The sequence below is a fragment of the Saimiri boliviensis genome, chromosome 16 (genome assembly GCF_048565385.1).
Source record: "Saimiri boliviensis isolate mSaiBol1 chromosome 16, mSaiBol1.pri, whole genome shotgun sequence".
NCBI lineage: Eukaryota > Metazoa > Chordata > Mammalia > Primates > Cebidae > Saimiri > Saimiri boliviensis.
In genome coordinates, this window is record NC_133464.1 from 18989058 (window position 1) to 19061146 (window position 72089).

The window sequence follows — 72089 nt, forward strand, 5'->3', positions numbered from 1 at the left end:
TATTTTTTGCAGATAAGTGAGGTTTGACTATGTACATCATACTAAACAATGTAAACTTATAAAAATGTGACTAAAGAGCAGTATATAGGGGCCTTTCATGTGCCCGTTTTTATCTTTGCTAACAATTTAGATGAACAATTTCTTCTATCATTAATGAAGTGAAGAAGAGAGACTAAAACCTGTAGACTCTTGATTCTATAAAGTTAGAAGTGATTAATTAAAACTGAGCTAATGTCTTCTAAGAGTTTAGACAAAACATAGTCAATAGAGCAGAAACGCCAACTATACCTGTTGTTCAAAAGCAGGCTGTTCTTTGACGTGGGTTGATTAATATCTGTCAAGAAGAGATTCTTTCGTAGCCCACATCAAAGGTGCTGCACCTGTTTGCTTGTGGTATGAGACTGAAAGGCCACCAGAATGTCCTCTTAGAATATCGATGTTATTTATGATTAAACGTTTCATTTTGAAATAACTTTAGACTTGTAGAAAAGTTATAAAAAAGTGTAGTGACTTTCTCTTTACTTTTGACTCCCAGGTTCTCCTTGTATCAGTATTTTACATGACAATAGTATAAGTATCAAAGGTAGGAAATTAACATTGATACAATGATGGTTACTCATCCAGAGATCTTATTTGAGTTTTGCCAGTTTTCCCTCTAATGTCCCTTTTCTGACTGAACATGTCATGTTGTTGTGTCTCCATAGTCTCCTTTGTTTTCTGCAGTTCTCTGTCTTTCTTTATCATCTATGACTTGAACACTTTTGAAGAATACTAGCCAGTCCAACACCCTTATTTTCCGGATAAAGAAACCAAGACTCAGAGAGCTCAATAGAGTAAGACAATAGTAACAACTCTCACTGTGCGTCAGTCCGATTTTTAAAATAAATATTAATAGATTGAATCTAAGCAGTTTTGGCAAGACTGCCAAAGTGATGCTATGCCCTTCTTAGTGAATGGTTAACAGGACATACGTGATCTTGATTTGTTACATCTTATCACGGGTGATGCTAAATTTGATCACTAGGTTAAGGTGGTGTCTTACAGATTTCTCCACTTTTTAAAGAATTATTTTTCTCTTTATAAGCAATAAATATAAGAAGATATTTTGAGACTATGTAAAATACTGTCTTTTGTCATACAACAATGTAATCCGTAATGATTACTGTGGAATTTGTCTAATAGTTACTTTCTATTTGCATCATTCTGACCATATTAACTAATTAAATTCTGCTGTCCCTTCTCACACACTTATTTTTTCGTGTGTTTATTTATCTAAGTATGAACTCATAATTATTTATTTTATTCTATGGGTTATAATCTATTACAATCATTATATATTTTCTTGTTCATATTGTTCCAGATTCTACCAGTGGGGGCTCTTCAAGTCGGTTTCTGTACCCTTTTGACTTGCCTCATAATTTTAGGGAGCACTGCTTACTTTCTTGCATCAAAAAATGTTTCAGGCTCTGCTTGTGCTTTTTTCTGCCCCAACCCTGGAATCAACTATTTCCCCAAGAGCCCTCATTGGTTTTAATGGTGGTATTTAGAAACAAAGAGCTAGGTGCTAGGTGACCAGATGGAGTTTTAAGCAATTAAGTAAACACCAGAGGGGAGGAACAAAAGATAGTCACTGGTGTTTAGATATCTGTGGTGGCAGATAACAAATTATATGTGATTTCTCAATATCAAGTATATTAGTTATCTATTGCTATGAAACAAATTACCCCCAAATTTAGCAGCTTAAAACACATGTATTATCTCACAGTTTCCGTGGATCAGGAATCCAGGCAGGGCTTAGCTGGTCCTCTACTACAGCATCTCTAACAAGCTGCAGTCAGGTCATCTGGGCTGTAGTCATCTTAAGGCTCAGCTGGAAAGAATTCACTTCCAAGCTCACACAGATGTTGCCAAGATTTGGTTCCTTGTGGGTTGCTGAACTGACGGCCTTCGTTCCTTGCTGGCTGTTGGTTGAAGACTGCTCTCAGTTTCTTGCCAGATGGGTTTCTTCAACAAGGAAGCCTGCTTCATCAAATTGTTCAAACTGAGAAGACAATAGTGTTGGCTAGCAAGATGGAAACCACAGTTTTTTGTACACACTCACCAAGTGATGTCCCATCACGTTTGCCATTTCTTCTCTCCGCTTTTGTGCTATACTCATTCTCTTTCAACTCGATTATGTAGAACAGCTCGTGGTATCCTCACTGTCTTCCTCCATGGCTGAAAAGGAAAATATGCTCCCATGGAAATCAGGATAACACATGACCACACCGCTTAAAATCTCAAGCTTGTACATTCGCTTTTTCTAAAATGTAGCTTCTACAAATGGATGTTTGGCCGAGTCTAGACTCTGACATTAAATAAGATCATGACTGTTGTTGGATTAGTAGAAAATCTAGAAATAACTTGCACTTGGCAATAGGACTATGATGTCTAATTTTGAGGTAATATTACTTTTATTTGACAAAGAAGTAGAATTTTTGAAGCTGAAAGAGACCTTAGATTAATGCAGACCAAGCCCTAATTCCCCCTATTTTCCAGATAAAAAATCTAAGATCTAGTAAGATAATGATAAAATGCACGTGTCAAGAACCTTAGACCAGGATACCAAATCTGGTGTCCTTTCCCCAAGACCAAACCAGGGCCCCCAACATAACAAAGAGTATTTCTGTGACAAAAGAGACAATTCATTCTTATAAACATTTTCTAAACTTTTTGGTTTACCAAGCTTTTTATTTTCAGTAATCAAGCCTAACTGAGCATCCACGCTGTTGCTAGAATGCTGCTGAGGATACAAAGACAAATGAAGTGCTGTCTCTGTTCTAATGTCACAGGGAGACTAGAGGAAGATGAACATGCGAACACACACAGTCCGATGAGAAAAGGTAGAAGGGAGTTATGCAGAAGGTGCCTTGGATACAAACAGAAAAGGCCAATACAAGTCATTTCTTACTATTTTTCAAACACCTAATAATAAATGGCATCACCTTGGCAAGTCACAAATGTTGTATTGGAAATCCTTAGTGATATTTTTCAGAGGGTTGCTTTATGGGCATTTGGGGTGGGACAGTTCTGCCACCTGCCCTTTGAATGCCAGTTGCAAGTATGCCCCTGGATCAAAAACAAATGCTGGCTGGGTGTAGTGACTCACGCCTGTAATCCCAGCCCTTTGAAAGGCTGAGGCAGATGGATCACCTGAGGTTAGGAGTTTGAGACCAGCCTAGCCAACATGATGAAACCCTGTCTCTACTAAAAATACAAAAAATTAGCTGGGCATGGTAGCGGGTGTCTGTAATCCCAGCTCAGGAGGTTGAGGCAGGAGAATCACTTGAACCTAGGAGGCGGAGGTTGCAGTGAGCTGAGATTGCATCACTGCAATCCAGCCCAGACAACAAGAGCGAAACTCGGTCAAAAACAAACAAACAAACAAACAAACAAACAAAACCCAAACCAAAAAAGCCTACAAATACCCCAGCACCACCAAGGTTGTGTACTGCATCAGCTGAGAGCCTCTACCAAGACTAACAGGCAACAAGAAGCTACTTGCACTACACAGAAGCAGAATGCTGCTTTGCAAACGTATTGAAGCATTGAAAATGAGTGTAAATTTGGAACAGATGATTTTAGCTCAAGATTAATTACATTAGCCAAACACAAGAATCACAGTCTATAAAACTAGCAAGGATTGCACATTTTTTTCGGCAGCATCTTATTAATTCCATGTCTTGCAAATTTGGCTTTGGATTAAGATGGACTAATGTTTATTTTTGCCTTCGCCTTAATAAATGAGTTCACCAAGCAACAGCATAAACAAGAAAGAAAATGTTTCCTTCACTTATGCACAACCAACACCATTAATTTCACAGGTAAAAAGCAAACAGTAGTTCATCAATAACTCTAATAGTTATAAGAGTCAGGGCCCCCATTTGAAAATTGTATGAACAATTTTTTAAAAGAGAATAATGGGTTTGTATCTGTATTAACTTTCCAGGGCTGGTGTCACAAATTACCGCAAACTGGGTGGCTTAAAACAACAGGAATTTATTCTCTCACCACTGTGGAGGCCAGAAGTCTGAAATCAAGGTATATGCAGGGCTGTGCTGACCCCAGAGGTTCTAGGGGAGAATCTGTCCTCTCTTCCAGCTTCTGGAGGTTGCAGTGAGCCAAGATCATGGAACTGTACTCCAGCCCTGGCGACACTGAGACTCCATCTCAAAAAATAAAAATAAAAAACAATGCCAGAATCCATTCCAAAAACAAATATAGACTATAGCTCTTCAGCTCTGAGTTGATTAAGCTGGATCATACATTATAGGCTTCAGAATGAGGTCAGAAGAAAGGGCTGGGTAACATCAGCCTGTTGTTGACAATAAGTGAATACTGATGGCACAATGAATAGGGTAGGGAGAGGCAGAGAAGTGTCAACTGGCAGTGATCAGAGGCATGCAGGCACATTGCTCCTTTCTGGGAAGAGCCTGCTCTGTAGACTTTTGTGCACCAGACTTAACATGCAGCTTCGCTAGCCCTGCAGAGTCATCCCTTCATGAATTCTAAGGGGGTGCCATATCAAATTATTTATAACCAGATTTAAAAGAAAGCTCTCATAGTTGAAACATGAAGTTATTGTGTTCAACTTCTTATTAGTCCAAAAAGCTTATATAGTTAAAGCATGTCTCTCTCTCCCTTTGAGATAGTGCATCCTCCATGATTGTGGAGTGATTAATACAGTTAGAGAGAGGGTAAAAATTAATATTTTAGTGGAAATATTGTAATATTAGTGTCATGACATCTTCCAAAAAGGTATCGTGTTATATTTCTCTTTTCTCTTTGAATTTTTGCATCTTACATTTTCACAAGTGCTACCACACTCACTAAAATTTAAACTTTGATGATACACAGAATATATATTTTGTTTAAAATTTTGGCTTAAAGATGAAATTACGTCTTGGATGCTCTGCTTTTGGGAGGAGAAGTAGTTGCATTGTTCCTGGAAGGCAGTTTGAGAACGTAACAAGAGCATTAAAAATAAGCATGTAAGGTTGGTTGTGGTGGATCACACCTGTAATCTCAGCACTTTGAGAGTCCAAGGTAAGTGGATTGCTTGAGATCAGGAGTTCAAAACCAGCCCAGGCATCATGGTGAAACCCTGTCTTCACAAAAATTACAAAAATTCGCCAGGCATGGTGGCACGTGCCTGTATTTCCAGCTACTCAGGAGGTTTAGGTGTGAGGATGGCTTGAGCTTGGCAGGCAGAGGTTGCAGCAGTGAGCCAAGATTGTACCACTGCACTCAAGCCTGAGTGACAGAGCCAGACCCTATCAAAAAAAACAAAACAAAACAACAACAAAAAGAAATAAGCATGTAGTTAAACAGTTTGCTTCTTGGAATTTAACTCATGGAAAAGATCATAGAGGAGGGCAAAGATTAATTATAAGGATGTGTGTTGCAGAACTATTAATACAAGTGACAAGCTGTAAATAACACTAAATATTTGAAAATGGGGAAATTAAATGAATTATGACATCTTAATTATCTATTATACAATGAGCATTCTATAGCCCTTCAAAATTGTATGAGAAACATTTGTAATTTATTGTTAAATGGAAAAATTATGCAGAATGTAATGTAATCATAATTTTGTTTCAATTATGTATATGCACAGAATAAAGATTGAATGTATAAGCATCAACATGTAAGCTGTGGTTATCTCTGAGTGAAGGAATAATAATTAATTACTTTCTTCTTCCGTTTCTTTAACACTTTAAAAACTTTATAATGCAATGAATCATTCCTTCATTGCATAGAAGTATGCAATGAAGTTTTCAGGGTAATTGATAACTTAGTGCTAGGGAAGACCTGCAGGAAGCTAGACTGTAAAAGATTAAACAAAATTCCACACATTTATTTCCTAATTTTGCTGCTGAAAGGAGAATGGGTATACAGCAGGAATGAGACAAAACAGTGAAAGAAGAGGAGATCAGCAAATAATATCAATGAGGCATTTCCTGCCTGGGAAATCCCTGATGATGATAGAGGAGAAACTAGTCTTAGAGAATCCCTAGTGAAACCAGTGAGGCAGATTACACCTAAAAAAGACTTAAGGAGCCCAAAGAAAATGATTAAAGGATAAAACTTGGGAATAGTGACAAAGGAATGAAAGTACCCCTCTAAGGAAACTGATTTCTGGGCTCTAGCCAGGAGCCAGGATGGGGGAGGCCAAGCGCAGAAGGTGGGTGTTAAAGGCTGTGTGGCCTGCAGGGCCAGGTGGCAGTGTATGGGGACAGGAGCCCTAGCCGTAAGACCCTGGGGAACCACCAGTGGGCTTAACGCAGGGTTTCTGGAGTTTCTGGTCTTTTGGGATGAGCTTGAGATCCAGACTTTTAGGTGAAAGCTCCTAATTTTATAGCTATTGGCATCTCTAAACATTATAAAAAAATTAATAGCCTTTATTCTTTTTTTTTTTTTTGAGACGGAGTTTCACTCTTGTTACCCAGGCTGGAGTGCAATGGTGCGATCTCGGCTCACCGCAACCTCCGCCTCCTGGGTTCAAGCAATTCTCCTGCCTCAGCCTCCTGAGTAGCTGGGATTACAGGCACGTGCCACCATGCCCAGCTAATTTTTTGTATTTTTAGTAGAGACGGGGTTTCACCATGTTGACCAGGATGGTCTTGATCTCTTGACCTCGTGATCCACCTGCCTTGGCCTCCCAAAGTGCTGGGATTACAGGCTTGAGCCACTGCACCTGGCCTAATAGCCTTTATTCTTTAGAGCAGTTTTAGCTTTCCAAAAAGCTGAGCCGAAAGTAGAGAGAGTTTCCAGATAGCCTCTTCCTGCCCCACTGTTTCCACTGTTGTTGCAATTGTTAACTTAGGCCCATAGTTGACATGAGGGTTCCCTCATTCTTTGTATCGTGCATTCTGTGGGATTTGACAGATGTATAATGACATGCATTCACTGTTGCAGTATCACACAGAATAGTTTCACTGCCCTAAAAACCCGCTGCATTCCACTTATTCATCTTTTCCTCCCTCCCTAAGGCCTCTGGCAGCCACTGTTCTTTTTACAGTTTCCATAGCTTTCATGTTCCCAGGATATCGTGTAGTTGAAATCATATCGCATGTAGCCCTTTCAGACTGGCTTCTTTTACTTAGCAATATGCATTTTATTCCTTCCATGTCATTTGGTGTGTGTCACCATAACTTCACTGAGGTACAACTGATGTATAATATATGGCACATATTTTGAGCCTACATTGGATGACTTTTTACCTAGGAATTCACCAGTGAAACCATCACCACACCCAAGGTAATGAATGTTTATCTATCATAGTCCTCGCATCCCTTGGGAATTCCTTTCTCACAGCCCTACTTGCCACTCTGTCCTCTGGCCAACACTCATCTGCTTTCTGTCATGTCAGATTAGCTTGCGTTTTCTAGAAATTTATATAAATGTAATCATATCATATGTACTGTTTGGTCGGGATTTTTTCACTCAGCATAAGTCTTGAGGAGCAGGCATTTCCCTTGGATTCTGTAGAAATCTAAACTTCAAGAAGCTGGCAAATCTCCTCAGGATGGTGCCTAATATGGAGTCAGAGATTTGCCCTAATATCAAAAACTGTCTTATAAAGTATATTAGACCTGAAAATAGCCCACAGTGTTCTTTTCTTTGGGGTCGTCTTGTAAAAGAGTCTCTCTTGTCCTGAGCACAGATGTGAAGCATTTTTCACCATGTGATACAATGGATCTTCCAAGCACAATGGATGGCTTGGGTGCTGCCATTCTCTACGACTGCCATGCTTTGATCGAGCGATGGTGTCAGACTTCCTTCCTCTGTACTTTGACAACTGCAAATCTGGAAAAAGCGCTTTCAATGTATACTTCAACAGGGGGTCGATATAGACTATGGAAACATACATACTATAATTTCAGCGAGGTTTTTATTTATTTATTTATTTATTTTTGAGACAGAGTCTTGCTCCGTCACCCAGGCTGGAGTGCAGTGGTGTGATCTTGGCTCACTGCAACCTCCGCCTTTCAGGTTCAAGCAATTCTCTGCCTCAGCGTCCTGAGTAGCTGGAATTATAGGCACCTGCTGGCTAATTTTTGTATTTTTAGTAGAGACAGGGTTTCACCATCTTGGCCAGGCCGATCTTGAACTTTTGACCTTGTGATCCACCCACCTTGGCCTCTCAAAGTGCTGGGATTACAGGTGTGAGCCACTGCACCAGGCCCAATTAGGTTTTTAAAAAGCTATAGAAGGAATATTTTCATCTGGAATGATGAACACCCCAACATTAATTAGAATAATTTCTTGATGGTGAGATTATGAGAGATTTTCTGTGTCTTAACTGCACATTTGGTTGGCCCGTCTTTATTGTCTTCATAACCCAATTTGTTGATAAAAATGACGGAATGTCAAAGTCCATGGCAGGACTTGAGACATGCCACTCAAACAAAAGGGTCTCACTCCGGCACTCTGGTTGGTGAGGGCACAAGATGAATTGCAGGGGATCTCCGAACATCTTGACATTGTGTGGAAAAATTAGCATGGGTCTTTTTCTGTTAAGAAAATTCATAGGTTTTGTTCCCTTCTCAAATGGATTCACGACCCTGCCTTTGAGACACTCAGCACAGGTAGAACCTTAGAGTGCTCTGTGAGAGAACTTAGAGGCTCTGGGTATCATGTCATGGCCATTAATCACCAGTCTGCTTGTCCACAGTGGAGACACCTGTATAGTTTACTGCCTTTCTCCTAGAATGCCAGAGCTCCTGAGCTTTCCTGAACTCACCTGGGCTTAGAATAAAAGCCTTAAATACTTAAAGTAAAAGGCTTAAACAAAGCTGTAACCCCATCAGCCTTGCACAAATACAGTGTCTGGCGCATAGTAAGCATTTTCAAAATATTTGTTGAGTAAATGAACCTTCATCCATAGTATCCTCCCCAAATTCACAATCATTCCTAAAAAGGCAGGTCAGTCTTTATCTCATGGAAATACGCAGTCTGAGGTCCCGTACCTTGAAGGAGAGCAGAGAAAACAAAATGGCACAGGGAGTAATAACACTAATGATTGATCAGTGAAAAAGGGCTAAAGTATTGATTATTTAGCTGGGAGAATTGCTAGGGAGTGACCGAATGGTTTTCAAAAAGATAAAGAGATTTACTTTGGATTTGGAAGGATAGAGCTGCAGGTGATGTTTATGTTGTGATGTGCTCAATGTCACTGAGTTTGTCGTCTTTTTTAGTTCCTATGTGTTGCTTGATTGCATGATTTTAAAAGTAAGAAAGCAATTAATGTATTAAGTTGCTACTATGCTCCAGGCACTAAGCTGAGGGGTAAGTATATAATGTTTCAAGTTATTTATTCACTGGTTATTATCTTCATTTTACAGAGGAGGAAACAGAGGCTATCAAACTTGGGTAAGAAGCCCAGTGACAGAACTGTTTTCCTGACTCTAAAGCTGTGGTCTTTTCACCACGTTGAGTTGTCAAACTCATCATCTTCTTGGGGGAAGTCAGCACAGTGCCTCATACTGTGAGAAAACAGATTTCTGTTTTCAGTCATCCAGTTTGTAGTCATTTGTTGCAGAAGCTTCAGGAAACGAATACACATAGTATCTTTTAGCGGATGCTCTTGCAATATTTCTTTTGGAGCTCTGCTGTTTTCTGATTCAGTGATTCTCAACACTGGTTGCATATTAGAATTGCCTAGATATTTTCTAAGGAAGGCTGGGTCTGGAACATCTTCAGAGATTCTGATTCAGGAGGGCTGTGGTACAGGCTGGTATTGGTATAGAGCCAGAACTGTCACTTAATTAGTCAAAACAACTTAACATCATGGGGTGGCACAGAGGTATAGGGGGTGGGAATACCTGTATAATTGTTTTGACCTTAGGAATTTGTTTTGAAATATAACGATACGTGTCTTTACATTCAAGTATATTCTTAGAAACTGGCTGAAGCAATATGGCATCCTTGTGGCACTAAGTCCTGCTTCCATCATGAAACAGGTACCAAGACAGTCCTGTTTCCACTGTGAAGGAATAAATGGATGCTCTGACACATGGCCACCATTGCTGACCTGACCACTCCCCAGAAGAACCGAGAGGCATTGCTTGCTAGACTGAAGCTTGATCATGTTTCATTTTAGTCTAATCAAAAGATGTGCTGCAAGCCTTCATTCCAAATGGTCCCAGTGCCCTCCATACAATCAGATATCGACAATTGTGAGTTTCTAGTGGCGTGCTACTTCACATAATTTTAAACAATGCTACATAGAAGCACTGAATAGGGAAAGAGTAAGTTATTTAGAGCGAAGAGGATTCCCAGTTGTGGAACAAAGTAATTCCTTATACCCTGGTTCTAAATAAATGTTTCTTTATTTTTGAAGTTGCGTGACCCCCTGTCGTGTTCTTTTTTGCACACATGTCAGAAAGCAATCATGAGTGCATTTTAGTTAGCAGTGTGAGCTTGTCTGTAAAGTCTTTAACGAAGAGCTCACTGCATCTATTGACTCCCCAGGATGTCTGAAGTCACAAGTTTGGCTGGAGCACATAAGCCCTGATAAAGAAGATGGTTTTGCCCTCCTGAAACAAAGCCAGAAACTTGATCTCCTTTATTGTGCACTTTGGGTCATGTGCTAATGATGAGGGTTTTTCTAATACTAATCCCCCTAATGAAGGCTTCTCCCAGCCCTTACACAAACCCACACGGCCCCGTGGCTTGGCAAGCCAGAGAGAATAAAGGCAGCATGGTGTTTGGCTTTTGAACTGAGTTCAAGGCAATTAAAGTCAAGAGCTAAGGAGGGAAGGAGAGGGTTTAGAAATACCAGCATAATAAGTAGTATGACTGGGTGCTCTGTAAATTAACTCAATTAGACAAAGCCTGATTTAACGGGGGAAGATGGTGAGAAGCGCTACCCTCATTAAATTTGGTTGTTAGAGGCACTTCTAAGGAAATTAAACCTGTTAGTTGTTTGAATCACATAAAGTAGTGTGTGCATGCTCATGTACACATGTGCACACATGTAGCTTCTGTGATTATTGTGGGTTTTTTTTTAAGAGGAGAGAAATAGAATACAAAGAAAAAGAAAACATACTGAACAAAAAGACTGAAAGAGTGGAAGAGAAGGAGAAAAGTGGGATAGAGACAAGGAAAGTAATAGAGAGAGAGAGAGAGAGGGTGCTTTTCCAATTATAAAGCCATGAGCCCTCTTTGGTGGGGGCTTCTGCTCAGTTGCTTGGGCTGCGAAAACCTGCCAGGAGCCTGGGCTCAGTTCCCCCGAGTCTGCATGACAGTGGACAGCCTGGTGAACAAGGAGTGCTGCCCACCCCTGGGTGCAGAGTCGGCCAATGTCTGTGGCTCTCAGCAAGGCCGGGGGCAGTGCACAGAGGTGCGAGCCGACACAAGGCCCTGGAGTGGTCCCTACATCCTACGAAACCGGGATGACCGTGAGCAGTGGCCAAGAAAATTCTTCCACCGGACCTGCAAGTGCACAGGTGAGGCCCATGCTCCAAACGTGGTGGGGAGGGCCCGAGCTGGGAAAAGAGCTTCTTCTAAGAGATGAGACTCTTGGCAGAGACTCTTAGATTAGGCTTTGAAAGACAAACCAGTGATGGTTTTGATGGGAAGCGTATTCAATAAGGCCGATGTGCTGGTTTGTTCTTCACACCCTCTAGCACATCTAGTTATAAAAACTAAACAAATATGACGCGGGCCAAGCCTGATTATATGAACGCATGCCAACATACTATTGGCTTGTTTGTTGGAAGGGGAATTTAAGAGCTTAAATGCGTCAGCTTTGAAACTAGGAGCAAGTCCTTTCAAGAGGGATTCGGTGCCCTCTCCTGAAATGGGTTTGCACTTGTTGAAAAGGGGTAGGTGAGGCTTGGTATTTAGAAGACAGGAGTCCAAGGCAGGTATTCTGGTCTCAGCAGTTCTCATGATTTGAATGGATCTCAAGCAGGGTGCATCTTTCTCGTTAAAGCTTATGACTGGGTTATAACTTTGCCAAAATTGTTGAGACATGGCAAGAAGGAGCTTTCTCAGGGAGCTAGGGCAGGGATGGTTGTTCTCAGGTAATGGTGGCTTTTTGTCACTTCTCTGGACTTGAACTGGACATCACAAAATTTGCTCAGTGTCCTTCTTTTAGGTCCTGGTTTCTCTCGTTACCTGCTGCTTGGACATCTCTGTATGTTTCTCATTCCTCTGGCTCTTCAGGGCTTTTTCAAATCCTCTTCAATCATTTCTGCCTCCAGTTTCCAGCAGCCATGCCCTGCGGGGATAAATGTTCAAAGCCTGGCAAGGCCACTGAAATATAAAAAACACAAGTGGCAACCTCAGCAAAGCCCTCGGACACTGGACACCGTTCTAGGCTGGGTGGCTGCAGAAGATTTTTTCCTTTTAAAAATACTTTTTAACTTCTGTTCTTGCAGTATGCTAGAACATAGGAGAATATAGGTCATTGAGCTTCGTAAGGGGTTGAGAGGTACTACTAAGGGAACATACAAAGGCCTGTGGTGTTGGTGTAGTAATGACATTCAATTTAGTTTTGATTTTAAATTTCAACTTTGTTTTAGGTCAAGGGAGTACATGTGCAGGTTTGTTATATAGGTATGTTGCAGTGTGGGGGTTTGAGGTATGATTGATCCTGTCACCCAGGCCATGTGTGTAGCACCCCGTAGGTAGTTTTTCAACCTTTGCACCCTCCCTCCGTCCCTCTCTCCCCTCTCTAGCAGCCCCTAGTGCCTATGCCTACTGTTGCCAGCTTTATGTCCATGAGTACCCAGACATTAGATTTATTTTTTCACATTAAAAGTTCTGGCTTTGGCCGGACGCGGTGGCTCACGCCTGTAATCCCAGCACTTTGGGAGGCCGAGGCAGGTGGATCACAAGGTCACGAGATCAAGACCATCCTGGTCAACATGGTGAAACCCCGTCTCTACTAAAAATACAAAAAATTAGCTGGGCATGGTGGCGCATGCCTGTAATCCTAGCAACTCAGGAGGCTGAGGCAAGAGAATTGCCTGAACCCAGGAGGCGGAGGTTGTGGTGAGCTGAGATCGCACCATTGAACTCCAGCCTGGGTAACAAGAGCGAAACTCTGCCTCAATTAAAAAAAATAAAATAAAATAAAGTTCTGGCTTTAGGCTGGGCACAGTGGCTCATGCCTGTAATCCCAGCACTTTGGGAGGCAGAAGTGGGTGGATCACCTGAGGTCAGGAGTTTGAGACCAGTCTAGCCAACATGGGAAAACCTCATCTCTACTAAAAATACAAAAATTAGCTGGACTGGTGGTGGGTGCCTGTAATCCCACTACTCTGGAGGCTGAGGCAGGAGAATTTCTTGAACCTAGAAGGCAGAGGTTGCAGTGAGCTGAGATCGCGCCACTGTACTCCAGCCTGGGCAACAAAGTGAGATCCATCTCAAAAAAAAAAAAAAAAAGTTCGGGCTTTATAATCATTTTGTAGTAATATTTTAAATTCTGTCATTTAGAAGACTACCTAGGTCCTAGTTTTGCCCTGGGTATTAATCATGACAAAAATTTCAATAACATGTTGCATATATATTATGCAGTTTTTCTAAGCTATTTAAGCATTTGCTTCCATGTACTTTGTCTCATAATCTATGATGGTTTTTCAGATGAATGAGGAGTAGGTTGTGGTTTTCAATCACACTAACACAGTAATTTCTTTGTTCAAAACCCCAAAATACTTTCAGAACAATTATTTCTATGTCAATCAATGAAAAAGTGCTGGCCCAGCATGGCGGCTCACACCTGTAATCCCAGCACTTTGGGAGGCCAAGATGGGTGAATCACTGAGGAAAGGAGTTTGAAACGAGCCTGGCTAACATGGTGAAACCCCGTCTCTGCTAAAAATACAAAAATTAGCCTGGCATGTTGGTGGGCACTTGTAATCCCAGCTATTGAGGTGGCTAAGGCAGCAGAATCACTCAGACCTAGGAGGCAGAGGTTGCAGTGAGCCAAAATTGTGCCATGCACTCCAGTCTGGGCAACAGAGTGAGACTGTGCCTAAAAAAAAAAAAAAAAAAAAAAAAAAAAAAAGCATGGTGGTAGACACCTGTACTCTCAGCTACTCCAGAGGCTAAGGCAGTAAGGCAGGAGAATCACTTGAACCCGGGAGGCAGAGCTTGCAGTGAGCCAACATCCTGCCACTGCACTCCAGCCTGGGTGATGAAAGTGAAACTTCACCTCAAAAAAGAAAAAAAAAAAAAAAAAAAAGAAAGTGCCAGAAGTTTTAAAAAGCTGGAAATTTGCATTGGATAGAATCTTGAGGCAGAGGACTTTCGGAAGTCAAATATAACTGTTGGCTCTTTTTGTTACCAGCGTCTTTATATTTTTTACCCGACTAGCAAGTTTGTTTCTTTGTTTGTTTGTTTTGGCAGGGATAGAAAGAGTAGAGGATGATAGAATAGAAGGGATCATTGCTATTTACCTTTGCTGAGGAAATGTTTATAAATGTTGCTCTAGAAGTAACAGGAACTTAGGATTATGTAGACCTACTTTCAAAATGGACAAAAAAGGATCCCCTGCTCTAAAAAGGCATTAGGCCAGAAGTAAGGCCTGTTCTTTAAGTCCAGGTAGTAATGAAATCCCATGTCCGTAAGCCAGGTCAAAGAAGCAGGGCTTCTTCCAGGGAGATGGTTTTCCTCTCCAGTCATTGTCAAGGCTGGGCCTGGCCCTGAGACCCCACCTGCAAGTTGTGGCTCACCTTCCCCCATGATCTGCTTAGTCCAGACTCATTAGGAACATAATTCTTTCCACATCTACATTTTTTAAGGGTAACTTAAGATTTACTGTGTCTATAAATTCAATTTACTAGACTTTTAATGTTTTCCAGTTGTATTGAGGCGTAATTGTTACGTAGAGCACTGCACACAATTAATGTGCAGGATTTGGTGTTTGGATATACGCATACAGTTCTGTTACCATCACCACAATCAAGATAATAAACATATCCATCATCTCCAATGGTTCCTCATGGCTCTTGGTTTTTGTTTATTTTTTGTTTTTGTGGTAAGAACAGTTAACATGAGATCTGCCCTCTTAACACGTTTTTAAGTGCTGAATGTTTTATTGTTAACTATAGGTGCTATATAGTACAGCTGATCTCTGAAACTTGCTCATCTTGTATCATTATAACTTTACAATAACTCCCCACAGCCCGTTCCTCATGCCCTGGTGACCACAATTCTGTTGTGTACTTCTATATGTTTGGCTACTTTAGATGTCTCATATAACAAGACTCATGCAGAGTTTGTCCTTCTGAGACTGACTTATTTCACTTAGCACAAATGTCTTCCAGGTCCATCCATGTTGTTGCAAATGGTAGAATTTTTTTTTTCTTTTTAACGGCTGAATAATATTCCATTGTATTATCATACCAACTTTGGATGGCTCTACTTATGTGCTAGATGGTCTTTTTCTTTGAATCTCAGGACATGAGACTAAGTCCTTAGGTGACTGAGCTGGGAAGCTAATTTGTGTACATCATAATTACCATTCTGTGACATGATTAGCTGTGTCGCGTGATTTGTGGGGCAATCTTTGGAATTTAAACCTGATCCTGAGCCTCCAAAAAAACCTCTACAATAGCCTGATGACTCTTTTGCAAGAGTCCCTGGGGCATTCCTGGGGTGATCCAAAATTTCTTAAGGAAGAGATGTAGGTAAGTTTCTTGTAACAGACTATGGATGACCCTGAATGGTGTTAATTCTTTGGAAAATAAACATTTCCTAGTTTCCATAATCATGAAGCTGGCAAAGTCATTTCAGCCTAATAAACAGAAACACATACAAACCCTGGGATTTGTTTTTTGAAACCCTAAATTCTATGGTGAAATTCTCTGTAGAGAGCTTCTCTATAGCCTCTGTAGGGATAAATTGAAACAAAAAAGCTACTGAGCTTAATTGTCAGGAAGAGTTGAATTTCAGGAGACTTTGAATTTGCCCTTTACCTTATAAGACTTACCTGCCAGTTGGTTTTACAAGAATATGCCATTTCCAGCTGTGTCTTTTGGCTTTTGAGAAATGTATGCACCAAATAGTTTTTGAAGAGTTGACAGTGAACTTCTTGTTTGTACAAGTGACTAAGTGCTTCCATTTTCCAATCTCTGAAATGGGGATAATGATGAAACCACTTGTAAAATCCTTTTGAGTACTGTAGATGAAAGGACCTATGTAAGGATAAAGTATTGTTATTAAAATAATAGAATCTCTGATTAAAAGGAATAGGCTATTTAGAGTTCCTTGTAAATTCACTAATCGGTGGTCTTTAAGATTATTTAGTCTAATAGCTTTCTGAGGTTGAGCTAATGCAGTTCATGTAGGAATGTGCGGTGTTTAGATGTTCTCACTCTTTTTCTGTTTTTATCCTAGTCATTTGTCAGCATAAGACTTTGACTCTTTAAATTTAATTTTTACTCAAGGACATACTCTATGTCCTTGATAATAGATTGATATTATCTAGGGATCATTTTTTTCCTCTCTCTCCATTTCCCAGTAAGATAACACTTATGTTCTTTCTAAAATGCTCCTCTTATATTTTTTGCATTGGTAGATTAAGAAGAAAAAACTAACTCATGTTAAATTGAGGTAAGATGCTACTAGGATATCTCAATTAAAGAAATAAACATTTTGTGTACTGGGCTTTCATGTTATACTTTTCAGTAATCTTCAGCATTTCAACAAATTCTTTAGGTCAGGTTTGTAAGCGTGGAAATGAAAGGGACCTAACTTCAGAGCTTTGGAATATTTTCTCTGAAACATGTAGGAAAAGGAATTTTTTGACTGAATAAATTTCTGAGTCATAAATGAGCTCCAAACCAGACACAAGCTTTCTTCCCCGCTGCACCACCCCCCCCCCCCTCCCGCCTCCCATTCTTTTCACAGGTGTTGAAAGCTTTCTTATTAGAATTTATACATTGCCTTTTGGAGGCAACTCTGATTACACGAAAGTTTCTTGTTCACTATAGTTGTGAAGCACCTCTGACTTTCTGAGTCAGGATTAATCATTTTTTCACTTGTCATCCCATGGAGCTTGGTTTATTCCTCTGTTTTCACTTTTCCCACAGTTTGACTTGTGTTGAAATGTCACTCTGTAAGTGTCCTTCATTTCCACTAGACTAAGGTTTATGCCTTATTTATACAGGTGCTCCCTGACTTATGATGGGATTACATCCCAATAACCCATCATAAGTTGAAAATACCATAAGTCAAAAATGCATTTAATACACCTAACCTATGAACATCATAGCATGCATAACCTACCTTAAATGTGCTCAGAACACTAGCATTAGCCTACAGTTGGGAAAAACCATCTCACACATGGCCTATATTATAATAAGGTGTTGAATATCTCATGTAATTTATTAAATACTTTACTGAAGGTAGAAACCAAAATGGTTACATGGGTTTTCAAAGTAGAATTTCTACTGAATGCATATTGATTATGTGCTATCCTAAAGTGGAAAATGTTTAAGTTGAACCATCATAAGTCAGAGGCCATCTGTATTTGTATCCACTAATGTCTTATCCCTTTTATTCAATTATTCATTGATTCTTTTACCACCCACCCACCCAAAATTTATTTAGCACCAATTAGACCCTTCAGATACAAAGAAGGGGGAAAATACTGATGTGATTCTTTTTTTTTTTTTTTTTTAATTGCATTTTAGGTTTGGGGGTACATGTGATGAACATGCAAGATTGTTGCATAGATACACACATAGCAGTGTGGTTTGCTGCCTTCCGTCCCCTCACCTGTATCTGTCATTTCTCCCCATGCTATCTCTTCCCATCTCCCCACCCCCCGCCCCTCCCCCATTTCCCCCCAACGGATCCCAGTGTGTAGTGCTCCCCTCCCTGTGTCCATATGTTCTCATTGTTCAACACCCGCCTATGAGTGAGAATATACAGTGTTTGATTTTCTGCTCTTGTGTCAGTTTGCTGAGAATGATGGTTTCCAGGTTCATCCATGTCCCTACAAAGGACGTGAACTCATCGTTTTTGATGGCTGCGTAATATTCCATGGTGTATATGTACCACATTTTCCCTATCCAGTCTATCATCGTTGGGCATTTGGGTTGGTTCCAGGTCTTTGCTATTGTAAACAGTGCTGCAATGAACATTCGTGTGCACGTGTCCTTGTAGTAGAATGATTTATAATCCTTTGGATATATACCCAGTAATGGGATTGCTGGGTCAAATGGGATTTCTATTTTTAGGTCCTTGAGGAATCGCCACACTGTCTTCCACAATGGTTGAATTAATTTACATTCCCACCAACAGTGTAAAAGTGTTCCTATTTCTCCACATCCTCTCCAGCATCTGTTGTTTCCCGATTTTTTAATGATCGCCATTCTAACTGGTGTGAGATGGTATCTCAATGTGGTTTTGATTTGCATTTCTCTGATGACCAGTGATGATGAGCATTTTTTCATATGTTTGTTGGCCTCCTGTATGTCTTCTTTTGTAAAGTATCTGTTCATATCCTTCGCCCATTTTTGAATGGGCTTGTTTGTTTTTTTCTTGTAGATCTGCTTTAGTTCTTTGTAAATTCTGGATATCAGCCCCTTGTCAGATGGGTAGGCCGCAAAAATTTTTTCCCATTCTGTTGGTTGCCGATTCACTCTACTGACTGTTTCTTTTCCCGTGCAGAAGCTGTGGAGTTTGTTTAGGTCCCATTTGTCTATTTTGGCTTTTGTTGCCATTGCTTTTGGCGTTTTGGTCATGAAGTCCTTGCCTACACCTATGTCCTGAATGGTTTTGCCTAGATTTTCTTCTAAGGTTTTTATGGTATTAGGTCTGATGTTTAAGTCTTTAATCCATCTGGAGTTAATTTTGGTGTAAGGTGTCAGGAAGGGGTCCTGTTTCTGCTTTCTGCACATGGCTAGCCAGTGATTCTTAAGGAATGCACAGTACAGTAATATGTATGACAGATACAAAGACAAGCAATTGCTATACTATTTGATAAGTGGTTTTTAATAATATGGGTAATAATAACACTTAATATAGAACTCACTATCTACCAGATGTGGTTCTAAGTTCTCCACACGAATGTGCTTATTTTTCATAACATAAAAGCCATGGTAGCATAAAGGAAGACATGTTGAATTGTTGTATTTTTATTTATTTATTTATTTTTTGAGACAGAGTCTTGCTCTGTTGCCAGGTGCCAGGCTTGAGTGCAGTGGCGCAATCTCGGCTCACTGCAACCTCTGCTTCCTGTGTTTAAGCAATTCTCCTGCCTCAGCCTCCCGAGTTGCTGGGACTACAGGTGTGCACCACCACACCCAGCTAATTTTTGTATTTTAGTAGAGACAGGGTTTCATCACGTTGGTCAGGATGGTCTCAATCTCTTGACCTTGTGATCCGCCTGCTTCGGCTTCCCAGAGTGCTGGGATTACAGGCGTGAGCCACTGCGCCCATCCGAATTGTTGTATTTTTAAATAGACTTAGTTACTAGAGCAGTTTTAGGGTCACAGCAAAAGTAAGTTAAAAGTACAGAAATTTAACTCTCCCCTGCCCTCACACACTCACACCTCCCTCACTATCAGGGCACTTTTAGTGTTGGCAACCTTTTAGATAGTAGGTATTCAATAAATTATTTGTTAAAGAAATACAGGAGAGACAATTAATTATTTTGTTTCTGCCAACTACAAAGAATCATGGCAAAGAAAATAGAGTAGTCTTCAGATTCATCACACGAGCTATAAATTACGCAATTTCAACAATCAGACCCCCACATTCAAAGACAAGTGTTATGCCTTTAAATGTAGGAATGTATTAAATTTATTATTACAATATTTAGGGGTGTTGTTGATTAATATTTTTAGACATTGAGACTTTGTTATTTCAGATCAGTTTTGGGTTCATATCAAAATTGGGAAGAAAGTACCAAAAATTTCCATCTACCCTCTCCCCGACACTGCAATCTTCCACTAGCAACATCCGAAACCAGGGTTACAATCAATGAACCGATTATTATATTACAATCGCCCACATTTCCCAGCATTTTGAAGCAAGGAATCACTCTTCTACTGTAAGAGGTGACTAGACATTTACCTCCAATCGTCTATCAGTAGCTGGAAATTTAACTGAGTTTTAATCTGGGTTGCTACTCTTCTTGAGACACGGCAGTTTGTTCACTCAGTTCTAAAAAAGATGTTCCATTCCTATAAAAGCTGCCAGAGTAGGTGATACAGGTTTTAATCAAATCTGTTTTTAAAAGTTGCCCCAGGGAAAATAGACTTCAAGGTCCATAAAACTTGAAGCATCTTGCATGGTATCTGATGGGATAGTAGCCTCTTCATAAATACTTGTTAAATAAATAATTTGTATTTAATTATTTATCTCCAGGAATCCAAATATATTTTAATGTTTAACTTAAACTATTCAAAAACATGATTTTCGGTCTTGGGAAGAGTAGAATTTTTCCCTTTCTTCAATATTTTTACTTATGTTCTCATATAGTGCTGAAACAGAAAAATACAGATAATTGAGCTATGTAAAAGCGCAGGCTATATGTTACATTATAAAAAACAAAAAACCCAAATAACCAATTATAGTTAAAGAAAAAATTCTTCCTACTTACATTTTAAGGAAATTTTCTTTAACCATCAAAAAATCCAGTATAGAAAAGGAAGCCTGTGCATTTTCCTTACAGAGTGCTGTGAATCATTTTCTTTTCATGCTGTTGGAAAATTTTCCCTTCCTTGAGAGATCCGAGTAACCCTCCCTCCCCCGTGGCCACAGTACTTTTTACTTACCTCTGTTTTGGAACTTGTAGTTTATCAAAATTATTTACAGAGGCTGTTTTGTCTGTGAATCCACAGAACAGGGAGAAAAAATGTAGGTGGCATGATCCCCTACGTGCTGGATACTTCTGTTATTCACTCAACACACGCTTGTGTTGAGCAAGGCTCAGCAGAGGCCTAGTTAATGAGTTCAGAGCCTTCCAGCAGCCTGGAGCTGAAACACATGTAGAGATGTTTACAGTCAGTGTAAATAAATGTGAAGAAAGGGGATGTAGGAAGTGTAAGGAAGTAACTGACCCGGACCTCGACCTGTGGAATCAAGAATGACCTTAGCACTTTGGGAGGCCGAGGCGGGTGAATCACGAGGTCGAGAGAGCGAGACCATCCTGGTCAACATGGTGAAACCCCGTCTCTACTAAAAATACAAAAAAATCAGCTGGGCATGGTGGCGTGTGCCTGTAATCCCAGCTGCTCAGGAGGCTGAGGCAGGAGAATTGCCTGAACCCAGGAGGCGGAGGTTGCGGTGAGCCGAGACCGCGCCATTGCACTCCAGCCTGGGTAACAAGAGCAAAACTTCGTTTCAAAAAAAAAAAAAAAAAAAAATGACCTTACAGAGGACCAATGCGACGCTTCAATTTAGGGAGACAGTGAGGGAAAGTGTTCCGGGAAGAAGGAAGAGAAAGCAAATGGGCCTAGGGCATGAGGTAGAGGAGGAGGAGGTGGAGGAAGAGAATGTGAGCTGGTCACCCTCTTTAAGCGCTTTACATAATAATCCCTTTAATTTTCTGGGAGATAGGCATTATTGTCCCCTTTTGTTTCCACCTCTTGCTCTAATGATATTTCAATTTTACCTTTAACCGAAGGAATGAAGGTCATACCCAAAGTCTGGGGCAAGCTAAAAGAATTTAAACTTGAGATGCTGATCAGAGAGATGCCCAGAGCTCGATATGATTCCTGTCCTCCCACCCCGGGCTTTGAGAAAGCAGAGAGCTTTGCGCGGCTGACAGGAAATCCTGCAGCATTTGGCACTTCCTGATACCACCACTGCTGATTCGCCCTTAGGACTTGCCAGCCTCCATTGATTTTAATGCTGTCAACTTGGTGAAATAAGTCAACTTTTTAAATGTGAGATTTCATCTAAATTCCTGGAAATCAGCTAATTCATGTATTTGTTTATTTTATTATTATTATTATTTTTTTTGAGGCAGAGTCTTGCTGTGTCACCTAGGCTGGAGTGCAATGGTGTGATCTCGCTGCAGCCTCCACCTCCTGGGTTCAAGCCATTCTTCTGCCTCAGCCTCTGGAGTAGCTGGGACTACAGGCATGCACCACCACACCCGGCTAATTTTTTGGGTTTTTAGCAGAGATGGGGTTTCACCACGTTGGCCAGGCTGGTCTCAAATTCCTGACCTCATGTGTTCTGCTCGCCTTTGCCTCCCAAAGTGCTGGGATTATGGACGTGAGCCACCACACCCAGCCATGTATTTATTTTGGTTCCATCTTTAGCTTGCTGTGGTTTTTCTTCCTTCTCTAAATCAATGGACTGTTCTGTGTCATCCCTTTGTATGGGTGTGGAGCGGGCGCAGGAGGAAACACCTCTGTGATCCTGGGCAGAAGGAGTGTGGGCATGAGTCTGCTAGGGCTGCCATAGCAAAGTCCTACAGAGTGGGCAGCTTAAACACTGAAATTCACTCTCCCGCAATCCTGGAGGCTAGATGGCTGAGATCAGGGAGCTGTTTCCTCTGCGGCCTCTCTCCTTGGCTTGCAGATGGCTGTGTTCTCCCAGTGCCTTCATGTGGTCATCTTTCTAAAACTGTGTCCAAATTTTCTCTTCTTTTGAGGACACCAGTCATACTGGATTAGGGCCCACCCGAATGACCTCATTTACCCTTCATTACCTCTTTAAAGACACTGTCTCCAAATATAGTCACATAGGAGATATACTGGGGGTTGGACTTGGGGAGCGCAGCTTAGCTCATTGCAGTAGGCAACACATTTCATGTCCTGTTTCTTTGCTGGGAATGTTTCTAGGAAACTCTCTAGTGCTTAGTCTACTTGAATATAAAAACATTTAAGAGGAGACCATGGGAAGAAAATCGACTTTCTTTGCCTTTACGTAAGCACCTTCATCTTCCCTTCCATTCAAATTTCAGAGTGCAAATTCAGAAATTTCTTCCAAACGACGTAAACCCACTTCCTTTCCATCTTTCTGTTTTGTAAACTAGGAAACTTTGCCGGCTATAATTGTGGAGACTGCAAGTTTGGCTGGAGCGGCCCCAACTGCGATCAGAAGAAACCAGCAGTGATTCGGCAGGACATCCATTCCCTGACTCCTCGGGAGAGAGAGCAGTTCTTGGGCGCCCTAGATCTCGCTAAGAAGAGCATACACCCCGACTATGTGATCACCACACAGCACTGGCTGGGCCTGCTTGGGCCCAATGGGACCCAGCCGCAGTTTGCCAACTGCAGTGTTTATGATTTTTTCGTGTGGCTCCATTATTATTCTGTTAGAGACACGTTATTAGGTGAGTTTTTTCCCTGGATGAAGGTATATTATTACAGGTTTGTCATTGGGTTGAGGGTAGGGCAGTGGGAAGTAATTTTATGCAAGTTAATTAACAAGAGAGCAACCTCAAGGCAGCCTTAGGTTTATGAAAGTCGTAGAATTATCACATGCTGCCTGGAGTTAGAAAGAAGCAGTTTCTTTCTGCACATTGGCTGCAGACACTTTAAATGTTCTCTCCTCTACTGTAGGTTCTTGGTTCGAAGTGTAAACTGTGCTCTATGAAGCTGTTAATCATCAAAGGTGTGAGTCGGTGAGATGGAGGCAAATTCCTTTTGATTTTAGAAGAAAATATTTGCAAATCTGGCCTTGGAAGCCCTCTCTGACCTTTTCGCCAAATTAGGGGAATTAACTGAGCATGTGCCAAGGCACATGAAGCTTCTTTGCGTAAAATTAGAGTGCTCATGTTGGAAGTAAGTATCTTGTTAAACTCACATGGTAGATAAACTTTGGATAGATTTTAGACAGTCTATCACATGATAGACTTTTCAGATCATTTACAGTACTGCTCTATGGCCCGGAACCCCCAAATTTTTTGGAGTTGTATTGTCAAGGAAAAGTACAAGCTTAGCCACAGCCATGTAGAGTTTCTGCTACTTAGCTCTTTCCAACACAGTCATGTTGGATGCTTGGGAAAATGGTGACCTGCCCTTCCACATCTAAAACATTGGGGCCTGGGTAGGACTTGGAATGAGGGGGTTGTCTGTTACAAACTTCATGGATCCACCAGGTGCAGTGGCTCACGCCTGTAATCCCAGCACTTTAGGAGGATGAGGCAGGTGGACCATCTGAGGTCAGGAGTTCAAGGCCAGCCTGACCAACATGGCAAAACCCCGTCTCTACTAAAAATACAAAAATTTAGCTGGGTGTGGTGGCAGGCACCTATAATCCCAGCTACTCGGGAGGCAGGAGAATTGCTTGAACCTGGGAGGTAGAGATTGCAGTGAGCCGAGATCACGCCATTTACTCTAGCCTGGGCAATGAGAGTGAAACTCCATCTCAAAAACAAACAAACAAACAAACAAACAAACAAAAACATCATGGATCAAGTAGGTTCAGCTTTGTCCTTATTTTTGAGTCAAAAGAAAGCCATAGACAGCAATGTATTCCAGGAGGGCTTGAATCCATCGTAGATTCTTCTAACAGTCGTTGCATGCCTGGCTGTACATGCACCTGTCCCGTTTTTGGGGTCCCTCACTGGGGTCAGGATCAATGAAGACATCAAGCTCACTTTGAAGAGTGAGATTCTGATTTGGACGCACTTGTCCTTGTGCTCATCAGTGTTCCCCTTCACTTGATGCCCTCTCATCGTCGGGTTCTGAGAACTTGAAACCTTGCTCTGGATTAAACATGAAAAAGGGCTGTGTGGCCAACATCAGCGACAGTGGTTCTTTTCTCAGTGTGAGTCTTTTAAAACGTGCCTTCAGGTAAGCATCTGTCTTTCTTTATCCATAGATGAGGAGGCTCTTTTGGCTATCAACCTTTATAGTTTTCCTGTCATCACTCTGAGAATTTTTGCTTTATGAGAGGGTAGTCTCTCAAGAGGAAAAGAAAATGATGGTTTCTGGTCATAGCTAGGAATTGACTTTATATTCATGTCTGTTCAGCTCTCTGAAGTTATTGTAGGTATTTTGAACAGGAACTAAAGTTAGCTAAAGTTTCTACATAACCATCAAAGCTGTCAGGAAAAAGGGAAGAAGGATGGACCAGGCAGCAAGGAGGTCATTAAATCGTCCAGAGCTTTTCACTGAATTGGCAGTTCCAGCGGCCAGCCTACATGGCTTGAAGGGATTTTTCTCTCTTCTAGTCTCAGCGACAACGCTTGTCAGCCGGTAGTTATAACAGACTGATGGGTGAGGCAAAATGCATGCAAGTTCTTTTTGGTTACATAAATACTGCATTAGGACTAAGTGTAGTTGAAGTTATAATATTATTAACTAATCCCTCTCTTTTAAATTTATACATTTGTGAAGCATAGGTTAGCAAATGCCTTTTAAAAATACATTTCATTTAGGTCTTAATAATCTTCTTTTATTTTTTATTTTAAAATTTATTTATTTTATTTTAGGTGCATACTATAGCTGGCATTTCTCCCCATGTTATTCCTTCCCACCCTCCCTTCTCTCCCCACCCCCTGCTGTCTCTCCCCATCCCCCCGCAACTGCCCCCAGTGTGTGATGCTCCTCTCCCTGAGTCCACATGTTCTCATTGGTCAACACCCATCTATGAGTGGGAACATGTGGTGTTTGGTTTCTTTTCTTGTGTCAGTTTGCTGAGTATGATGGTTTCGATTCATCCAAGTCCCTACAAAGGACACGAACTTTTGGATAGTCTATTTCACCTGAATGGATTGTTGCTTACAATTAAATATGTATCAGGGGCTCCCAACTCTGAAAGTCACCTGAATTTCCCAGATCTCTGCTAGAAATCAACCTTTTGAGAGATAAAGGAGAGTTTATCCTAAAAGTACTGTTACTTCTGAAATTCCTTTGTCATTCTTGTCATTACTGTTGCTTTTAGAGAGATAAATAACAACAAACTTTTTTCTTACTATTATAAAACATCATGGACTCTACAGATACAGCCCAGGTAAGGTTTAACATTTTAAAAATTCTATTCTGTTGTCTCTAATATGTTTCCCAATTGTTTCAGGACCAGGACGCCCCTACAAGGCCATAGATTTCTCACATCAAGGACCTGCTTTTGTTACCTGGCACCGGTACCATTTGTTGTGTCTGGAAAGAGATCTCCAGGTAGGTCAAAACTATGCATTTAGTACTTTTAATTTTTTTTTTAAATTTATTGTATATATTTAAGATATACAGTATGAATTTTGATATACTTATCTTGACATACATACAAGATAAGTAAAATGACTACTGCACTAAAGCAAGTTAACATACCCAGCATCACATAGAGATATCTTTTTGTGTGTGTGTGGTAAGAGTACCTAAAGCAGGTGTCCCCAAACTAGGGCCCGCGGGCCGCATGCGGCCCCCTGAGGCCATTTATCCGGCCCCCGCCGCACTTCAGGAAGGGGCACCTCTTTCATTGGTGGTCAGTGAGAGGAGCACAGTATGTGGCGGCCCTCCAATGGTCTGAGGGACAGTGAATTGGCCCCCTGTGTAAAAAGTTTGGGGGCACCTGACCTAAAGTCTCCTCTCTTGGAAAATTACCAATATGCAATATAACCTTAACTATAGTGTCAGACCTCCAGACTTATTTATCCTACATAACTGCAACTTTGCACCTTTCACCTGTATCTTCCCATTTCTCCCAGCCCTTTGTAACTACTATGTAACTGTCTTTCTATGTATTCATTGTTTCTTTTTATTTTTTCTTCTTTTATTTAGATTCAACAAATAAGTGAGATCATGCAGTGTTCTTTCTGTGTCTGGCTTATTTCACATGGTATAATATCTTCTAGATTCACCCATGTTGTTATAAATGGCATGATCTCCTTTTTAAAGGCTGAATAATATTCCACTGTATACAGTGTGTTTGTGTGTGTGTGTGTGTGTGTGTGTGTGTGTGTGTAGATATTATATACACATGCGGATTTATGTCATAATTTCTTCATTCATTTATCCATCTGGTACTCATAATCTTGGTAGATATTTGGTTGAGACACATATCAGTCTTTGCCTTGTATACATTCTTGTTGTATCTGATGGCATGGATTAAATGACTAGGCCTGCCCTTTGCTTTTAGCGACTCATTGGCAATGAGTCTTTTGCTTTGCCCTACTGGAACTTCGCCACTGGGAGGAACGAGTGTGATGTGTGTACAGACCAGCTGTTTGGGGCAGCAAGACCAGATGATCCGACTCTGATTAGTCAGAACTCAAGATTCTCCAGCTGGGAAACGGTCTGTGATAGGTAATGGCTCCTGTACCTGCAATGATATCCAGAGACAGTCTTTTCTGATGTCTGAGAGGTGAAGTCACTTTATACTTCTGTTTCTTATGCATGTGGAGTTCTATTTACATGTTTCTGGAAACAGTTTTCCTGTGGGAGGTGGGATTTCAAAAATTCTAAACTCTAATATATATATATATATATATATATATATATATATATATATATATATCACATTTGTCAATTGGTTATGCTTGGCCATCATTTTGAGATCAGGTTAGTTTTATCAGTTTAGTGCAAATGTAATTGCGGGTTTTGCCATTAAAAGTAACAGCAAAAACTGCAATGACTTTTGCACCAGCCTAATCAAATTAGGAGTAGTTCTTGCATTCAGTCAACATTTTCTAAGCACCAGTCATGTCCTGCATGATGTGGTACTGCTGGGAATACAAAGATGAATGAAATAAAACCTCCCTTCTGAATATTATCATGTATTAGTTAACAAAGATAGATTTCTTGTAAGTAAATTACAATTAAGTGTGAGAAGTACTGTAACAGATGTATACACAAAGACAGGAAGAGAGTCTGGGCAAGTCCCCAAGAGACAGAGATGATGGTTCTGAGAAGGGAAGGGGCACAGACCGTAGTCAGGTGTAGAGGAGGGTGAGGGGAGTATGGCAGGGCAGTAGGTGAGTCCTTGGTGGAGGGAACGCCATGTGTGAAGCTAGACAACTCTCTGGAAACAGCCTGGTATGGCTGGGCCACGGGATGCTGGCGGGTTGAGGAGGACACGGGCTTGGGGCCAGCCAGGGAAGGATGGTGTCTCACATGCTAAAGACTACATACACAGGTCAGGGGCCTGGCCTGCAGCCCGCGAAGAGTTCTGTCCTCAAAGACTCCCAGGTCCTTAGAATGCTCCAGGGCACAGAGCTCTGGCTCCCTCGGTCCCCAGGCTGCACTGCCGCCACCCTGAGCCTGGGCAGGTGAGCTTTTTGAGGGGCCCATGCCCAGCTAGCAGGAACTCCACCTTCCACATCCTGTGCATTTCCTGCAGCGCTCAGAACAGTGCTCCACGAGTAGGGACATCATCAGCGCATTTTCCGTGTCTGAGCTTCATCCCATCAAGCGCCATTTCCTGCGGTACCTTGGGATATTAGTGGATGTATGTGAAAAGAGATTTCTGTCATCAAGTAAAGTTAGAGAAGACCGAGCTAAAATTAAAAAAAAATTTTTTTATATTGTCTTCAAGCCTTCCATAGATAAATGTGTTATTCTTTTTCAAGAGGAGGCTAAACTTACCTGACCCTGGAACTCTTACTTCACGGAACATCCCTTTGGAATCTGCTTTGGGAAATGCTGCCTGAGAGGCCTTGGAGACCTTTCTTTGCTTAGTGTTTAGGTCTTGGCCTCTTTCATCCCTGTGGATGTGCTGATTCTATTCTCACATACTCGGTGCTACCACTAATTTATTAAAACCCTCACAATAACATCTTTAAATTTTTATCTCTACTGGTGAAATAATGGTCCGCATTTTGGGAGACTGAGGTGGGAGGATCACTTGAGGCCAGGACTTCCAGACCAGCCTGGGCAATGCAGTGAAACCCTGTCTCTACATAAAGTTTAAAAAGTTAGCCCAGCTGGGCACGGTGGCTCACACCTGTAATCCCACCACTTTAGGAAGCCGAGGTAAGTGGATCACCTGAGGTCAGAGTTCAAGACCAGCCTGACCAACATGGTGAAACCTTGTCTCTACTAAAAATACAAAAATGAGCTGGTCGTGGTGGCATGTGGCTATAGTCCCAACTACTTGGGAGGCTGAGACAGGAGAAGTGCTTGAACCTGGGAGGTGGAGCTTGCAGTGTGCCATTGCACTCCTGCGTGGGCTCAGAGCGAGACTCGGTATCAAAAAAAAAAAAAAAAAAAAAAAAAAAAGTTAAGCAGTTGTGGTTATGCCAACCTGTAGTCCCAGCTACTGTGGAGGCTGAGGCAAGAGGATTGCTTAAGCCCAGGAGTTCAAGGCTGCAGTCAACTGTGATTGTGCCACTGCACTCTAGCCTGTAAAACAGAGTAAGACCCTATCTCTAAATAAATAAAGAAAAAACAAATAAAAAAAAGAAATACTATTCTGGACAGGGCACGGTGGCTCATACCTGTAATCCTAGTACTTTGGGAGATTGAGGTGGGTGGATTGCTTGAGCTCAGGAGTTCAAGACCAGCCTAAGCAACATGGTGAAACCCCGTCTCTACTAAAATACAAAAAAATTAGCCAGGCCTGGTGGCATGCACCTGTAGTCAGCTACTCAGGAGGCTGAGGCAGGAGAATTGCTAGAACCCAGGAAGGGAAGGCCACAGTGAGCCGAGATCATGTCATTGCACTCCAGCCTGGGCGGCAGAGTGAGATTCTGTCTCAAAAAAAAAAAAAAAAAAAAAAAAAAAGAAAGAAATGCTATTCTGATGGTGGAATCCAGGCCACAGCTGGCATGTAGGACATAATGTTTTACGGACATGGGACCTTCTCAGTCCCACGCTGAGCACTTAACTATTCACACTCTACTCCCTTGGAACGTTTTCCAACACAGCGTTTTTCCTAGTATCTCCCCTTTTGTACTTTCATCTACTTTGAATCCGACCTCCCCTGTTTGCCCAAAATGCTTTTGTAACTTTATATATCACTTCTGTCAAAACTGGCTTAGCTCAGCATGATATGAACCCCCCATTTCTCCCTTCAATTACTCAAGTTTCAAGTGCACACAATAGGAGTCATCTTGTCTTATAAACCCTCTCACCATCTTTCCGATAGAATGGTAATGATTATTCATATTTATGCCCATGTCTATATTTTGTGTAGCTACATTTTTGAAACTTCTCAACCCATAATGACTTTCAGGCATAGTACTTTTACCACATACTATTAATTCTGGCAAAGTAATTATAATAAAATTTGATCATGATTGTGACCCTGATTGGTTTGCTTGGCCCAAATTTATAATACCATCCGTGAGTTAAGACATATTATTATTATTATCATTTTTGGGACAGGGTCTCACTCTGTCACGAAGGCTGGAGTGCAGAGGCGTGATCTCCATTCACTGTAGCCTCTGCATCCTGTGTTCAAGTGATTCTTCTGCCTCAGCCTCCCGAGTAGCTGGGACTACAGGCACCTGCCACCATGCCCAGCTGATTTTTGTATTTTTAGTAAAGACGGAGTTTTGCCATATTGGCCAAGCTGGTCTGGAACTTCTGGCCTTAAGGGATCCACCTGCCTTGGCTTCCCAGAGTGCTGGGATTACAGGCATGAGCCACCGTGCCCAGCCAAGACATATTATTTTAAATCTTATTACAAATCTTAGCTTGGATGACTACAATCACCGAGTCACCTTGTGCAATGGAACCTATGAAGGTTTGCTGAGAAGAAATCGAATAAGAAGAAATGGCGAGAAATTGCCAACCTTAAAAGACGTACAAGATTGCCTGTCTCTCCAGAAGTTTGACAATCCTCCCTTCTTCCAGAACTCTACCTTCAGTTTCAGGTGGGTGCTCTGAGCTCTGCTGGACCTGCGTTTGTAATACAGGTTTTCATGCCTGTGGTTATAATGAGCTGGAAGGAAACCCAGGTTTTGGGGGTTATTTACAAAGCTAAGTAGTGGAGAAAGGCTTGATAAGAGAAGTTAGCAAGAAATTGGTGTGAGGAAAGTCTTTACCTGTCTACCATGACTAACAGTGTGGTTTTAATACTTTCTAACTTAGTTGTTCAAAACCATCTTTCGTATTTCTGTATTTATAGATCCAGTCTTCAGAACCAGGGTACTTCATTAAATTCAGTTTTTTTGAGACAGCATCTTGCTCTGTCACCAGGCTGGAGTGCAATGGTGTGATCTCAGCTCACCGAAACCTCCGCCTCCCTGTTTCAAGTGGTTCTCCTGCCTCAGCTTCCTGAGTGGCTGGGACTACAGGCACACACCGCCACACCCAGCTAATTTTTATATTTTTAGTAGAGATGGGGTTTCACCATGTGAACAAGGATGGTCTCGATCTCTTGACCTTGTGATCCTCCTGCCTCGGCCTCCCAAAGTGTTGGGATGACAGGCACGAGCCACCGTGCCTGGCCAATACAGTGTTTTTTCAATGTTCATGCTCTTTCTCTTTTATTTCTTATTTTTAGGTATGTTGGTATTAGAAATTTATCAACTGCAGACCTTAATAGTGGGGTCTGAGATCTCAGAGGAGTATTGCTAACTAAATTCAACTCAAATTATAGCACAGCAATGACATTACAATACTTAACATTTAAAGACCAACTATTAATCTTCCACCACAAATTGGGCATACTGCTCATGCCTGTAATCCTAGAGCTTTGGGAGGCCAATGCAGGGAGATTGCTTGAGGCTGGGAGTTTGAAGCTACTGGAAAACACAGCAAGACCCTGTCTCTACAAAAAATAAAAATAAAAAAGTAGCTGGGTCTGGTTGTACGTACTGTAGAGATAGGCCTAGAATTTAAGCACATCTGACATTTACTAAAGAAAAACACATATTTCATGCCCTGCTCCCAGAGTTTCTGATTCAGTAGGTGTAGGCTGTGTCTTAACCATCTGCATTTCTAACCAAATCCCAAACAATGCCAGTTACGGTGGTCTGAGCCCGGCATGTGAAGAACAACTCCCCTAACTCAAACATATAGGGAATGCAATCTATTTCAACAGCACTTTCGCCATGACAGAAAACTAGTGCATGTTCCTTTTCAAAATGACATCAAATGTTACCCTTTGCACACTGTTGACCCTACTCTGAAGGCTATGTCCAACCCCAGCAGACTCTGAGCCATGCTACACTTAGCACAACCTCTACATTTGAGTTCAGCCTACCTTGCCTTGGCCCCGTATAAATTGTGTACTTTATACACAGTTAGAGAGAGAGAGAATCCAGCTTTGGAGATCATTAATCTATCTACCACCCTTTTTTGGGACCCATCTTTGTTTAAAATCTTATTTATATGCCGGGTGCGGTGGCTCACGCCTGTAAATCCCAGCACTTTGGGAGGCTGAGGTAGGCGGATCATGAGGTCAAGAGATCGAGACCATCCTGGTCAATATGATGAAATCTCATCTCTACTTAAAAAATACAAAAATTAGCTGGGCACGGTGGCACACGCCTGTAGTCCCAGCTACTCGGGAGGCTGAGGCAGAATAATCGCTTGAACCCAGGAGGTGGAGGTTACAGTGAGCCGAGATTGCACCACTACACTCCAGCCTGGCAACAGAGGAAGACTCAGTCTCAGAATAATAATAGTAATAAAATCTTATTTATACATATATTTCTCATAATTCTTAAAGTCTTTTTATGGTGGTAGAAAATTTTTTCTTTTTTCTTTTTTTTTAGAGGCAGGGTCTCCCTGTGTCACCCACGCTAGAGTGCAGTGGTACAATCATGACTAACGGTAACCACAAATTACTGGGCTCAAGTGATCCTCCTACTTCAGCCTCCTGAGTAGTTGGACCTCCAGTCAAGCTGAAGGTCTATTTGGTTGAGAAATATAAATATCAGATTATATGTTAAATTTAAAAAAGATTATTGATCACAGGGTATGTGCTGGGCATGGTACTGAACCCTGGCAATAAATATCTGAAGAAAAACACAGAGCCTGCTCTCCAAGGGCATGAGAGACAGGTATGAAGGATGCCATACAGTACACAAAAGAGGTATAATTCAGAAATAGCATTAAGAGTTCTCTCCCCTTACAGAGGATTATCACTAAGAGTTGGGGCTAATTCTTGGTTGATTTGCTATGACAGAGCTTCCCATATCCCTACCCAACCTCAAATTAGAAAACTACTATCTAGACTGAAAATGACAAAAAAGAGACCTTTATCAGTCGTTGCCTGTTGTCACTGACACACTTGTTTCTCCCAGGAATGCCTTGGAAGGGTTTGATAAAGCAGATGGGACTCTGGATTCTCAAGTGATGAGCCTTCATAATTTGGTTCATTCCTTCCTGAGCGGGACAAACGCTTTGCCACATTCAGCCGCCAATGATCCCATCTTTGTGGTATGTTCAAAGACTCAGAATGCCTGAAAATTTTCTAGATAATACGTCAGATTTATTTTTTTCCATACCATTAAGGTTTGGTGGTGTTTTATTCTCTGTGTGAACAATGTGATGTGTACAAATGTAAATTAATTTCAATCTATACCCTAGGGATGGTCAGATAGCATTTGAAGGCCCTAATCAGAACCCATGCTTCAGGGACGGTTCACTTTTGGATGATCTTAGAGAAGAGTTTACAATCCACTGGTGAATTCCTATAATAGCTTAATAATAAATGATTTTTCACTGGCTAAATGAGTGTTGTTGAGGTGCATTAGTCCACACAAACCACCTTCAATGTGTTACCTGTAGGAAAGAGAGGTTCTCTGATCCAGAAAAGGGGAGCAGAATGGAGAAGGGGTGCTGGACATTTAAACCTCCTATGCCAACTTGAGTGAGCTTTACTTGAGAAAGAAGAAAAACAGCCCCTGACATCCAAGAGCTGGCCTAGTGCTGTCGACGAGGCCTTGATATCACCCTGTTGGACATAAACAATCTCACTGAACATCGACAGCAGACAAGGCCACTCTGTGACCATGACCGATCAGGACAAAAACAAGATAACTCCGTAACCGTGTCTGAGCACAGACAAATTATGAACATTGTCCAAGCCATAGAATGCATGACATCCCCTTTCACGGCCAATATGAGCAAAAAATGACAAATGCCTTTACCGATTGCATTAATATAGAAATCCACATTTGAGACCATTTAATTTATTAATCTGAGTCATACCTCTGACATGTAATAATACAGACAGTAAATAGGATTGCTGTTGACTGCAGGAGCCTCACAGTTGTTTAAATTTCAGTGTGATGAACATCTTTGGTATATCAGTCTGATTTCTGTCTCACTTTAAAACAAAAGAAGAAAACTGCCAGGCAAGGTGACTCATGACTGTAATCCCAGCATTCTGGGAGGCTGAGGCGGGAGAATCGCCTGCGTCTAGGAGTTCGAGACCAGCCTGGGCAACATTGTGAGACCTCGTCTCTGCCAAAAAAATCTTTAGAAATTAGCTGGGCATGGTAGCATGCACCTGTGGTCCCAGTTACTTGGGAGGCTGTGGTGGGAGGTTCACTTGAGCCTGGGAGGTTGAGGCTGCAATGAGCCATGATTGTGTCACTGCACCCCAGCCTGGTCAACAGGGTGAGACCTTGTCTCAAAAACAAAACAAGCTGAACAAAATTTGACAATGGGATTGTAAAATTTACAATTCGGAGCTTTTTTTTTTTTTTTTTTTTTGGAGGTAGAATCTTGCTCTATTGCTCAGTGCAGTGGTGTGATCTTGGCTCACTGCAACCTCTGCCTCCCGAGTTCAAGTGATTCTTCTGCCTCAGCCTCCTGAGTAGCTGGGACTACAGGTGTGAGCCAGTACAACTGGCTGATTTTTATATTTTTAATAGAGATGGGGCTTCACCACATTGGCCAGGGTGGTCTCGAACTCCTACCCTCATGATCTACCCGCCTCGGCCTCCCAAAGTGCTGGGATTACAGGTGTAAACCACTGTGCCTGGCCTTTAGTTTTTAAAGTAGGTTCATCCCCTGGTGAACTTTTCTAAGACAAACAAAATGGGGCAGAACGAGTCAAGGCCAAATTGTTCAGCTACGCTAGCCAGTGCTATCTAGCCTGTGACTTGTAGGAGCACAGTATAGTTGAGTACATTGGTCTGTTACTCCTTGTAGGGAGAGAATGGAAGACTGTGGAAAGTCGCAGCCAGTGGGTGTTGGGTGTTGGAAAAGACAGAAAGGATTTGGGCTTGTACTAGGTGGTTTAGGGAGGACTTTCGGAAGCTTTGCTCTAAATTGGATGTTGTCAGTAAGCAGGATAACTCTATGATTGGGTACCTTGATAGACTAATTCTTATCTCTATATGGGGCAGACTAGACTGAGGTTAATATAATGGGTATAACAGCAGCAAATGCTCATATTAGCTGGGAAAGGGGATGTCATGCATCTTGTGGCTTGGACAACGTTCCTAATTTGTCTGTGCTCACACACGGTTATGGAATTGTCTTGCTTTTGTCCTGATGCATCATGGTCACAGGGTGGCCTTGTCTGCTGTCGATCTTCTGTGAGATTGTTTATGTCCAACAGGGGAACATCAAGTCCTGGTTGGTAGCACCAGGCCAGCTCTTGGATGTGAGGGGCTGCTTTTCTAAGTACAGCTCACTGAAGTTGGTGTAGGAGATTTAGACACATAAACATTCATGTTTCAGTGGCCAATCTCCAACAATGCTTCTGCTTTAATACTTAACTCCCATCAGCTATTTTAACCCCGTCTGTCTTCTGAATTGTATGCCTTGAATAGATAGTTTTGGAGCAATTATGAGAAGAAATTTCACTTATTCTCCTTTTTTATTTTGCCAGTATTGGGCAATAAAAATCCGTTTGGAAATGTGGCATCCACTCACCCTCTGCACTTTCACTGGGAGCTGCCATCCTGAGCTGTTCCTAGTCGGCCATCTTCCCCGAGGTCCCCCTATTTTGCCAGTATTTTGAGTTTATATTATGATGCAGTTAGATTTTATGGTATCCAAAGACTCTCTGTTTTTTCCAGAATTTTCCTCACCTTAATGTTCATCTTAGCAATGTGTCTTAGTCTGCCCAGGTTGGCATAATGAAAGACCGTAGATTAGATGGCTTAAACAACAGAAATTTCTATCTCACAGTTCTAGAGACTGGGACGTCTAAAGACCAAGGTGTCCGCTGAGTTGGCTCCTGGTGAACACTCTTCCTGAGACTTGTAGCTGCGTCCTCACATAGTGGAGGGAGAGAGAGCATAAACTCTCTGGTGCCTCTTTTTATGAGAACACTAATCCAGGGCCCTACCATTCTGACCTCATTAAACCTTAATTACCTCCTTCCAGGCCCTATCTCCAAATACGGTCACATTGTGGGTTAAGGCTTCAACATATGGATTTTGGGGAACACAATTTAGTCAATATATAGCATTTATAATGCATCTTCAAACCATCAGTTTATAGAAGTTTGTTTGCTTTTCTTTTCTTTTTCTGAGACAGTGTCTCACTCTGTCACCTAGGCTGGAATGCAGTAGTGCAATTTTGGCCCAACACAACCTCTGCCTCCTGGGTTCAAGTGATTCTCCTGCCTCAGCCTCCCAAGTAGCTGGGATATCAGGCATGTGCCCCAGCGTCTCACTAATTTTTGTATTTTGAGTAGAAATGGAGTTTCACCATGTTGGCCAGGCTGGTCTTGAACTCCTGACCTCAAGTGATCCTCCGGCCTCAGCCTCCTAAAGTGCTGGGATTATAGGCGTGAGCCACTGTGCCCAGCCAGAAGTTTGTTTTTCTATACTTTTGTGAGGCTTCATGACATAGGAAAAGAGCACTGGATTACAAGTCAATCAGTTTTATCTGGTACAGACCAGGGCAATCATGAGAATGTAATTGAACCATGTGGAGCTTCTGCTTCCCGCTCTGCAAAGTGTGGGTCTCCTGACCTGATCTGGTGGTGATCATAGCTCACTGCAACCTCATACTTCTGGGTTCAAGTAATCCTCCTGACTCAGCCTCCCAGGTAGCTGGGACTATAGCCACATACCACTATGCCCAGCTTTTAAAATTTTTATTTTTATAGAGATGAGGTCTTACTATGTTGCCTAGGCTGGTCTCAGAACTCCTAGCCTCAAGCAATCCTCCCACCTTGACCTCCCAAAGCACTGGGTGAGCCACCATACCTGAACCGTAGTAGGGATATCTCTTCAGTCATATTTCTCTTTCTGCTTTAAGGTGGAAGCTCACATTGTGACTTGATGGATGAGAAATCCCATGAGTTAACATGGCTCAGAGAAATAAGACATTTAATCATCTTTGTCTTCATTGCTTTTAATGTACTTAATGTTATAATTTTAATTTTTTTTAGCAGCATGTGTCATATACGTATAAATAAACAAAAAGCCACAGCCTTTCTTTAAAGCCACAGAATGAATAATGTTCTGGCACTAGTTCCAGAACTCACAGTTACTTTAGGCTATTTTCAAAGAGTTTCATGCTGAAGCCAATTCAGCCTTAAATGATTTTTCACATATTGAGATCCAGGTTAAAGCATTTCAGTTAACAGAGTTATAGCTTCTGGAATTTCAAATTCACGAGGCAATTCATGCAAATATACTGTACATGGCATTTATTAAAATTATTTTTTTGTGAAATCTCTTCAAGCAACAGAGCTACAAAACTGCATGTGATCACAATAATGAGCAAAAGAAGGCAGAACATTGAAGTGCAGGAAAAAGTCTGAAGCAATCTCTAGTCATTCCTAAAGTAATTGAAGCAAATGCACACATTTATCATGGAAAATAAGATTAGGCCAGAGAAATGCTAAGTGCTGTCTTCAATATTAAATTTAGATATAATCCAGAAAAGAAAAAAAAGAAACCAACAGACTGTAAAGTTATTTAAATGCTAAGAAAGAAACTATGTTACATAGTGGTAATTTTCTTCCCAATTCCTAAAGATGCTATTCTTAAGAGTATACTTCGATGTTATCCTTTTTGAAAGTACATTTGGTGAGTTCTAATTTCCTTCAATTCCTCTGTGGCTGGTGGGCGGGGGGGGGCGGTCCATAGTTTCCATGATTAATACAAAGCAGCTCATGCCGGTTTTCTACCTTGTACATTGACATTCTAAATGGAATAAAAAATACAGTAGTCTTATTACTAATCACTGTATAAAATAGGTTCATTAATTTAGAAATATGCATCAGGAGAAAATGAATTTCTAAAACCACCCGTAGTTGATAGACTACCCTAAGTTAACCCTGTAAGAGCCCTTCTGAGGCTGTTGGGGTTCAGAGGTCCAGGGGAGCCCTCAGCTCCCCTGAGAGGACATTTCTGCAAGATTCTTGGTCTCCCATGGTCTCCAGAATGAGAGAGGGGACCACAGCAGGTGCGCTTGTAAAAAGTAAATACTGGACTCCAAAAGTGTTTGTAGGAAGTGATTTATTTAGGTAGAGAAAGATAAAAAAGGCAAGAAAGAAAGAAAGAAAGCTTCCAGGAGAGAGAAAGAGCATGTGGAAGGGGATCCAAACATGGAGTCTGAAGGGGTGTGGAAGAAGAGGACTTTTACCCTGGGAGAAACCCCTACCTGCTCTAAGACCTCTGGCCAATGAAAGGAGTTCCTTAGAACTTCTGCTGGAATGATGGACTTTTGGTTGCGAAAATTAAAGCAGAGACCATTAAATCTCCCAGATGGAAGGAGATGGGAGAGGGGCATGGTGCTGGGAAGTTCTTGCCCTTAAAACTACGCCCCCTTGTGGACCCAGAAAAAGAACACATTCCCTCAAGTTTACTGTTCCAGGCTGCAGCAAAGTTAGTAAAATCAGAAGCTCAAAATTACAAGTATAAACAATTCTGAGTTAGAGTGAGTTTTGTTGAAATTTAAAAAAAGGACAGGTGTATTAGTCTGTTTTCATGCTGCTGGTAACGACATACCCAAGGCTGAGTAATTTATAAAGAAAAAGAGGTTTAATGAACTCACAGTACCACATGGCTGGGGAGGCCTCACGATCATGGTGGAAGGTGAAAGGCACATCTTACATGGTGACAGACAAGAAGGAACTTGTGCAGGAAAACTCCCATTTATAAAACCGTCAGATCTCATGAGACTGATTCACTATCATGAGAACAGCACAGAAAAGACCCACCCCCATGATTCAGTTACATCTCACTGAGTCCCTCCCACAGCATGTGGGATTGCAGGAGCTAAAATTCAAGATGAGATTTGGGTGGGACACAGCCAAACCATATCAACAGGGCATTGCTTTTTTCTTCCCCAAAGTGAAGCATTTAAAGATAGATCCATTTTACTTTTCTTTGAATAAGAAAAATCATAATTAGACTAAGATTTTTAAAAAATTAAAATAACATTGTTTTATGTGAAAATTTTATTTTTAGTGGTTTTATGATTTTTAGATCGTTTGTAATTACAGAAATGTTGGTGAAAAAAGTTTTAAATGCCTGTGATTCCATCTCAATTTTTCCTTTTGTTTCTTTTCATATTCTTGCATGTTTTATACAGTTGCACTTAGAGTTGTCCCTCAATATCTTGAAGGCATTAGTTCTAGGACCTCTCCACGGATGCCAAAATTTGTGGTTACTCAAATCCCTTATATAAAATTGGCATATAAGGTATGAACATCCTTTTGTATATTCTAAATCATGTCTAGATTATTTAAATTGGACACAGAAGGTCATCTGTATAGGGCATCTATTACATATAATATTTCATTACCACTTTATTTAATTTTTAAATTGTTGCATAGTTTTCTAATTTTTTTATCTTAAAATCTTAGTGCATATAAAAGGTTCAAAATACAAAACGTATAAAATGAGGTCCATATTATCACTACCATCTTCTAGCAACAATAACCATTTTTTTCAAATTTTCCAGATATATTTTATAAATACACAAATATGTTAATATATTTATCCACATGGTAGCATATTATAGACCTCTCTGTCCCTTTGCCTTCCCCCCACTTTTTAAAAAATGTATTCCAAATCATTTCAGTTCACAAAGGTCTTTCTTATTTGTTTTTTATAACTGTTTTGTATTCTGTTGCATGGATTTATCCTGAAATGTGTTATTTTAAATTTAAATTTAAATTTAAGATTTTAAACTATTTTCTACTGATGGATATTTAGGTGATTTTTAATCTTTTGCTTTGCAATGCTACGACAAATGTCCTTGAACATGCAAGATTAGTAAAGAGAATAGAATCCCTGGCTTAAAGGGTAAAACAGTGCATCTGAAATTTGATAAATGTTACAGAATTGCCTCTAGAAGATTGCACAATATTTTCTCCTAATACCTGTGTGTCACCTGTGTGTCAGAAACACAGTTTCCCCATCATTCCCTCTCATTATGCTCTTTGTCCCTGTGTCCCAAACTTTTTCATCTCTGTCAACCTGATAGGTGAAAAGGCATTTCAGTGAGTTTTAATTTGCATTTCTCTTGTTATAAGCGAAGTCCAGTCCAGGTGCAGTGGCTCACGCCTGTAATCCCAGCACTTTGGGAGGCCCAGGTGGGTGGATAACCTGAGGTCAGAAGTTCAAGACCAGCCTGGCCAACATGGTGAAACTTAATCTCTACTGATAATACAAAAATTAGCTGGGTGTGGTGGTGGGCGCCTGTAGTCCCAGCTACTTGGGAGGCTGAGACAGGATAATCGCTGGAACCCAGGACATAGAGGTTGTAGTGAGCCAAGATTGTGCCATTGTGTTCCAGCCTGGGCAACTGAGCAAAACTGAGTCTCAAAAAAAAAAAAAAAAAAAAATGAAGTCTGGCATCTTTTCATACATTAAAAAAAAATCCATTTACATCTCCTCTTCTGTGATCTGTCTGTTCATAACTTTTGTTTGTGATCATGACTTCTGAAAAAAGAAAACAATAACCATAAAGATTCCAAAATAGAATTAGTGAAAGTAATTTGTTCTCTGTGTATGTGAGTAACAAAATAAAACATTCTCTTTTAATATTTTATTTTCCTAGAAAACCTAACAATCTGATCATAAAGATGTATTTTGTAGGTTTTATTAGTTTATGGAAAATGAATGTGATCACTGAAAACACTCTAGAACAGTACCTGGTGCTTAGGTGATTCTCCATACATTTTGTGAGGAGAGTCCTATTATTGTACATCTATTGTGTGATGGCCCCTATGTGAGATGTCATGCAAAGCTTGCCTTTTAAATGAACAAAACCGTGTATGGTAAACCACTCTCCTTATTTTAAACACAGTGAAAATAAAGTTTAGAGAGGCTAAAAAATGTGTCAAGGTCACACCAACTAGTAAGTGACTGAGTAGAGATTTATAAAAATAGTTTCCAACTGGGTGTGGTGGCTCATGCCTGTAATCCCAGCACTTTGGGAGGCTAAGGTGGGTGGATCACAAGGTCAGGAGTTTGAGTCTAGCCTCACTAACGTGGTGAAACCATGTCTCTACTGAAAATACAAACATTACCTGAGTGTGGTGGTGGGCACCTGTAATCCCAGCTACTCAGGAGACTGAGGCAGGAGAATCATTTGAAACCGGGAGACGGAGATTGCAGTGAGCTGTGACCCACTGCACTCCAGCCTGGGTGACAGAGCAAGACTCAGAAAAAGAAAAGAAAAGCTTCCTATTTCAAAAATCTCCCTGTGTTCAATCTTTCAACTATAATTTTGTCTTTTGTCAGTTTAGATAATTCTTAACTCAATCTGTTCACAATTGCTTTAATTATAGCTGAGGAAATTAAGTCCTGTTAGATTATATTAATAGAAATTAACACTAATTGGGGAAGGGCAGATCTAAATAATTTTGCATGGCCTTTGAAATGATAGAGTCATTGGTTTTATCAAAAACATGTGTTTATGCTTTTTAAATGCCACATTTACTTATTTAATATAGTTTTAAAATAGCAGGTATGCAGTTACTACCTCCTAAGTGGCATAACATCTTTATGAGTTTTATAAGAGTTGAAGTATCAGAGAGAGTATCTGGACCCCTCTCTGGTTCTCCAGGGTGGCAGGATTTCTATGGACTAGGCTTGGGGCTGGCTTGTTTTCTTTAATTTCACAGGTGCTAAATGTCACCTGAATGGGTTCTCTTCAACTCTAGACTTTATATAAGGATAAATGCATACCCTACTGAGAAGAACTAAACCTACAAATTATATCCAACTCATTCTTGATAAAGTATGAATATAATGATAAACCATAACTTACATACAAATATAAGATTGTTCTAGCATTGAACTGAGTTCCTCTCGCCTCGCGTTTTCATGATTCTGTAGCTACGAGTGGCTTGGGAGGTAGCTTATTCTCTATCTAGAATCTCTTCTAGCATCACCTTGGTTCTGTCTCTCCAACCTGTAATGTCAGCTTATGATGCATATTGAACTGGTCAATTCTTTTAAAGTTGAGTTAGCAGAATCTTCCTGTAGTCCTCTGCATCTGTTCAGAGTTTAATTCTTGAAGAATAAGCTATTTTCCTCAAGGATTTAGAATTGGCATTTCTAATTCTCTTGATATTTCTTTTTGTATGCATGCTGTTAGAGCTTGTATATTGTGTACATTTTTACACACATATAATATACAAGGCTATTATACAAGTCTGTGTAGGAGGATGTATTCCTTATATAACTCCTCCAAAATGCCTGTGAAATACTTTGTTTTGCCCGCTCAGGGTGCTATAAAAGAATGGGTAAGGAAATATAGGGAGAGAAAATTATAGCAAAATGGGAAACATGCACACCCTTGCTGCACCCTGCCTGGAAGATGCTATTATTGTTCCAATGTCTTTTTTTTCTTCTTCTTCTGTAACTGGATCCTAGTCCATTCAGGCTGCCCAAATGAAAATACCAGAGACTGTGTGGCTTAAACAACATTTATTTCTCACTGTTCTGGAGGCTGGGAAGTTGGAGATCAAGGCACTAGCAGATTCAGTGTGTGGTGAGGAGCTTCCTCCTGGCTCACAAAGGCCATTTTCTTGCTTGTCCTCACATAACTGAAGGGAGAAGGAGCTCTCTGGATCTCTTTGGTCAGGGCACTAATTCCATTCATGAGAACCCCATCCTCATGGCTTAATTATTCCCCAAATGCCCTATTTCCTATTATCATCACATTGGAGTTAGTATTTAAAAATATAAATTTGTCGGGGGGACACACACATTGAGTCCATAGGAAACTGTTTCTCATCTGTCACTGAAATACTCTCTCTGTGTGGTACCCGCCTCATTGTGGCAGAGCTTAGATAATTAAATAGAGGCTAGGGTGTTGTTTAACCATTTCATGTCTATTACACATGGCCTATTTAGGGCAATGTGAAACCAACATCTCATTTATGTGTGTTTTCAAATCCTTGGTAGAACTAAGACAATTAGAAATATTTCCCTAAAATAACAAGCGTGATGAAATATGTTTTTAGAAATTACCATTAAGAATTCTCTCATTTAAAAATTCTGACCCAACTTTTTAAAGTATGCCTTCTACTTTAAGTTTTAGATTAGAGTTCCTGTATGGACCTGTGTGTGTTTGTATCTGTTATGTGGCTTTTAAGTGATCACATTTGAATTGTCACTTAGTTCTGACTCTCAGAGGACCAGAGCAATAACATGTCACCACAATAAGATCCAGTCTGATGACAAAGGATGCTTTCTGGGCAGTAACACATGAACTCAAGTGGTGAAAGCTACACTGCGCTGGTCTTTAATGATGTACATGCATCTTTGCAGCCAGCCCCCTATTTCCACGGTTCCTTTCTCCAGATGCAGAAGCTTTTCTTATTTCATCAGTGTGGTGGGAATCCGAATTTATAGTCACCTAAGCTAAGGCCCGTTGATAGTAACTCTATCCTCCAATGAGCTGGAAAAAAGAAACACACTTTCTTGTATTTTATTTTCTTTATGCCCACAAGTGCAATATAAGTTGATTGATTACTTTCTTCTGCACAAGTTACATTAAAATTTTTTACCTTGAAAGCCTATGTAATCACATTTTTTCCAATATGGCCTCTACTTTGAAATTTAGTGTTTTTTTTTTCTGCTTTCTGTACCTATCCTCATTTTGTTGGAAAAAGATAGGTTTATATAACATAATTTGGAACCTCATTTCTGAAGTACTCAATTTCTAACACAAAAATATGGCTATGTAGCCCTCGAGCAGATGAAAGGAACTAATGAAACACATTTATTTATTTATTTATTTATTTATTTATTTACTGAGATGGAGTCTCACTCTGTGGTCCAGGCTGGAGTACAGTGGCATGATCTCGGCCCACTGCAACCTCCACCTCCCGGGTTCAAGTGATTCTTCTGCCTCAGCCTCCTGAATAGCTGGGATCACAGGTGCATCCCACCACGCCCAGCTAATGCTTTGTATTTTTAGTAGAGATTGGTTTTCACCATATTGGCTAGGCTGGTCTCAAACTTCTGACCTCAGGTGAGCCACCTGCCTCAGTCTCACAAAGTGCTGGGATTACAGGTGTGGGCCAACATGACTGGTCTAGTGAGGCACTTTCACTTAACTTCTGCTTTTGCTTCCTACCCTTAAATGACATTTGACCCTTTACAGAGATATTAACTGAGCTCATTTTAAACTTGTATCTAACAAAGATACAATTCGTTTCTCAAGAGCAATTCAAGATATCTTATTGAGGAATGACGCCCACAATTTTAACAAAACTACCTTTTCCTTTTAGCTTGTAGATGTGTTATTGCTTGCAGCATTTTGTTCATTGTATTCTTAGCATTTTCTCAGCACAAACCTTAAAAAAACCTCACATTTTATAAATTGGGCACCCTGTATATAGTTCTTACTGGAGCTTTGTTGTTGTCGAGACAGGATCTAACTGTGTCACTCAGGTTGGAGTGCAGTGGCGCAATCATAGTTCACTGCAGCCTTCACTTCCAGGGCTCAAATGATCCTCCCATGTGAGCCTCCCAAGTAGCTGGGACCACAGGCCCACACTACCATGCCTAGCTAATTTTTAAATTTTTGTAGAAATGGGGTCTATCTCTGTTGCCCAGGCTGGTCTCAAACTCCTGGGTACATGCAATTCTCTTGCCTCAGCTTCCCAAACTGCTGGGATTACAGGCATGAGCCACCATGTCCAGCCTTACTACAGTATTTATTATATGCTTTATAGCCCTCTTGAGATCTACAATTTCAATTTCTCCTTATTATTGTCCCCTATTTAAAAAAAATCTCTCCAGATTATTAATTGCTTTAGAATCTTGTCTTCTCCTTTATTATTTACAGATTTCCCTGGGTGAATTCTGATGCTTTCTGTAAGCTATTTGCCCTTACAGCACTGAATCTGCATCTTCATTAAGTCCTGATAGCCTCTTGTCTGTGTCATCACAATTTGATCTCTGACTTGAACTCAGATAGTATCTAAAAGTTCATACTTTAGGATTCATAGATCAAACTATACTCTTTCACATTGTTAAGATTTGAGAATATGTCTTTGAAATCAATTTTTCTTATTCTAGTTGGTTCTGAAGGTTGTACTACAGTGTGGTGGTGTAGAGCAGGGGTCCCCAACCCCTGGGCTGTGGACCCGTACTGGCCTGGGGCCTCTTAGGAACTGGGCCACACAGCAGGTGGATGGTAGGTGATCGAGCATTATGGCTTGACCTCTGCCTCCTGTTAGACCATCAGCATTAGATTCTCATAAGAGAATCTAACTCTATTGTGAACTGCACCTGAGAGGGATCTAGGTTGCGAACCCTATTGTGCCAACCCTATTGTGAACTGTACATGGGAGGGATTTATGTTGCACACTCCTTGTGAGATTCTAACTAATGCCTGATGATCTAAGGTGGAACAATTCCATCCTAAAACCATCTCCCTGCCCACTTCCTGCCCCTTGGTCTGTGAGAGTTGTCTTCCACAAAAACCAGTCGCTGGTGCCAAAATGGTTGGGGAGCGCTGGTGTATGTGGATTAAGAACTCTCACTTTAGAACCAGACTTCCTGGGTTCAAATTCTTACTCTACCATATATTAGCTGTGTCACCTCAGGTAAGTTGCTTAACACTTTTGTGCCCTATATTCCCCATCTATAAAACAGGATAATGTTATAGGCCGAATTGTACCCACACACACACACAAATTCATATGTCAAAGTCCTACTAGCTAATGACTCACAATGTTACCTTGTTTGGAAATAGGATCGTTGCAGATATAGTTTGTGAAATTAAAATGTCCTACCGGAGTAGGGTATGTCCCTACTCTAGTATGAGTGTGTCCCTATAAACAGGGAAAATTTGGACATAGACACCTGTATGCAGGGAGAACACTACATGAGGGTGAAGACGGAGATCTACAAGGCAAAGAATGCCAAAGATTTTCAGCAAAGCCCGAGAGGGTAGGAGTGAGCCTGGAACAGATTTTCCCTCACATCACTTAGAAGGAACCAACCCCACTGACATCTTGGTCCTGGACTTCCAGCTGCCTAGAAGTGAGACACACTGTCTCCAGCTGTAAGACAAATGCTTGTTGTCTAAGCCACCCAGTCCGTAGTACTCTGTTACAGTAGCCTGAGCAAACAAATAATATCCACCAAATCAGGGTGTCTGAGGATTCAGTTTGTCATTATGGGTACTAGTATTTGACATTGAGCAAACACTAATAAACATTCACTAATTTACTTATCAGAAAGTGCTAGCTATGTGCCACATGGATTCCTAAATGCCCAGCTCTTCACTGGCTGTATGTATAGTGTATGTGATTTCAGAGGAGCTTCCAGGCCCTACCCACCTGCAAAATGCAAGTTCCTTCATTTTTCTTCCCTAAATCCTTGTCCCAAGTTAATAATAGTACTGATGGTATAGTCATAGTGATAACAACCACTGAATAAACATTTCCTATAAGAAAGGTGCTGTGTGCTTGGTGCCTAACGTATATTATGTTCTCTACCTTCCCACTGCCATGTTATTGTTGTCCACTGTTGAGGTTTACAGACCTCTGTGATCCTGGATTATCAGCTCCACAGGCTGTGTTTTATCCATCTCAAGCTGCATCACTACCCTCCTTTCACCACCTCTGCCCTCTCATTGTCTGTCTGGGTCTCTTAGCTTCCCTCCAACCCAGGGAGGGTATCAGTGTGGAGGAGAAGTCTCAGGCCTGACATTCCATTCTCCTTACTGGAACCCATAGGGGGCCAGGAGAAGGGGGTGGCATCCCTAGTCTCCCCAATACTGAGGAAGAATGGGGCTCTTCCCATTTTATCCCTTCCTTTCTCCCCTGCCTCCAGAAATGGGCCACTTCTGTGTGGGGCAGTGGGTCCCAGTTTGGCTCACACTGAGAATGTAAGAACTACAAACAAAATGTCTATTAAAGTTTGTGTCTCAAAACAAGAGAAGGGGAACAAGGAGCTCCCTTCCCTACATATGCTGGTAACCATGAGCCTGTGAGGCTGTACTCAGGCTTTTTTCCTTTATTGTGCTTATCCACTGCTGCATAACAGATCACCCAAACACTCAGTGGCTTGAAGGTGACCATTTCATTTCTCACCATTTCTGTGGGTCAGGAATTTTGGAAGGGCTTGACTAGGCAGTGCTAGCTTAGCATCTTTCAGTGCAGTTGTAGTCAGATGGTGATAGGTGGTGGAGCAGCTGTGGACTGGCCCACTCTCTGTTTTTCTTCCTGAAATCTTGAGCCTCCCCATATGGTCACTCTATATGAGTTGGTTTGGGCTTCCTCACAACATGGCTGCCTCAGGATAGCTGGACTGCTTATTTGATGGTTCAGGGCTCAGACACGCGGTAGGAGCTGCAACACACTTTATGATTTAACCTTGAAAGTCACAAAAGGTCACTTCTGCTATATTTTATTGGTTATATAAGAGTCAGAAACTCACCAAGTTTCAAGGGAAGGCCAGTTGAAGCCAACCTTCAATGAGGGAGTGGCAAGATTCCAGAAATGCATCGAAACTAACATTGTGTGACCTTCTTTGGAAAATATATTTTTGTACATCCCTAGACGCTCTGTTTATTTGCACACACTGTTTATGTAAATAAAGCTGCACGACACTGTCATTATCCTACCCATACCTAGTAAACATTGACTCCGTCCAGGTTGTATGCTAAGCCTGAGACTTCAAAGGTGAAAAGTCCTTATCTGAGACCTTAAGGAGTTAGGGTCTTGTTAGGGGAAATTGATGTATAAGCAACAAGTTACAGTATCATTTAATCAGTAAATGAGGTACAGAGTACAGTGGTGAACGGAGGAATGAATACATTGAATAAGTATTTACTGAAATAAGTACCTCCTTTTCTCCATGTGAAACACCCTGGGGTGGCAAGCTCTGGGGATCCAGGGAGAATGAAAAAAAGATCCTGCCCCTGAGCTCCTTGAACTTACTGTCCAGGAAGGAACAAGGAACTCTAACCACCGGCATCAAGGTGGGGCTGAACTCTCACATGAGTATCATGTTACAAAATCAAGGCTATCAATGTGGAAATTTTACCGTTAATATTTTAAAACATATAGTAATTGGCAGATTTTAAAAGGACTTTAATGGCTTCTTGAGAAAATGGAAATGTGCACTTTGTGAATTACATTTTTAGACTTTCTTTTGCTGGCATAACACCAAGAATTCAAGTGAGTGAGAGGTTATGAAATGAGTAGATAGAAGAGTATTCCTGGTGAGAAAAATTTATTGTTCCTTTATAGTACAATATTGATGCAGATTGAGTATCACTTATCTGAAATGCTTGGGACCAAAAGTGTTTGGGATTTTGATTTTTTTTGGATTTTGGAATAATAGCATTATACCTGTTAAGCATCCCAAATCCAAAAAAATCCAAAGTGCTCCAATGAGCATTTCCTTCAAGTATCATGTTGGCATTCAAAAAGTCTCAGATTTGGGGGCATTTCAGATTTTAAATTTTCAGATTCAGGATACTCGACCTGTGAACGCAACCTTGTCTTTTTCTCCTGTTAAACCAAATACTCTCAATACTAGAACATATATCTTATCATACTTGCCTTTTTCTGAATTTCATAATTAACACATGTATGTTGAAGGCCTCAAACTTTCAATCTGCAACCAATGCTAAATCCAACATGAACTTTCATTTCATTTGCTCATTTGACAAAGGGGTTTATAATCCTGCTTGGAGAGACGGGTCCATACCTCGTCGAAAAACTTAACTGAAAAATGCTAACGTGTATACCATTAAGGCTGGATTGGGTATACAGAAGATCCCATGTCAAGATGAAGTCATCCCACTTTGGAGAACGCTCCAGTCAGGCTGGTGTGATGGGAACAGACAGATTAATGTTAAACGCTATGCCCCGCTGTGTTGCAGGTTCTTCATTCCTTTACCGATGCCATCTTTGATGAGTGGATGAAAAGATTCCATCCTTCTACAGATGCCTGGCCTCAGGAGCTGGCACCTATTGGTCACAATCGGATGTACAACATGGTTCCTTTCTTCCCTCCAGTGACTAATGAGGAACTCTTTTTAACCGCAGACCAACTTGGCTACAGCTATGCCATTGAGCTGCCAGGTAATTAACATAACTTTTAAATGGGTGATTCATTCATCTTCTAAAGGAGCTAGCTTGCTTTCTTTTTAATGTAAACCGTGACCTTTAACTGAAGCTTTCAGGTCTAGTTAAGTTTGTTGACCATTTTTCTAGCGTATATATATTTAGCCAAACAAGCCTTTAAACTACCAATTAAACATCAGAGGCTAGGCACGGTGGCTCATGCTTATAATCCCAGCACTTTGGGAGGTTGAGGTGGGCACATCACCTGAGGTCAGGAGTTTGAGACCAGCCTGACCAACATGGAGAAACCCCATCGCTACTAAAAATACAGGCATGGTGGCACATGCCTGTAATCCCAGCTACTTGGGAGGCTGAGGCAGGAGAATCTCTTGAACGCAGGAGGTGGAGGTTGTGGTGAGCCGAGATCACGCCATTACACTCCAGCATGGGCAACGAGAGCAAAACTCCATCTAAAAAAAAAAAATCAGAAAGGGACTAATGAGCTGACTCTTGTTTTAGAAAACTGAAAGTTTTTAATAGGTCTTATTGCACAGAGGAATTATATACTCTTACACCTGACTTGATAATTCTCTCTGAATTAATTGGATTAATAAAAAACCACCCTATGGTTGTCTGAAATTTCTAACCAATGAAGTAAAAATGAACTAGCTGCATTGTACAGAAACTAGCTGGATTTAGAGATTATTCCTTGAGGGCAGGACTGGGATTGGGGTGAGGAAAGCACAACATTAGCTTTGAGGACAAAATTCAAGGGGAGGCCAGAAAACTCAGTAATCAAGGTAAGTAATAATATAATATAATATTTTAGAAAATCAAAATTAATGCAAAAAATTAACAATGAATAATAATACACCATCAAAATTTTAAATAAAAAAAGATTTTGTTTGTTTTGCACACCCACATCATATTCTAAGTGAATCAGTCATTTCCAGTTTAGCCTGTACCACCCCTGATGGACAGGTTTGTGAGGGTTGTCCTTGGTTGGCCTACCAGCAGATTGGTCTACATGGGACTCTATGTGTATGTTTCATTAGTTACTGTTCGTAAAGTCATGTTTTAAGGTTGTGGGTTTTTTAATTAACTTTTCCCACTTGGTTCAACATATAGGAGGATATTTTGATAAGTATATACAGGACACATATTTTTCTTTTTGGTCCAGGCTCCACATGGAGGTCCAATATGGCTCCACAATGCCATTTAAAGAATCTTAGGAGCCTGGCAACATACTGAGATCTGTCTCTACTAAAATTCAAATAACGGTAGCCAGGCATGGTGGTGCATGCCTGTAATTTCAGCTACTCAGGAGGTTGAGGTGAGAGAATCACTTGAGCCCAGGCTGTGGAGGCTACAATGATACCTATTTGTGCCACTGCACTCCAGTCTGGGCAACAGAGTGAGACCCTGTTTCAAAAAATAATAATAATTTAAAAAAATTAATCAAGAAGCTGATAATCACACAGCCTATTTACCCAAAGCCTCAGCCTAAAAAGCAATCAAGATGATTTCAGAGCTCAATCTCTCTCTCTCTCTCTCTGACCTGAGTCTTTCAAGTCTGGTTGTAGTGGGATGCTGGAACGGAGGATGACCTCGAATTAAGAGCCTAGGTACAGAGGGGCTTAGATGCCAGGCAGAAACCCCAATAAGATACCACCTCATACCCACTGGAATGACTACTATCAAAAATATAGGAAGTAACGTGTTGCTGAGGCTGTAGAGAAGTTGGAATCCTTGTGTGTTGCTGGTGAGAATGTAAAATGGTGCAGCCGCTATGGAAGACAGTATGGGGATTCTTAAAAACAAATTGAACAAAGAATTACCATATGACCCAGCAATTACACTTCCGGGTATACCTAAAAGAACTGAAAGCAAGGTCTAGAAGAAATATTTGCACACTCACGTTCAAAGCAGCATTATTCACAATAGCCAAAAGGTAGAAGCAACCCAGGGGTCCATCAGTGGATGAATGAATAAACAAAATGTGGCATATACATAAAATGGAATATTATTCAGTCTCAAAAAGGAAGGAAATTCTGATACATGCCACAACATGGATGAATCTTGAGGACATTAAGCTAAATTTAATAAGCCAGACATAAAAGGACAAATATTGCATGGCTCCACTTATATGAGGCTATGAGGTAATCAAATTTATAGAGGCAGAAGACAGGTGGTTACCAGGGGTTGGGAGGGGAGAATAGGGAGTTACTATTTGGTGGGCACAATGTATCAGTTTTGCAAGATGAAAAAGTTCTGTGAATGGATGGTGATGTGATGGTCGCACAATAATGTGAATGTACTTAATGTCACTGCACCGCATATTTAAAAATGGTCAAGGTGGCCAAATTTATGTTACATGTATGTTACCACAATTTCTAAAACATAATTTTTTATAAAGCTAGGCAGAGGGCCGGGCGTGGTAGCTCTTGCCTGTAATCCCAGCACTTTGGGAGGCCGAGGAGGGTGGATTATAAGGTCAAGAGATCGGGACCATTCTGGCCAACATGGTGAAACCTCATCTCTACTAAAGATACAGAGATTAGCTGGGCATGGTGGCACGCGCCTGTGGTTCCAGCTACTCAGGAGGCTGAGGCAGGAGAATTGCTTGAGCCTGGGTGGCAGAAGTTGCAGTGAGCCAAGATTGCGCCACTGCACTCCAGCCTGGTGACAGAGTGAGACTCTGTCTCAAAAAAAAAAAAAAAAAAAAAAAAGTAGGCAGAGGATTTGGACAACAGCAAAAGGCAACCATTTTTGGTTCTTGAACAAAGAAATGGCAGAATAAAAATATCTGTGTTTTAAGAAGAGAAGTTGGCAATAGGTGCTGCTGGATTGAAGCAGGAGGAGAAAGATTAAAATCCTCTTGGAAGAATCCCACCAGGACAGGTCAGGACGTCCTGTGGGATTGGAGAAAAAGGGCTAGAAAGAGAGTCTTATATTTAGGTGAGTGTAAGGTATAGAACAAATTCAGAGGAGCTGAATTTAAGATCAGTTGGTCAAAGAGAAGAGAATTTTTAAAGAAATGACAAATAGGTATACATATACTAAACATGAAATTCGGCCAGGTGTGGTGGCTCACACCTGTAATCCCAGCACTTTGGAAGACCAAGGCAGGTGAATCACCTGCGGTCAGGAGTTTGAGACCAGCTGGGCAATGTGGGGAAACCCTGTCTCTACTAAAAGTACAAGAATTAGCTGGGCATGGTGGCAGGTGCCTGTAATCCCAGATACTCAGGAGGCTGAAGCAGGAGAATCGCTTGAACCCAGGAGGCAGAGGTTGCAGTGAGCCAAGACGGCACCACTGCACTCCAGCCTGGGCGTCAGAGCGAAATCCTATCTCAAAAGAAAACAAAACAAAACAAAACAAAACAAAACAAAACAACCAAACAAAACAAAAAATGAACTTCACTAATTTTGTGGAAGAGTGCTTATAAAATATATTTGAGTAGATGGGATTTATCATGTGGGAGGTTTAGATTTTATTCACAACTATTTGAATGGGTATAAATATCACCTGCGTCGGTTATTGAACGTCTCCTGTTGTAATAACCAGTCTGATCCCTCTCACAGGTTTCTCATCCTATAAAAAAGGTAGAGACAATAGCAGAATTTCTCCACCGGAGGGTTGTGTATTTTGCAGTTCCCCAGATGCCATTTTAGCATGCACTTTTACAAATGAGTTTCTAACTCACAAAAGTAGTTACATTCTTCCTTTGAGGGTTTCTTCTGCATAAGCATTTATTGTAACAAATTTTTTAAATGCAATAAGCTGTATTTAAGCAATGGGATGCCATTTCCGACTTCCCCAAGAAAAACAAGTGTGGATATGATAAATGGTGAGAAAGGAGAAGATAAATTTTAGTCTAGCAAGAGTAGTTTTGCTTTATCAACAAAAAAGCATGAGAAAGGCAAATGTGCTTACTCTTTTTCTTTGCTGAAACTACTCAGCTGATGAAAATCCTGACTGTAGACCCTTCTCTTCTGCTTTAGTTTCAGTTGAAGAAATTCCAGGTTGGCCCACAACCCTCTCAGTTGTCATGGGAACGCTGGTGACTTTGGTTGGTCTTTTTGTGCTGCTGGCTTTTCGTCAATATAGAAGACTTCGAAAAGGATATACACCCCTAATGGAGACACGCTTAAGCAGCAAGAGATACACAGAAGAAGCCTAGGGTGCTCTCATCCCTTACCCAAGAGAAGAGGCTGGCCAAGCCATAGTTCTGACCCTGACCATAAAGGAACAAATCCTCACTGTTCCTTTTTGAGTTGAAGATCTTTAACATAAGTTCTTCTATAGTGATAATGACCTCCTTCAGAAGATGCTTAGCTATAGTTTCCGCTTTGCTTGTTTGTTTAACAAACCCAAACTAAAGTGCTTGGTACTACCTCTATCTTCAAATACAGGTAGACCTGACAATTTGTGGTTTCTGATAATAATCCCCCATATTGATTAAGCCTCCTCCTGTTCTGAAAGCATTTTAAAAGCCAAACAAAAAATCCCAAAACATTGATCCAGGGAAGTCATTTACATTTGCAAGTTGGTGCAGTTTGAGACCTGTCCAAGACCATGCATCAATCTTTCTTAGCCTCAGTGTCTTTGTTGGTGATGGCATGAAGGTGGGAGGTGGGAGGTGTTAGATGAATCTCCAGGATCTCTTTTAATTATACACATCTCTGCTTCTAGGCACCCTCCTGATTATCTTCCTTGGGCTTCTTTTTCTTCTTTTTTCTATCTTTTCCTTTCCAGCTTAGAAGATGAGAATTAGCCTTGTTTTCTATATAGGATGAAGAGTGACTAAATAAAGGATTAACTCTGCTCTATAGTGTAAATTTGATTTTACGGATTTCACTTAAAATCTGCAGTTTTAAGCAGTAGACCTATATTATAGGATTCAATAGTTGGATACACACTGATTCTATAGTGATAAATAGAGAAGATAATAAAATTATAGAGCTTCCTGGAGACTTGATATGCTACTCTAAACATATTAACAAATATTGAATTACTCTTCCCAAGGAAGACTGACGGAAGGCTGGCAAGGTTATAAACCTGAACATGAGACAATATGACTTGAGTCCCATTACTCTGAGGTCTCTTTGGCTAATTCTGATGAATTAGGTAGCCTCAGATGAAAATTATTCCTACATAATGCACTTGGCGTATTTTTAAGCACTGGTGTTAGATTCATTAATGCTGCAGTATATTCACAGTTATTTATGAATGCTGATCAATTAAGTCTTATCATTTGAAAGCAAACCATCTGTATAAAACATGACAATTCAGAATTAAGTGGTTATGTTCTGCTATACAATCATCAGATCATGAGAAATAAGAATGAGGCAATCTTTACCATGATGTTCAGACTTATCATGATGGGCCCCACTTCAGAGAAGTTAATGGCTCTTGAGATTTTCAGACAAATTTCTTCTGCTCATATCTGGTATCTGTGCATCAGGAGTGAGACTGAAGTTCTACGGCGTGGTTTGTCTGTTGGGGCCTCTCTCTACTGGAATGAATGTCCGTAAAGAATGGGTGTTAAGAGGGCCCTGGAGTTGCCTTCTACATAAGGGAGGCCCAGAGGTTGCAAGATTCACCAAGAACCAGTTTACCCCTCCAAGAGGACTGCTAAAGCCAGAGAAATGGACAAAGCCCAATTGGAACTGAATTTGAGTTTGAATCTCATAAAGTTACAGGTGCATCTGAGAGCATGCTCAGTGGTGAAGATCAAGACAGCCTGGAGTCCTTCTGGGGGGTAAAGCCCTGCTTGGGCTTTTTAGCCACAGCCATACACATACCTCCCAATTCCTGTCATTAACAATATTTATGGAAAATACAGCACTCTATCTTTCACATGCTCCATTCTGGAAGGTTTATGTTCTGAGCTCAGGATAATTGGGGAACACATTTTAAAATCTTGCTTTTAAACCAAAAGAGAAATATTTTAAAATGAAGATATAATTGTGCATGGTACGTATGTTCCTGTAAAGTGATGTATAAATCAATTATATGTTAAATGCACCAGGAGAAATTACTTTTTATAGGTGAACTATTATGAATAATTATGTAAAGCAAATAACCACCTCTGGCTTATCTTTCAGGTATGTCAGAATTCTCATATATCATATTCTCATAAGATTTGGTTAAAGCAAGATCTATCTTAGGTAGAGAAAAATAGTAATCAATTATACTTAGCTACTTTTATCTATAGTGTGGGTAACTTTTTACTATTGTGTTTTATAATGTCTTCCTAAGAGAAATAATTTCCTAATTTTGTAGTTCATGTAAGACAAATACAATTTTCTAGCATTTTCTGACCTTTCAATAAATTAATTAAGAATGCATTTTAACAAATATTAAGGCAGGCTAAACCAACAGAATAAAAAGTTGGTATTTACATTGAATATAATGCAAATAAACTCAGAAAATGTCACCAAATACTTTGGGCTATATTTCTCAATGATGGGGGAAGAATTCAACCTTGAAGAAAATGAACAGATCGCTTTATGCTCATATCTTCAGTATTAGAAAAACTGCATGTATGATTTGAGTAGATATGCTTTTTATAAAGCTAACATTCAGACATAAGATAAAATGCAATAACATCTTTCCTTTGTGCATTAAATTTCCTTCGAATCCTAAAATTCTTAGGTGTTAATTTGTGCATTAAATTCCCTTCTAATTCTAAAATTCTTTGACATTGTATCTTGCTTAGGATTTAACATTGTTAATTATAATACTTTTAATGATTAGTTTTAATCTCATGTTATTAAGAAGTAGAAAAGATTGAAAAGGAAAGTAAAAATAAATGATGTTTCGCAGATTATTGTCTGTCTTTTGAGGGTTATTGTTTTTTAATTTATGTGCATCAATTCCCATCTTTTGGGCACTCAATGTGTATACTAAAATATATATACATGTAAAACACATAATAACAACCTCAGTCTGAAAAATAATCTCTTAAACTGACATGCTATTTTCTGCTGAGTTTCCAAACAATTGCTATTTTCTGAATCTGTATTGAACAGGTAGAGAGGATAGCCAGTCTTTCCCCAGGTGAAGTTACTTTTAATATCCCCACAGTCTAGTGACTAATCCTGGCATGGAAGCTGGTGGCTACTTCACGTGACCAACCAGGAAAGAGAGATCCTGTAGCAGCTAACTTGGTGATCCCCCAGATAAGCCTTCAAGAGGAGACCCCCAGAAGAAGGAAGTTAGAACCAATGTGGTAATGGTTATGTGAGATTTGCTTCTACATCTAGACTTGGAAGTTCAAGATCAGGTTGTACACCCCTCTGTACAGCTACACACTCATTATATCAAAGCATCTTGCCTGAAATACTCAGAGAATGTTGGTGGTTGATATACATGCATAAATGAACCAATTCACCCCCAAGAGGAAGTAATTCCTTTCTCTAATGCAATGGCAAAATCTAAGGTTGAAACTCTTTCTATTTCTATAGCGCCCTACTTATCCTAAGTACTTTATAAATATTCTTTGAATGAATAAATGAATGAATAAACTAATCTCATAGTAGAACTTTTCATTCAGAGCTTCTGACATCTGTTTTAAGAGGTATTGCATAAAACATAAGATCCCTGCCATGAAGTTACCATACAACCTATCCTTCAGATTCTGAATTGCACATATGCTTGGTAGAATTATACTCTATGTACCTAACACAAGGAGACACTCTTCAGGTGTGTTTTCTTTCTAGAGGCATCTTCTTCCTACCATTGATAAGCCTTAATTCTACCATTTATAGGGACAAAGACAGAAAGTTAAGTTTTCCACCCACCTCTCCTCTAAGTCCTCACACATTCCATGTTAGAGTTCTCCACTGTCTGATACCCTAAAAGCTTTGTTTCAGTAGAAGGAGTTAGCAGGCAAATTATTCGGTCAGGCAAACCAGTGCCTCTCTCATACTGATGGACTCAAGCAGCAATGCTTCAGAAACTCTCCAAAGATGACAATACTTTGACTCTAGCTGTAACAGCAGTTCAAGCTGAAAAAATCCCTCATGAATTTAGTTCTGCTTTGACAAGTCATTTAATGAAATCTTGAAAACCATATGCAAGAATATGGTAAACTATGTTAAAGTTTTCTAAAACAAAAGAGTTAAAAGGTTTCTATTCAATACTTGCATGCCATATATAATTTTCACCACAGCTGCATCTGTTTGGGTAGAAACCATTAACCCACTGCCCCATCAACTTTAGTCAGACTTCTTAAATCGAATATGACTGAATTTCGTCCTTTGTTTAGCCATTTTCTGCTCTTTTGGCAGTTTATAAACAAACTAAAATTATCACAGTGCCTCCCAGGTATAATTGTTCTGGCTGTAATAATGCTAAGTGATGCTAGAGCTTGGCCTTCTTTATTAAAACAACAGATTTCACTGCCAGAGTTCTACACCCTGATTACTCATTCACTTTGTTTGTGTTTGAGGGTTTCTGAATTTGCAATTAGCCCAATGACCCATCTTGATTACTAGGGGAGTGGAATTAGGCTTACAACAAAGCAAAACCTGCCCTCTTGTGTTTTATTAGAAAATTGCACAATGCAGTAAAGTTCTTAAAGCTATTTTCCTCTACCATGGCTGATTGCCTACCCATAGTGGAAAAAAAGGCGGGAAGATTTGCCATAAATTCAGAAATCAAAACAGATAAAGTACAATATTTAGAAAGAAATAGTTTCCTGCATAGGTTCTCACAATTCCCCTTTTAACCTATTTTGAAATATTAAATGTTTACCAGTAAGCCAGAAAAATTTGGGGGAACATTTCAGGCCACTGGGCAAAACGCTTTTAAGTGTGGCAAACACACACAGAATATAATTTAGTTAAATATTATTTAGATGATCAGGTTGCAGCTGGAAATTGGGGGAACTTATTTTTTCTGCTAAAAACTGTCATCAAGAAGAAAAATTTGGGAAAAGTTTGTAAAACAAATGTTGATCGATAGAATAAAACTGTGTATAAATATTTGAGCTCAGGTGTGGGTGTGAGCAGTGTCTAAAGATGCCCTTTAGTGTGGATAATTTGCTTTTCAAAACTATAAACTCACGGTGGCTTTATATTAGGTGATTGAAAAAGAAACTCAAATGATAAAGGAAACAGGGTCTCTTTCTAGTTTTTGTAAACCTTTCTTCTCTAGGGAAATACACAGATAAAGATTAAAGAGAAACATATGCACGTGTCATTTATTTGCTTATTCTGGCTAGTTTTGTTTGTCAGAAAATTGGGGCTCCAATTTTACATCTATATCCATTTGCTATTATTTTCTGGTGGTTCTCTCTGGAAGAAGATTACAGACCTGATGATAGTCGCTTTTTTTATGGAGAGAAAGGAAAGGGAAAAACATAAGTGAAGAAATTGAAGAGTTTTATTTGAAACACATCAAATGATGGCAGAAGATGCAATCTCCCCTTGAGAAGAACCATTAGCTTAATTCCTATTGATACATTATATAGCACACTTTACTGAAGACCTATTTTCCAATGCAGTAAATGTATTATCATTAAAAAAAATTTTTTTTTTTTGAAACCTAGTCTCACTCCGTTGCCCAGGCTGGAGTGCAGTGGTGCAGTCTTGACTCCCTGCAGCCTCTGCCTCCTGGGTTCAAGCAATTTTTCAACCTCAGCCTCCTGAGCGGCTGGGACTACAGGAGTGCACCACTATGCTGGGCTAACTTTTGTATTTTAAGTAGAGATGGGGTTTCACCATGTTGGCCAGGTTGGTGACCAACTCCTGACCTTAGATGATCCACCTGCCTCGACCTCTCAAAATGTTGGAAATACAGGTTTGAGCCACTGTGCTCGGGCCACATATTATTATTTAATAGTACTACTCAAGGTTTCATTTCCAGTATTTTTATTTGCTTTTTCAAATAGCAAGTTTTGTCTTGATTATTGCCACTACTCAGTTTTTCCTAACTAAAATTATTTTTGTATTTTGAGTCGTGCATTTCGCATCAAGGACGTGTGTACAGCAGAAAAATGTATGTGTCGGTGCTCTAAGTCATTAGACTTATTTAGATGAGCAAATGACTGGTCTTGAAAACAGAAACATCATCTCAATAATTATCCGTGCAGTTAGCTATCACTTCATTTTCTCTTCTCCAACTGTGCAAGCACACAACGTTCAGAGTTTCCTAGCTTGAAAAGTCTGATTCGAGCTGCCCCTTTTCTTTTCATTTTAGGCATTTTACAATTCCGAGACACGCAGCATTTTTATAAACTCAAGGTCGCATGTCTCTTCTCCTCACTGATGTCCTCTTATCAAGATGCAGGCTTCTTTGTGTTTTTAACATTTTTACTTGAGATATTTCCAACCCTTTGATTCCGTGCTGACTTTAAATCGTTTGCTGTCAACTACCCGGAGTGCACATCTGGGGCGTCGCGGTTGGGCTGCCGCTCAGTCTGCGGAGCTCTTGACAGCATTATCAGGCCTCTCCAAGAATCAAAGGGCTCTTGCAATCCAGTAACATGCAAATTTGTTCTTTATCTGCTTCGGGGTGTCACAGCGCACATTTTGCAGCTTAGTGGCACAAAAGCAGGCGTGATGAAAATCCTTCTGAAGTTGACGGTGTGAGTAATGGGGGTAAATTCATTGTTTTTAAGCAACAGCTACTCACAACATGCAGTTAGGGTGAACTCACCTTGCAACTAGACGGTTGCCTTAGAGTTGGGTTCCCCTTCCTAGAGAGATGATACAATTGAGTGGCTTTTGTCACAGGGTACTCCACTCACCTTTGAGTAAGCCCCTTGCTGCTCTCTGGGTTTGCCCGGGCTTCTGGGTGTCTGCTAACTACACAGTCCCAGTAGAAAACAGAGCCTCCTCTAGGCAGGCAGCTCCTTTCCCGTTTCTGTCTGTCAGCTTTCCCGATAGAACTTGTTCCTTTCTTCTGAGCACTAAACATGCCGCAAGAAAATATTCAAAGTTGGAACCACCAATAAGTGACTTGACTTCCCTGCATGAAATCTCTGGAAGTTTAAGATAAGGGTTCTTGGCTCCCAGGAGTAACACGGTCTTTCTTGAGCCCAGTGACGAGTTAGGTTCAATACACTCTGGCACAATTTTCTCTGTAGACACGAGCACCGAGTCTGTGGTCGGAGATGGCTCTCGAGGACTATTTTCAATGGCAAAGGGGCACTTTGGGAAGAAAATATGAACAGGCCTCAGCTGATGTGGAAGTGATACATGTTTGGAGAGTTTTTTCCTTTTCCTTTTCATTAATTTCTTTTTTTTTTTGCAGTAAGAGAAATGTAACATAAAATTTGCCATCTGAACCTTTTTAAAGTGTATAATTGTGTGGCATTCACTGCATTTACAATATTGTACAACCATTACCGGCATATTTCCAGAACGTTTTCATCATCTCAGATAGAAACTCTGTATGTACTGTTAAAAGAAAACTTCAGACAAATTACAGTTGTTGGAATTTGAGCAAAAGAATGATTTGTAAATCAGGCAGCCCCTTGAATCACAGCAGATTCAGAGAGACTCCAGGGATGCCTCGTGGTCAGAACAAATTTATAGACAAAAAAAGGCAAGTGATGTACAAGGATCGGAAGCGAGATACAGGGACAGCTAGATTGGTGGCAGGTTGGTGTTGGCCTTCTTTGAACACAGTTTGAACACTCAGCAGTCCATGAGTGGTTGAAGTATGGCCGCTAGAACAGGCCAACACTCAGCTCTTGTTACAGACTCATACTCCTAAGTTAGGTTTTCAATCTTGTCTTCCTGTTAAGCTAGGTTAGGTTTGTCCACAAGGACTCAAATACAGAAATACAGAGTTCTTGTCAGGCCACATTTAGTTGAATTGAACAGTACCCATTAAATGGCGACTCCCTCCCCAGGCCTCCTCCCACCAGTCTCTGGCAACCCTCCGACAAGGCTTTGGAAGTTTCTCCCGTCTCCATCCTGAGACCCTCAGCTCTGTGATTTGGACGGGACTCTAACTATCCTAAACCAATTATTCTATTCCAGACCCTTGGCTGTGGTGTCTCGGCCATGAATCTAAAACTGAAAGCTAAATAATGAAAAGCACCTTTGCTGAGGGTTCTGAGACATGAAGCCCCGAGACCAGATCTCACCCCTGTGTCACACGATGTGAAGATGTGAGAGCTGGAATTGTGGCAGCCATCTTACTTGCTAAAGAGTTTGAAGTGGCCACTTTAAAAAAAATTAATTTGAGTTTGAGTTGGGAGTTTCTCTTACAAGATAAAGAATCTTAACTAATGAACTCATCTTCAGGGAACGTAAAAAGAAAATGAGGAAACGGAAACATTGGGTTGCTTATTTATTTGTAGACACCATATTCCATGTCTTTAAGTGAGCAAAAAAAATTTTTCTTTGTTCTTTAATGATTTCAAGAAACAGAGTGATGTAGCAATTCACAGTGCAGGATGCCTGCAATTGACAGAAATAGGAGCTTGTAGTAGTTCAGCATGGCCTCTTGAGGCAGACAGAGAACAGGTATTTAAATTCTAGCTCAATCATGTATTTACCATTGCAATCTTTCTTTAACTTGTATTTTCTAACTGCTCTGGACTTTAGTTTCCTTGTCTGCAAAAGGATGTTAAAAATGCCCCTCTTGTTCCATTTACACACACACAGAGGCTGTTGCTAGAATATATTGAGTTAATCCATGTAACTTCTTCAGAACAGTGCCTGTCAGATGGGGTGGTTTAAACAACCGACATTTATTTCTCACAGTTTGGAGGCTGGAAATCCAAGATCAAAATGTTGGTAGGGTTGGTTTCTCCTGAGGCTTTTCTTCTTAGCTTGCAGGTAGTCACACTTCTGCTGCCTCTTCAGTCTCTCCTCCGTGCATCTGCACACACCTGGAGTCATTCTGTGTGTCCAACTCTCCTCTTCTCATAAGGACACTGGCCAGATTGGATTAGGACCCACCCTAACAGCCTCGTTTTAACTTACTCACCTCTTAAAGGTCCTGGCTCCAAATATGGCTTTTTTTCCTGAGTTGCTGGAGGTTGGGACTTTAACATATGAATTTTCGGGGGCCACAATTCAGCTTGAAACAGAGAAGGTGCACAATGAACATTTAGTTGTTTTTTTTTTTTTGAAGTTTTAGATCTGGGGTTACACGTGCTTGTTTGTTACATGAATATTACATGTGTAATGGTGAGGACTGACCTTCTAGTGTACTCATCACCCAAATATTGAACCCAATGGGTAACTTTTCAACCCTCCCTCCCCTTACACTCTCCCTGCTTTTGGATTCCCAGTATGTTATCTCCTTCTTCATGTCCATGTGTGCCCATTGTTGAGCTCCCACTTAAAAGTGAGAATATATGATATTTGATCTTCTGCTTCTGAGTTCACTTAAGATAATAGTTTCCAGCTCCATCCATGTTGCTGCCAAGGACATGACTTCATTACTTTTTATGGCTGCATAGTATTCCACGGTGTATATGTACCACCTTTTCTTTATCCAGTCAATCACTGGTGGACACTTAGTTGGTGCCTTGACTTTGCTATTGTGAATAGTGCAGTGATAAACATCTGAGTGCAGGTGCCTTTTTTATAGGCTTTCTTTTCCTTTGGGTAGATGTCAAGAAGTGAGATTGCTGGGTTGAATAGTAGTTCTATTTTTAACTTTGAGATATTCTCACATTTTATGTTTACCATAGAGGGTGAACTAATTTACATTTCCATCAGCAGTGTATAAACTTTCCCTTTTCTCCACATCCATGCCAAGATCGCTGTTCTTTGGTTTTTTAATAATAGCCATTCTGCTGTAGTCCCAGCACTTTGGGAGGCCAAGGTGGGTGGCTAACTTGAGGTTCAAGACCAGCCTGGCCAACATAGTGAAACTCCTTCTCTACTAAAACAAATAAACAAACAAACAAAAAAATTAGTCGTTCATGGTTGGGGGGCACCTGTAATTCCAGGTACTCGGGAGGCTGAGAGAGGAGAATTGCTTGAACCTGGGAGGCAGAGGTTGTCGTGAGCTGAGATGGCGCCACTGCATTCCAGCTGGGGTAATAGAGCGAGACTCCATCTCGAAAAAAAAAATAGCCATTCTGATTGGTGTAAGATGATATCTTAGTATGGTTTTTATTTGTGTTTCTCTAATGATCAGTGATGTTGAGCATTTTTTCATGTGTATGTTGGCTACTTGCATTTTTGTTTTATAAATATTGGTATTATTTGTGAAATCTTTTTAGAATACCTGGTAGGTAAATCTAGTGCAGCAGATTAAATTTCATGGATCAAGACAAGAAGTCCTGGCTTCAGAACTCAAATATAGGCTCTTCAGAGTAAAGCAGAATGGGACTTGGCTCTGTAAGCTCATTGCTTTTTCTTTCACGGCGGAAGAACCTATGTGATTTCTTGGTGCTCAGGTGGGTCACTGAGGTACAGGTGGTTCCAGCTGGCATCAAGATCTCTTACCATTGAATGAGAAATAAAGAAAATGAAGAGAATGACAGAGGGGGAAGCACTTCAAGGAGAGCCAACCATCCTGCTAAGCCCCAAAGGGCACCATTGCCTTTTCCACTTGGTGGAGAGAGAACTGGAATGTAAATGGTGTGTGAAATGTTAAATGTGTGTGAACTTTAAGCAATCGACATGGTGCTTCTGCTTCATTACCAATTTCATTTTTTTCTGCTAGTGAAGCCAGAGAAAATGTTCCCAGTTTCCAATTCTTTCTCAGAGATGAACAACTTTAGCGGCCAGCTCAGGTTGGACTTATTACAGGTATACTTTGGGATCTCAGCATCTCCGCTCTTCTTGGTTTGCCTCTTGGGCTTAGCTTTGGGGTGGAAGAGACTCAAGGGGTTTGGGTGATCAGCAGGAAAAGAGCTGACTAGCTCCTCACCTCTCAGTCTGGAGCTTGAGCTATTTACTGCCTTGCAAGACAGGCAAGAGAAATGAAGAGTCTTCTCTCTGCTCAGCATGTGTCCAAATCCTTGGAGGCTTTGATTTAGAATTTTAACCTTCCAGAGGTCGTTTATTTGTCTTTGTACATTTTGTTGTCTTTCACACATTTGACTGTTGTAGTAGAACATACTCTTTCAGAAATTATGCATTGACACTTTGAGCCTGCCTTACAAATTGCAGAATGGATTTGCATATGTCGTTGAACCAATAAAAACTGTGAGCTGCGCTGCACTGGGTGTTGCCTGTCAGGCAGCAGCTCAGTTTCGACAGAATCGTTAGGTTTTTCTCTCCTGCAGTATTTGTACACCTATTTGAATATTTAATTTAATGTTCAAATTAATATGAGTGATAAATTTCACAAATAACACATGTAGGACAAAGATGGAAATCAATTGGGGGTAGATTCAGTTTCATTGGGTTGCAAGGTGCTTATCTATGGATTTAATTGTGAAGAAAAAGAATAGAAAGAAATGCAAAGTCCTAAAAGTATACCCTCAGAAATCACATCAAAATGGTGAGGTGTTATTAGAAATTTTTGTAATCATTTTAAACGCTCTGCAAATACATATTTATTGCTGAATTTTTATTTCCAACTTCTTTGGCTATTCACTGCGATTAAAATTAGAATCAGCTGCTGTCAGATACATGCTATTTGGCCAAGGCTAATTTTAATCTGCAATCCTAACCTGAAGTATTTTTTTCATTAGGCCATAAAACATAACAATAATATCTATTTATTTAAACCAAGGAAATAAACGATTATACATTCCCCTCTGCCCCCACTGGAGATTATATACTTACTGGGCAAAATTTAAAGAAACAAATGCAGATATAATTTGGCTCTTTTACCCCTCACCACTGTTACAATTTCAATACTTAACACATAAAAATCATATTTTTAACCCTGATTAAAAAGGCTCCCCCGACCCCCAAAAAGTAACAGGCATGACTGAGATATCACCTTGGGGTCCAAATGTGATCACATCTCTTTTTTTTCCAGTTAACTGCTGCATGACCAGCTTGCTATGTTAGTGAGAAATCTAGAATATCTTTCTCAGCGTTCCCCTCTTGAATTACTCAAAATTGCCTGAGGCTTATGTAGTCCTCAGTCTGATCTCCAGCCCTAGGAAGGGAGCACTGGTGATTTATTAATCTACTCTTGCTGTTATTTCTTGTTAGCCCAAGGTGTGGATTTTGAAAGCTGGTTGTAAACAGTTCAGCAGGTGACGCTGGTCTACCATGTTTTGTAAGGACCATGCACTGTACACACAGTTGTCTACTACCGCCTTCTCAGGGGTGCTGGACCTTCCCGGTGTGCAAGGTGTGGCCTCCTCTGGTGGCAGCTGTTGGGTTCTACTCTTTCAGTGCCACATTCAGGCCTCTCCCAGGATACCAGTTACCCCAGGTTTGGCACCTCTTCTTTCTGAACTCACTGATCCCTTTCCTGTGGAGAAAGAGGTGTGTTTTCTCTTTGGGCCTGAGAGCTTTTTCTTTACAAATCTTAGAACTCAAAATGCTTGATTACACTTCTTTTCCGGGTGAATGGCATTGCCTGTTCTTATTTCCAAGAGAGGCCAAACAAGATTTTTTTTTTTTGAGATAGAATCTCGCTCTGTCACCCAGGCTGGTGTGCAGTGGCATGATTCGGCTCACTGCAGTCTCTACCTCCTGGATTCAAGCGATTCTCCTGCCTCAGCCTCCCAAGTAGCTACAAGTACAAGCAGCCACCACTAAGCCAGGCTAATTTTTATATTTTTAGTAGGGACAGGGTTTGACCATGTTGGCCAGGCTGGTTTTGAACTCCTGATCTCAAGTGATCCAAACGCCTTGGCTTCCCAAAGTGCTGGGATTACAGGCATGAGCCATTGCAGGCAGCCCCAAACAAGATTTTTTTCATGGGATCATACATCCGCTCCCAAAGGGACCCACGTTCAGTGACACATCTTCCTTAGGATGCCCCAGGTGATGTTCAAGTATAATTTTCTTTGGAGCAAAAAAAGAAATCAACCCACACAACAAAATAAATTTAGTCTCTGATGGAGCATCCGGTTTTATAAGTCAATCCAAATTTTGGATCCCAAATCTCTTCCAGGATTGTTATAACTTTTTGAATTCTGTAGATATTGGTTATTGAGTTTCCAGCAAAATGTCTTTGACTACCACAGAGTTTCTTTTCTGATGGGTTATTTGTACCATTTTTTCAATCTCTCATTTTCAATTAAAGTGAAAATATTCCACAGGGATGGAGGATGGAGGTAAAGAAGTCTCTTTTTTTCTTGTTCCTACCTTCTTACTTGCTTTTAAAAAAAATATTGTTCGACATAAACAGAAGTGATATTAACCACTTAAGCTTGTCTCTATATAGACTGGAGGAAATTTTGTCACTCCTGTTTCCTCCTGTCCATTTTCTTTCCCCCAATCCTCGAATCATAAAGAAATAATTGTCGGTTATGGAAAAGTAAAAAGACACTAACTGTTATTCACTACTGTTATTCACTGTGTTAGTGGGTAATTTAGTGAGTGATCTATAGTTAACCACTTTATATGGTACATACATGCCTCTGCTTGTGGGCATAAGTGTCATGGCAAAGTAGGCATAAAAATGGTTTTTATTACTAGCTGATATTTATATCAGAATAAGAACTAAATCTCACCAGATTTTCAATAAGAAGACGTCAGATTGTCTAATAAATGGAGCTTGGATAAATGGCTAGCTATTTAAAAAATTATAAAGCTGGCCTCCTAACTTTATTCCTTTCACCAAAATAAATTGCAGCTGGATTAAAATTTGAATTTAAGAAAGAAATTATGAGAGTACTAGAACAAAATATAAGTCAATGTCTTTATAATGTAATGATAGGAAAGGCTGTTTCTAAGGACCACACCAAATTAGGAGTCATAAAGTAAAAGATCAACAAATTTGACACCATTCCAGTGTGAAACATTTATGTTTCGAGCATTGATCATGTGTCATGCACTATTTTAGAAGTTTCGGATACAAAATAATGAACAAAACAAAACAAAAAAACCAATTTCCTTATGCTCCACTAGGCTCAGGAGGAGGGGCGAGACAGACAATTAACACACAAACTATATAATATGCAATATGCTGCTATAAGCAATATGCTTAGAGAAAAACATTGGAGAATGGTGCTAAGAAGTGCTCCATATACTCAACTTCTTAACTCTATCTTCCCGCTGGGATGTCTAAAGGACAGTTTATATCTAACATGTCCAAAGCTGAGCCTGGATAGTCCGCTCCCAATTCTGTTCCTCTCTGCATTGTCCCGTTTCACTGAATGGCAACTCCATCCTTTCACTGGTCAAGGTAAAGTCCTTGGAGTTATCCTTGGCTTCTGTCTTTTCCTCACATTGCAGGTCTAGACAGTGGGGAAGTCAAGTCAGTTCTACCTTTATGCAGCCCCACGTGGGGTGTGGATCATCTCTTATCTTCTCCAAGCCCCCATCACCTCTCTTCTGGACAACGGTAATTGATTCCTACACAGGTCCCGCCTCTGCCCTTGTCCTCACACAGCCTCCCACAGCAGCAGAAGTCATCCCGTTACTCCCCATTAAAAGCCCCCAGTCATGCCCCCTCTCACTCAAAGGAAAGCCAAAACCTAACAACGACCTAAAAGACCCATGTGAGCCACCTCTCCTCTTCCCTTTCTGAATTGATTCCTACAACTCCCGCTGTCTTGCTCTCTCTCTGACAGTCATGCCAGTTTCCTAGCTGTTCCTCAATAGCATGTTGTACCTCAGGGCCTTTGCACGTACTAGTCTCTCTCTCGAATACTTTTCTCCCTGACACAGGCATGCTTGCTCTTTGACTTCTCTCATGCTTTTACCCAAAAGCTACCTCTTGGTTCGGTCATTCCTAACCACCCCGTGTACAATTTCAACTCCCCACCTTGGCACTTCATATCCCTCCCTCTGATTTGTTTTTCTGTTTGGCACTTAACATGATCTAACATCCTATCCCTTTCCTCATTCGTCTTGTTTATTGTCTGTCTCCCACATATAAAGTAAACATCATGAATACAGTACCCAGAACAGTTCCTGGCAAACAGAAATCACTTCTTATATCATATATTGGTTGGATAATTGAATAAATAAGTAACAGGTTAAGTCATTTTATTTAATAACCTGTAGGGAAATAAAGATGCAAACTGGCACCCCAGAGGAAGTTCACAGCTGGAAATACTAGTTTGGGAACTCATTTATCACCAAATTGTTAAGGTGGAGGTAATAAAATCAGCAACACGGTCCTAGAGGTCAGCAAGATGGAGAGGATTAAATAGCAAGGAGGAGGGAAAGACAAAGAGCTTGGGGAGAGCCCACATTGTGGGCGCAGAGTCAGGAGACTGGGGACATCTAATCCCAAGTTTTCCATTTGCCAGCCGCTGGATCTTGGGTAAGCAAGCTGACCTCTCAGTGCTTTATTTTGTCCATCTGTGAAATTAGGGAAGGAGGTGCTGTGATTAAATGATCTTCAAGATTCCATCAAGCTTATGCAGAGAAACTCCGTAATACAACAGAAAGGATACAGAACACTGAACAAAAAGGCAGAAATCTGAGTCTAAATTCTTTTTCTAAGCAAGGATTGACTTAGTAACATGTATGAAAACACTAAAAAAGGTGCTGGCATGTAGAAAGGGTTCAGTGATCATTCACTGAATCTGAACTAATGTTTGTGAATCTGAAGTTCATGTGTTTTGATGATAAAGAGGAATGGAGAACCATTTTGTTTCCATGGGATTTTTGCCTTACTTGTCCTCAGTAGCTTTGGCTGACAAAGGTAAATAAAATGGAAAACAGAGAACAATGAAAAACAACAAAAAGACAACAACAGAGCAGAAGGAACACAGGAATCAGTCATACCAGTTCCTGACACAGTTTAGTTACAAAGTTGGACAGTGAATCTAGCTCTGAGTTTCTTAGCAGCTAAATTAAACCTAGGATTACATCACCTTCTATAATCAATGGTAGAGCCTCCTTCAAGGACACACACATAGTCATTGGTAGGGAAATTTCTTGCATGTGACATATAGTTGGTCATGTCATTATGTCATTACAGAAGGAACACTGAGAACCTTGGGCAGTTTCTTTATTCATGTTTGGTAATTTCTTGTGAACCAAAACACCACAAAGATGGAGTAAAGCATTTTGTTTGTTGTTTGCTTGTTTTTGGATTCAGAGAGTGAGAAAATAAAAGTGGTTTTAATATGTAATAATATTATTAGCTGGGCACACACCGCCATGCCCAGCTAATTTTTAACTTTTTAGCAGCAATGAGGTCTTGATAGCCTTGGCTTCAAGAAGTGTAGGGAAAAGCATAAGATCAAAAGTAATCTTAGTTCTCCTTAGCTTTTGGGGATCCTTAGATTTTTGAACAAAGAGCAGTCTCTTCTGTTTAGCCCTTAATTTATATTTTCAAACAAATTAACTAGATTTTCCCCTATTCATGTTAAATTATTAGAATTTCATTTGTCCTAGTGAAAACAGAAACAGTAATCTTAAGGTATAAAGGTACTACACAACTTGAATTCTTTAAAATGATTGAGCATCCCAAATCTAAAAATCCAAAATCTGAACTTCTCCAAGATCTGAAACCTTTTGAGTGCTGACATGATGCTACCAGTGGAAAATTCCACACCTGACCTCATATGACAGGTTGCAACCAAAATGCAGGTGCACAACACATTGTTTGTTTAGCAACCCCAAGAAAAAAAGACCCTCCAATCCCCCTTCAGCTGCAATGTACCTTTTCTGGACATACCCAGATTCCCCCATGCAAGCACACCTACAAATGGTAGTAAAATGGTTCAACATACACAAAGTTTGTTTCATGTATAAAAATATTAAACATATTATATAAAATCATTATTGAACATACAGATGATGTGTTTAATGTGTCTATCAGATATAAATGAATATCATGTTTAGACTTGGGTCCCCTCTATGAGATATTTCATTATGTATATGCAAATTTTCCAAAATTAGAAAACATCTGAAATCTGAAACACTTCTGGTCCAAAGTTTTTTTTTCTTCTTCTTTTTCTTTTCTTTTCTTTCTTTCTTTCTTTCTTTTTTTTTTTTTTTGAGGCAGGGTCTTGCTCTGTCACCTAGGCTAGAGTACAGTGGCAAAATCATGGCTCACTGCAGCTTCAACTTTTTGGCCCAAATGATCCTCCCACCTCAGCCTCCTGAGTAGGTGGGACTACAGGCACACACCACCATGCCCAACTAATTTTTTTTTTTTTTTTTTTTTTTTTTTTTTTTTTTTTTAGTAGAGATGAGGTCTTGCTTTGTTGCCCAAGCTGGTCTTGAACTCCTGAGTTCAAATGATTCTCATGCCTCAACCTTCCAGAGTGCTGGAATTACAGATGGGAGCCCTAGCTCCCGACGCCAAGCATTTTGAATAAGGTATACTCAACCCGTATACAGAGATGAGCACTCTCCTCCATTTTTGTCCTTGAAAATATTTAACACAACCTCTTTTTTCCCTTCATGCACTATCTTATAATTTTTTTTAAACTCTGAAAGATATTATGATTATGTTTTAACCATTAATAAAAGATGTGGTGGGTTCTTACTAGATTCTTGATTTAGGACTTTATTATGCCTGCAGAGAAAGAAAGCAAGGTTTGAAGAAAAGACAAAATGAGGATGAAAGTTAAATGACCCACAAGTCAACTTCAACTTTATAAAATTCTGTACACATGTATCGGTTATTGATGCTGTGTAACAAATGGACACAAACTTGAAGGTGCAAAACCACAAACATCTATTATCTCATAGTTTCTGTGGGTCTGAAGTCCAGGCACAGCATAGCTAGATTTCCTGCTCAGGGTCTCACAAGGCTGAAATGAAGGCAATAGCCAGGGTTGATGTTTCATCAGAGGCTGGACTGGGGAAGGGTCTGCTTCCCAGCTCACATGGTTATTGGTAGCATTCAATAAACAGTGGCCTGTTTGACTGAAGGCCTCAGTTACTTGCTGGTTGTCATCTGGATGCTACTGGACCTTTCTGATATTTTTGCTTGTTTCTTTAAAGATAGCAAGGGGGAGAAGCTTTTGGCAAGGAAGGTATCACAATCTTAGGTAACGTAATTTCATAATTCACATACCTCATGTATTTCCCTTTACCTTTGCTATTTTCTATTGGTTAGTGATATGGTTTCACTTGAGGCCTTCTTCCCTGATATGATTTGGCTTTGTGTCCTCACCCAAATCTCACCTTGAATTGTAATCTTTGTAATAGCCTCATGTCAAGGATGGGAACAGGTGGAGGCAATTGCATCATGGGAGCTGCTTCCTTCATGCTGTTCTCATGATAATGAGTGAGTCTCACAAGATCTGATGGTTTCATAAGCATATGGCATTTCTTCTGCTTGCACTCATTCTTTCTCCTGCCACCCTGTGAAGAGGTGCCTTCCACCATGATTGTAAGTTTCCTGAGGCCTTCCCAGCCACACAGAACTGTGAGTCAATGAAACCTCTTATCTTTATCAATTGCCCAGTCTCAGGTATTTCTTCACTGCGTGAGAATGGACTAATACAGTTAGAAGTAAGTGCCAGGTGCCATGTGCACTCAAGTGGAAGGAACCACACAGGAGTGTGAAACTGGGATGCAGGGACCGTGGGTACCACCTTAGAGTCTGTTTGCCACAAGACACAACTATGTGTAGTAATCCATTTCATATTTTAAAAACACAAATGATTTTAGAAGGACAATCAAATCTGCAAAGCCAAATCATCAATTAATAACTGTGTCTGGCCTCTGCTTTCTTACTCTTCCTCCCATCCAACCTTCAGAGCCCTCTGCCAGCATTATCTTTCATTTGGTTGTTCTCCTCTCACTACCTGCACTCACAGTTTCTGAAAATTGCTTCC

The 72089-nt window shown here is 40.5% G+C and overlaps 1 protein-coding gene across 3 annotated transcripts; it reads left to right on the forward strand.

Annotated features, from left to right (window-relative positions):
• Positions 1-2752: 2752 nt before the first annotated feature.
• Positions 2753-53459, forward strand: DCT (dopachrome tautomerase). Of its 3 annotated transcripts, XM_074387343.1 has the most exons (11): positions 11201-11495; positions 23000-23299; positions 25990-26090; positions 27049-27215; positions 30545-30724; positions 33104-33239; positions 39941-40000; position 41799; positions 47137-47174; positions 49092-49293; positions 53281-53459. In XM_074387343.1, exons 1-11 carry the CDS (start codon positions 11201-11203, stop codon positions 53457-53459), a joined length of 1659 nt encoding a protein of 552 aa, XP_074243444.1. The 3 variants fall into 3 exon arrangements, with proteins under 3 accessions (XP_074243445.1, XP_074243444.1, XP_039329181.2); XM_074387344.1 differs by lacking the exons at positions 11201-11495; positions 39941-40000; position 41799; positions 47137-47174 and adding an exon at positions 2753-2882; XM_039473247.2 differs by lacking the exons at positions 39941-40000; position 41799; positions 47137-47174.
• Positions 53460-72089: the final 18630 nt, after the last annotated feature.

What these genes read in the sequence shown, in the direction of transcription:
- DCT (XM_074387343.1), top strand. Translation starts at nt 11,201, where the DNA reads ATGAGCCCTCTTTGGTGGGGGCTTCTGCTCAGTTGCTTGGGCTGCGAA. An exon ending in TGGGAAACGGTCTGTGATAG is followed by an intron (nt 27,216 to 30,544) that starts GTAATGGCTCCT and finishes TACAAATCTTAG; the next exon opens with CTTGGATGACTACAATCACC. An exon ending in TCCCTTCCCTACATATGCTG is followed by an intron (nt 47,175 to 49,091) that starts GTAACCATGAGC and finishes GCTGTGTTGCAG; the next exon opens with GTTCTTCATTCCTTTACCGA.